Source organism: Dipteris shenzhenensis, chromosome 25 (genome assembly GCF_047967505.1).
Source record: "Dipteris shenzhenensis isolate YYH24624 ecotype China chromosome 25, Dip_SZ_1.0, whole genome shotgun sequence".
NCBI lineage: Eukaryota > Viridiplantae > Streptophyta > Polypodiopsida > Gleicheniales > Dipteridaceae > Dipteris > Dipteris shenzhenensis.
The window spans coordinates 20,450,918-20,523,006 of NC_141620.1; the positions used below are offsets into that span (position 1 = coordinate 20,450,918).

General features: G+C 44.3%; 1 protein-coding gene across 1 annotated transcript; it reads left to right on the forward strand.

The window, feature by feature from the left end:
* The first annotated feature begins 6,833 nt into the window (after positions 1-6,833).
* Positions 6,834-45,352, forward strand: LOC147885580 (amino acid permease 3-like). The gene is made up of 7 exons (XM_087396822.1): positions 6,834-7,353; positions 7,718-7,951; positions 15,688-15,781; positions 16,038-16,252; positions 38,983-39,122; positions 39,390-39,617; positions 44,854-45,352. Exons 1-7 carry the CDS (start codon positions 7,194-7,196, stop codon positions 45,277-45,279), a joined length of 1,497 nt encoding a protein of 498 aa, XP_087252948.1. The 5' UTR covers positions 6,834-7,193; the 3' UTR covers positions 45,280-45,352.
* Positions 45,353-72,089: the final 26,737 nt, after the last annotated feature.

Sequence of the window (72,089 nt, forward strand, 5' to 3'; positions counted from 1 at the left end):
TGCATTTAATGTGATGGCACTCAAGGCTACCCTTTGAACAAAGCATAATTATAAAATTTGCTTACCATCACAACACATGATAAGGATTTGTACATCTATCTACATGTATATATGCTCTGGTACAACCACATTTCATGTCAATTAAAGCATTCCAAGTGATCAAGTCAAAGTCTATGTGAACTCTTTACAGAAGCACATGCCCTTGTATTAGGGCTTTGAATATTCTATAGGTCCAAGTCTTCTCTACCCAATCCTTATGGTAGGGTTCTCTACTACAAATCTCAAGTACAATGAGTCTCATGAGAGTACAACTTTGATTGCTCATTTAACAAATTGTAAAAAGTATAGTGCAAACCTGGAGCTCCTACCAAGGGAATTATACGTGTAACGTGTAAACATGTTGTTTTCATCATCATCTCTCTCTCTCTCTGTCTCTCACCCCCCCTCCCCCCCCCAAAAAAAAAGAAATGTGTGAGTAATTGTAGTACTACAATGCACAATGTCATACTAAATGATAGCAAGTGTTAAGGAGTGTTTGTTGCCTTTCGTTTTGAAAAGATCAAGTTACATGCTTTCCAATTACTATTAGGTGCATATATTAATAGACTCCCCCCCCCCCCCCCCCAAAAAAAAAGAAAAAAGAAAAAAAGAGAAGATCGTGTTAGAGGCTTTCCAATTACTATTAGTTGCATATATTAGTAGAACAAAATCTTGATGTAGTAGGGATTCCAACGTTTTACATCGTGCCATCATAGTAAACATTGGAATATATAGATTACTCTAAGCCTCAACTTTGTTAAAATCCATTCAAGAATGCATAAATTATGGCTTAAGCAATTTGCCCATGTGCAAGATATTACTTGAACCTAGTAGAAAGAAAAGATACCCAATCACGCTTTGGCCCTTGAGAGTTTGTAAGCCTTGACAACTCAATGTATGTCTTATGCTCTCTCAATGTGTCACTTCTATATGCATAAGAGAGATATTCTATGTGAGGGAGAGAGTTTATTCAAAATTCACAACTCTTACCCTTAACAATTCATTCTATTGTGCTGTCTCTTACGTATGCATAAGAGAGCGATTTTGTCACTTGTGTGAGGGAGATAGTTTATTCAAAGAGAAAGAGAGAGAGAGAGAGAGAGACACACACACACACACACACACACTATTACACACGGATCCTATTGCGACACTTAAGTACCGACGTTTAACGTACATGGGGTGCTAATCATCGGTATTGGAAGCGGGGTTCGTTAAGGGTTGCTATATAGCGACTTTAGTGAAACGTCGCTATATAGCGACATTTGCCTAAAGTTGCTATATAGCGACTTTTATCAGATTGGTAATGGTCATTATATAGTGACACTGAGATAGTTTTCTATAGTGACGTTTTACAAAGAGTTTTTTTTCCCATACCGACCTTAAAAGATAGTTTTTCCCAATGATAAAATTTTTTTAATTTTCATACATGTTTGATCTTTTGAGAAAATAAAAGTACGAGAGCATGTACATCAAGCCTTTAAAGCTCATATATCATGTCCAAGTTTGAGATGAAAAAATCAATAAAGAGCATTTGCATCAACGGTTTTATCCTGAGCCAAGTCTAATGCGCCAAACAAGTCTATCTCTAACTCTATACTGAGTTGATCTCCTATATCATCATCGTACTCTAGCATTGTATGTTCACATAAGAGTACTTGATCATCTTCTTCAATAAAGTGTGGTGATTCTTGATGATCATCGTCTTCTTCCTCAATATCGTGATCTCCATCTTCCTCCCGTACGATGTCATTATGTGCATCTTCCTCTTGGCTCATATTGTGATCTTCATATTCTTCATCTGGATAAATTGGATCCGGCATTGGTAGTGGCATCTCCATATCCACATCTCTATCTTCGAAAATTTGCTTAGCATTGGGAGTGGCATCTCCATATCCACATCTCTATCTTCAAAAATTTGCTTACTTCATGGTGCAACTTGAATCACGTACCACCATCTTGGATCAGAACAATCCGAATGAAAAACCACGTATATTGAAGGTGGGTGCCAAATGCCATCAATTATATATATGAAATTATGCTTAAGTACATGTATCAATGGATCTTTAAAAACGAAAGCTTCGATTAATTAAATCATTAGTATGCACCTGTTCACAGTGCTCGAGAAGAACAGAAGTATCACTTTCACTGGTCCAAAGTTTGGTGGAGTCTATTGCAAAGAAACTGCTACTATCTTTTCTCATTGTCGCATGGGGACCGTTGTAAATAGTTCTAAACCATTTTACATCAAGAATGAAAATACTAAATCGTCTAAAATCAACTTCATAGATTTCACGTATGGTTCCACAATAATTCAACTGTGAGGAGAGAAGATTGATATCCGAAGCACTTGCTCAGCTATCTTGTGTGAAGTTAGCCATGACTCCACATTCATACATGACTCTCTTTGAATCGATGCGTTCCACGTGAAAATGTCATCCATATGACCATAATGCACTGTACTTTTTGTACTGCAAAAGAGCATCATTAAAACAATGAAGATGCATCTATTCTATAGTGTATATTGCCACAAATAATTACTTAATTACGTCAAGAGGTAAGAAACTTACATGCATCATACATCTAGATGATAACTCTCACTCGCGCTCGTTTATTGTCTCTCCATCACGTTCGGCTTTACGTAGAGCCAGTTGTAGCCAATCAAGTGACACGTGAGTGGGGAGAAGAGCCAGATCCTGTGGATATGGTTATGATTGCCTGTACATTACTCTAAATCTCGTCCTTGCATTTTTTCTTTCTGCTTTGGCCGCTTCATATCTCTCAATCCACTTCTGCATCTCCTTGCTATTGAGGATACAAAACTTATCTCTATTTGCTCTCGCTCATCTTTCTTTCAATCCTTTTTCCTTGGGGAACCTCGCCAATGATGCGATCATCATCCTTGTTATGCCAAGCTTGCGGCATATCGAGATCCGTGGATGCAAGAAACTCCGTGATATATACTAATGACTCTTGCACAAGCCATCCATCTGCCACGCTTGCTTATGGTCTTGCTCTTTGTCTTACAGATCCCTTCAAAGTTTTCATAAACCACTCGAGAAAAAACATCTACCGACTATGAACGGTACCTGCAATGGCCACCTCATCAACTATGTGCACAAGCAAGTGCACTTGAGTTGTCATAATGCTCGAGGGAAAGTGCTTCTCAAGCAAGCATACGGCTTCGATGGATTCCACCCGTCTTCTCGATGCTCGATATGGAGATCTCTTTTTGAGATATCCACCTATTTCACATGCCCATGTAAGATAATTTATAATCAGTCTACATATTATATGTATTTGCCTATGCTTAAGCTTTGTCTCTTTTTCTTTTACACTCATATACTCATACATAAGCATAAGCATATCCGTTCTTTCCTTTTCTCTTATGCTTATGCTCTTTTTCCCTCTTCCTTCTCTTATGCTTATGCTTATACATGAGCATATGTCTCCTTCTCCTCTTTTCCTCTTTTCCTCTCTCTTTCTCCCCCTCTTTCCCCTCTTTCGATCTCTTTTCATAAGCATATGTATTTGCCTATGCTTAAGCTTTCTCTCTTTTTCTTTTATGTTCATATGCTCATGCATAAGCATAAGCATATGCTTTCTTTCCGTATCTCTTATGCTTATGCTTATGCATGGGCATATGTCTCCTTCTCCTCTTTTCCTCTTTTCCTCTCTAGCAATTAGGTTGGTCTAAACATAGTTGGTACTTTTAAATTTGAAAATTTTAGTCACATCCCTCTCAACTTTGGTCCTATTGGGATCATTCAGATGCTACATGTAAACGTCCTTAAGTGATAGAGGATTAATCCCCATTGTCGTCGTCACACAAACGAAATTTCCTTAAACCGTCATGTCAGTGAATCGTCCATTTTAGCAGATAGGATTCATTATGATTCTCTTTATTGGCCGTATGCATGCTTTAATTTAAAGTCTTTCATGCCGCTGCATGTTGGGAGATAGTCTATGCTGACGACTTGGAAGGGGCCTACGGGCTAGCTACCAAGTTTCCTTAGATAGTAGACCATTGCTTTGAGTTGTCCTGAAATCTTGAAAGTGCCAACAACGAGGTGACCAAGACAAAGCCCTGAGTTGCCCTTAGGGCTTGAACTCAGGACTAGCACATACACACCCACACGTTTTAGTCGCTTGTACTAAACAATGTTGGCACTATTCCCCTCCTCCTCGATACATCCTTTCTCAAATAGTAGATCATTGCTTTCCTCTTTCCGTATAATACATCCTTTCTCCAACCCCATTTTGAACTCCTCAGAATGCAACTCAAACCTATAATGCCTTGACGTTCTGGCTTAAGGAACACAAAACAGGTGGTTGTAACTTCAATCTAAAATTGGTAGGTGAGACGTTCCACGTCTATTTGGACTTGCTTCGAATTGGACTCTTATTGGCCTATGGCACTTCAATTCAGAGTCTTCATGGCATTGCATCTCAAGGGATAATCGATCCTGGCAACTTGGAAGTGGCCTATGGGCTAGTTACCAAGTTTTCTCAGATAGTACACCATTGCTTCCATACATGCTTCCTGAGATAGAAGACCACTCGTGATACATCCTTGCTCCAACCCCATTGGGTGTTTATAGACTACAGCTCATCTAGACTAAGGGTCATCTGGGCTGGACAAATCTTGCCCGTTCATGATCTATGGGCATGCTCAAGTAAACGCTCTGAGTTTACTCTGAGAATGCAATTCAAACCTATCATCCCTTGACACTGTGCCTTAAGGAATTGATTATTGGTTGGGAACTTCGAACCTATCATCCCTTGACACTCTGCCTTTAAGGAATTGATTATTGGTTGGGAACTTCAATCTAAAATTGGCAGGTGGGATGTTAGACGTCCACATGCTCTCTTTCTATTTCTTCCAATTTGTCCCTTTCGCGTCAGCATTCAGCTCCTGTGATGGCGCTGGTTGATGATTCGGTGGAATTTCGATCGCGTAGCTCTGGAGTTGATTCGGTGAATCGCGGAGCATCGCCCTGCAAGCGTCCAAACGAATCGTGATTCCGAGAAATTGCGATCGTCTCGTGAAGCTCGAGTTGTTTGGGGGTGATTCGGTGAAGGGCGTGCGAGATCGGCGACTTGCAGCGTCGGAAGAGCGGCTGGTGGTGATTCGAACCATTGCGATGGTGAAGCTTGGCGGTTGCGATGATACGGTGAATCCCGTGTAAGTAAGAGCCGGCGTCGCGAGAGAAGAGTCCAAACCGACCTTGCCACAGGGCAAGACGTGGAAGGCCAGCTCGGGGAGCTGCTGTCCCTCTCCGGATGAATCCACGCGGAAAAGCTGTAGATAGGGCAGATCACGGTGAGGCGACCGGCTGAGGCGATTGAGGAAGTGCATACACGCGTCAATGGCTATGGTGAACAGTAGCTAGTGCGGCCGGATGAAGGAACCTCATCGGCAAGAGCAGCTTTTCGAGAAAAGAAGACTGGAGTCTGGAGAGCTGGCCGGCTGCTTGCAGTCTTGCACATGGGAGGCTGATAGATTCGATTTCTTTTGCCGTTGCGCGAACAGCGACCGTTTTTGTTGTTGTGGGTTGACAAAAGGGCAAAGCGGCCGGCGGGGAAAAGTTCAAAGTTGATTATTGGCGATGGCTAGGGGTAAAAGCGTTGCGGAGGGTAATGTATGCCGAAGGAGCAGAGAAAGGCGGGTGTGGTGATGCATTGCATGGACGAAGGTGAACGATGGCGCAGTCAGAAAAAACGGCAATAATGGATGATGAAGATGAACGATGGCGCAGTCAGGAAACGGCAATAATGGATTAAAAGATGAACGAGGGCGCAGTCAGAAAACTAGAAGAATAATGCAGGATGCGGAAGGTGGAGCGGATCAAAAATTGTAAAGTGGAGAAGATGAATCATGGACAGAACTTCAAGGAAGGTTGGCGGGGAAAGGCAATACAATGCGGATGCGAATTCTACGAGAATTGGAAGAAGAATGAGTCGTTGGATTGAGACGATGCGAATACGAAAGTTGGCGATGCAAAAGGTTGCTGCAAAGTTTGCTGCAAGAACGTTGAATTCGAATTTCATATAAAAATTTGATGAATCAAAGCATCGCATGAGAAGAACGTGGGCGATTAGAAAAATCATCTTGTCAAATTATCAAACCATAAATTATCATCAATCAAAGATGGGCGATTACAAAAATCATCTTATCAAATTATCAAACCATAAATTATCATCATCAATCAACCATCGTCTGATAGACAAAGTGTCAATCAAACATTGGTAAGGTCAAAAGATCACGTCTCTTGTCGTCCAACTTTGACAACCACGACCACAGTCCATTTCAAAAACAATCTATTTCGTGGATCTTGACAGCCCATTAAATTTATTATTATACTTTCTCTGCATGCTCCTGTTTTTTTGGCTATATCATTCACATCACATCATTTCCTGAATCCTCCTCATCATCATTATTCTCTCGTAGGATCAGTTTCATACTTTTGATTGAGTTTGATTCCCTCTTCATTATAGAATCTATTTTACTTCTGCATGCACCTCTCCTCACCCACACAAGCTTTCCTTTCAATTCTTCGGTTCCTCTCAAGGCTTTCTGTATCACTCTTTTGACTTGTCATAAGATTGTCCCTCAACATCTTCCTTTTTGAAGGATCAGGACCCTCCGCCTCAGCTGCTCAGCTTCAGCTGTCGTCCCGCTTTTGTTGAACGTTGTCGGTTGAGACCTTGACTCCTGATGAGCTCCTGCATGCGTATATTTGAAGAGTGTAGCTGGGCTTCTTCTGGTCCCGGCTTCAAGTTGCCGCATTGCTAGCACTGTAGAAAGCAATATTCCGTTTCCCACTCCCACTCAATCACACACACACTCTCTCTCTCTCTCTCTCTCTCTCTCTGTGGCCAGTACCATGCACGAGAAACTTTGTAGACGGGTCAAATTCGTGGGCGAAACCGCACGAGAAACTTTGTAGACAAATTCGTGGGCTATACCCCAAGTCTTCATTTGAGCTCCTCTTCTTTACAATCTGCACATTTCACACCCTTTCCATGTGCATTATCGCCGGTCTACACCAAGAGCGTGCACAAGTATAGATTGCATTTGATCAGCACACTACGCTCCCATTTATAAAAGAAACTTGCAGGGAAGTATCTTGAGACTTGTAAGAGTACCTTCGATGGCTCATGTAGATTCACCTTCACGTTCAAATGTCCTCCACACGTCACCCCAGTCGAATAAGTTCACTGCGGCCTCTCCTCAATCTGGATATGGCGAACCGGAGGAGGAATTGACGCATTCTACTAGTCGAGACGACGATGGCCAGCCAAGGCGGACTGGTAGATCCCTCCTTTTGTATCGATCGAAAACTGCGTTTCTAATTCGTTGTCCGTCCTCAAAGTCTATCCTGTGTGCTCTGAAAGCTTGCGTTCCGTATGTAAGATGTACTTGGAGGTCAGATTCGCTGCAACATGAGTCATTAATTGGATTCTCAGTCTGCTCAGAATTCCAAGTAGGGTGCCATGGTGCTCAACGTTGAACAGGCAGTAATTTTTATCGACTTAGCTTGTGCGTGCAGTTTGGTTTAAATTACGGACCTAGATGGAAACACGTGGCTAGATTTAAAGCAAGGTTTCTTTTCACAGGCATTTCCTTTCTCGTCAATTCACCAACGTTTCTCATCAATCTCGTGTTTGTCTGTAGGGACCGTATGGACAGCATCGGCTCACATCATAACCGCGGTCATAGGCTCAGGAGTACTTTCTTTGCCATGGAGTATCGCTCAGTTGGGCTGGATTGCAGGGCCACTGGTCCTGCTCTTGTTTGCAGTCGTGACATACTATACATCCATTTTACTTGCAGATTGCTACAGATCTCCAGATCCTATCACAGGGAAGCGGAATTACACGTATATGGACGCTGTCAGATCCAATTTAGGTCCACTCAACATCTTAAAATTTTATTCGTTCTCCACTTATCCCTATCTTGGACAGAAATCATAGAAAAAAGGAAACATAATAATCTCAAATCAAACCTTCTATCTCGCTGAACAAACTGCATCGCTTCTCATTCTGTGTGATCGAGCATAACCTGCGTGGAAATGCCTAAAATTTGCATTATTGGATTGATCTCATTTATGATTTTTCCCTTGGAAGGCTTGCAACGTAATTCGCCAAAGAGCAGTCTGTAAGTTCGCAGTGTACTTCAGGCCAACGCAAGGAAATTGGAATTTCTTCCATAATGTGGTCTCAAGTTACTCATAATTTGGAGTTTTCGTCTCAAAATGTCATTTTAAAGGTCATTTTGTATTCTCGGGGCTTGATTTGTTCTCCCTCGCGCCCCTTCTGCAACCTCCTGGAAAGCCTCTTCACACCAAAGCTGATTTTGCTTTCCGCTCTGCTCCTCTTACTTCACTCTCCATTCTCTTCTCCCTGGGCCCTCTGCATCCCTTGGCACCTCTTTCGTTGCCCTGCCTCCTTTTTCTTTCCCAAGCAGGAGTTTGAAGCTTATCTGGTTTCTGTGGAACAGCCTAGATTTGGTGACCTTTGGTTTGGCTAAGGGCCTCATGGCGGCTTTGCTCCATTCTCACTGCCTTCAAGATCCTCCTCTCTGCCTAGAATAAGCAACACTGATGAACAGGTCGAGAGCTTAGTACATGAAGTTCAAAGATAAACTCAATCAAGTTAGGGACTCGTTTCAGGCCAGCATGTGCATCAAGACTCTGGACTAGGTTACCATTCATGGAGGAGAGAACCAGGTGCTCCCTTAGTCCTTGTAGTCCATTGGTACCATGGCTTTACAGATGATGATGTGAAGATGAAGCACCACATTCCTCTGTCATTGGTTACCCTGCATTTCCTGCGTTTTTCACAGAAGTGCCATGACTTTATCAGATCCATTGGTGCATAGTCAGCTTTTGTCCTCATGGAGGATGGAATCCTGAAGGTTTGAGTGGTGGTGGCTGACCCCAATATGCTGTCCCTAGAAACCTCATGGAGAACCTAACAGCATTGAGCTTCCTCACAGAATTGATGTGCCAGCTGGATTTTCAGATGAGTCTCAGGTGCAGAGGCCTTGCAAAGGGAAAGTACATCAACAAGAATGAGGGGCGCAAGGCAAAGGGAGGCTTGTGTGGAGTTGGGAGGTGAGGCTGTACCTGCTGTGGATTGCATGGCTCTTGCTGCTCTGATCCCTGAGATCTTTTATGGCACCTCTCCTGCTAAAGAATCTTAGCACATGGGAGGATATAGGGTGGGAATTGGAAAAGGTGTTCCATCCATATTCAAATGTTTTCTATCCTATTCCCATCCCACCATATGATAAGAGTCAAAAGAACTAGGATGGGGTTAGGTGGGAGAAGGGCATGGCAGGGGGGGGAGAGAGGCAAGGGTATAGGAGACAGGGACTTAGGGCCTTAGCACATGGATGAGAGTAGGATGGTTAAAGGATGGGAATCGTCATTATTTCCATCCTAGACCACTTGGTCTACAATGGCTTTAGAAAGGGAATAACCATGTTTTCTCCATGGCCTAAAGACTTCGGGAGCTACATTGAGACCCCCTTTTTAGGAATTGGAAAGGATGGGATGATGACATGTTTCCTTGTCCCCACCTCATAAACAAATGAAATGATCCAACCCCCTTCCATCCACACCTCCACTCTTCCTTCTTCTGATCCCTTTCCCTACGTTCTCATGGAGATTCCAATCTCGTCTTCCTCCTTCCTCTACCTCATCCTCTCCCTCTAGCCTCTATCTCCAGTTTGCTACATTTCCTAGGATCCTTCTCCTCCCGGAACTCTTGTTCCCATGCAGCCAGATCTCTCTTCTTGCCCTGTGCCACACCTCATGTCCCCCTAGTTCCCCCCATGATCCTTGTGTCTTTCACCACCAAAATTTCCTTCATCAAAATTACTTCCTTCTTAGCATCTCTCTCTCTCTCTCTCTCTCTCTCTCTCTGCTCTTGTGGTGCCTTGTCATTGCTCCTTTCCCATTGTACTTTCTCGGCATCCAAAGCATTGCACTTAGCCTCCAGTTCCTACATATCAGCCTTCACGGTTCCCAGCCCAAAATCCAATACTCTAGAGGCTGAAAGTTTTCCACCACATGGGGAATGTCATTCATGTATTGCCTAAGGTCTTCTGCCGTGGCCAAGCTTAATCTGTGGAATGGTGTGGCATTGCCATTTGGTGCTTCTTGTGTCATCATCATCATCATCAATGCATTTATGAGGGAATATTAACATCAACAAGCAACTAGATAAAGAGGAAGAATGTTAAGAGAAAGAAAGTTTTGGAAAACAAAGTTTTGGGAGTTTGAGACCTAGTGGGGAAAGGAAGGCCTACACTGTGAACTCAACAATTTGAGATTAAAATGACAATTATGCCAATTTCAACTTGTTAGACCACTCTGAACTAGAAGAAGCACTAATATAGATTGTAGGAAGGAAACTTACTAGCTCAAATGACTTGGTGAGAAAGTTGCAAAGTGAAAGCATGTTGGGATCGTAGGTGATGGAGAGGAGGTCTTATCGGAGAGCAATAAAGAAAGGGAGAACACCAAAATTGTGGGTGCTAACTCACCCAGATCAAGGTAAGCTCTTATTATATATGTATGGTACAAAGGGATATATACTAGGCCATTGGCCTTTACCCCAACAACCTCCCACTTAAAGACCAATGCGCCTTTAAGGGAGAAGATGGGCATCCAAATGTCATCCACACCTATCAATACTCTGCAATGTGCAAACCGCTCTGAGGAAAGACTCTCTGTAAGAAGATCTGCAGGGTTCTCATCTGTGTGAACCTTGACAAGCTGGATGCGCTTGTCCTCAATCACCTCTTTGATGAAGTGATACTTCACATCAATATGCTTTGTCTTCGCATGGAAGACAGGATTCCGTGCCAACTGGATGGCACTCTAACTATCACAGTGCAAAACTGGAACCTCTCCTGCAATGCTCAAGTCTCCCAGTGGACGAGTAAGCCATATAGCTTCCTTGCATGCCTCAGTGGCTGCAACATACTCTGTCTCAGTGGTAGACAAAGCCGTACATGGCTGTAAACGAGAGACCCATGAAGCTGCACCTCTAGTGAATGAGAAAACATATCCTGTAGTAGACCTCCTGGTGTCTACATTCCCTGCAAAATCAGCATTTGCATATCCATGTGTCCTTCCTCCCAAAGAAAATGCACATGTTCTTTGTACCATTCAAGTATCTCATGATACCTTTCACTACCTCCCAATGCTTCTTGCCAGGATTTGCCATATACCTGCTAACAGCTCCCACTGCAAAAGCAATATCTGGACGTGTAGCAACCATGGCATACATCAAGCTTCCTACTGCGGATGCATAAGGTATCTTTGCCATTTCAGCCCGCTCCTCATTTGACTTAGGACTGTCCGCTTGGCTGAGTTTCACATATGGAGGCAACGGAGTACTTATGGACTTCCCCCTCTCCATATTGAAATACTCAAGTACCTTGCTAATGTACTCTTTCTGTGACAAATGAAGGAGTTTGTTGTTCCAATCCCGAACAATCCTAGTGAAGGAGTTTCTTGTTCCTATCCCGAAAAATCCTGGCATCACCCAAATCCTTCATGTCAAAGGTCTCATGCAACCTTTTCTTCAAGGCATCCACATCCAAAGTAGATTTCCCAGCAATAAGCATGTCATCAACATATAAAATCAAAATAACAAGGCTACCATCTGATGCCTTCTTTGTGTAGAAGCAATGATCTGTCTCACTCCATGTGTACCCTTGGGATCGCATAAATGCATCAAACTTATGGTACCACTCCCTAGGATCATATCTTTGTGGAGGTCATGAGACTCTAGTGGAACGTCTCAACACTTGCTCACCATGAGCATCTTGCTGTCCCAACTGATTTTTCTGCATAACCTGAGGTTGTCCACCTAGATGTGGCTCTCCCACCTCACGATCTATGGGCTGTCCATGCCCTCTATCATGTGGAACAAGTTGTGCATGCCTCTCATATGGTGGTTGTCCATCCTCTTGAAACACCACTCTGCGTATCTCAACAGTCTTTTCTGGCTTCTTGTGCATCTTGTCCTCATTAAAGATAATATCATGGCTGCGTACTATCTTCCTGGCCTCTGGATCCCACAATCGGTATCCCATCTCGCCTGAATCACCATATCCAAGAAAAATGCAGTTCCTTGACTTTGGATCAAGCTTGCTGCGTTTTTCCTTAGGGATATGAACATAAGCTTCATAGCCAAATACACGAAGATGCCCATAAGATGGTGGCTTGCCTGACCAAACCTCTTCTGGCACTTTCCCATCTAGTGCCTTGCTAGGCGATCTATTGATAAGATGTACTGTTGTCTTGATAGACTCGGCCCAAAAGCCATGAGGTAGACCGACATTAGAAAGCATGCTTACATTCCTTTCTTGAATAGTTCTATTCATCTTCTCAGCAACCCCATTTTGAGAAGGATTCTCAGGAGTAGTCAACTCCCACTTGATGCCATGTAGCTCACAAAAATTCTTAAATGCATGAGAGGTATACTCTCCTCCATTATCAGTGCACAAGCATTTGAGCTTCTTGCCCGATTGATTTTCAGCAAATGCTAAGAACTTTTGAAATGCATCAAAGACATCACTCTTCTTCCGAAGAGGATAGACCCCCACTTTCCGTGTAGCATCATCAATGAAAGTAGCAAAGTAAGAAGTGCCACCTAATGAGACAGTAGGCATAGGTTCACACACATCACTGTGAACCAACTCCAATGGTTCAAGCCTCTTCTTGCCCAAAGATTTTTTATGCGAAGACCGTGTTTGCTTCCCATACATGCAATGCTCACACATGCTAAAATCTGAAAAATTAAACACGGGAACATACTGCAAACTAGAAAGTATCTTCATTCCTGTCATGCTCATGTGTCCCAACCGATGATGCCACAAAGAGACGGATGGCTGCTCGGTCACATTGATTACATTATCTCTTATGCCTAACACATGCATTGAGTACAACGTTCCATGCTTGGAACCTCTAGCAATCACAAGTGACCCTTTGCTAATTTTCCATGTATTGTTGTCAAAAAACACATGATAGCCATCATCATCAAGCTGTCCCGTACTTATCAAGCTCTTTTTCAGATTTGGAACATGCCTAACATTCTTGAGTACAAATGTAGAACCATTAGGAAGAGACAAGTGGATATCTCCCACTCCAACAATGTCACATGGATAATCATTTCCAAGTCTCACGGTTCCTTTCCTTCCTGCATCATAAATGGTAAACCACTCCCTATGTGGAGTGACATGGAAAGATGCTCCTGAGTCTAGTATCCAATTTTGTGACAATGCATCATCACTAGTCACAAGAAAAGCATGCTCAAACATAGAGGGATAAAGAATGTCACCCTCATCACTATTGTTACTTATGGAATTCACTTCTTCTATATTGACCGTGGATTTCTCTTCCTTCTTGGGCTGCACATTAGCTTTGCCTTTGCCTTTATCGTTCTTCCATTTGTAGCAATCTTTTTCGAAATGGCCTTTCTTCCCACAATAGAAGCATTTCAAATCCTTTTTGGCATGGGATTTTCCTCTAGATTTGCTTCTAGACTTCCTTGTATTTCTATGGTGGTATTTCCCCCCAGAATATGACCTCCCTCTCACATTGAGAGCACTTGAACTTTTAGTTCCAGCATTGTTCTTTCTATTTACCTCCTCAGTGAGAAGGCTACTCTCAACATCACTGCTTGTCAGGCCTCCTGCACGGGCTGAATTGCTTATAGCAGTCCTAAAAGTGTCCCAACTTTCAGGAAGTGTGACTAATAAGAACATTGCCTTAATTGAGTCATCAAAGGCAATTTTCTGAGCTAAAAGTTGACTGAAAATTGTGTTAAACTCATTTAAATGGCTAGACATTGATGGAGAGGAGGTCTTATCAGAGAGCAACAAAGAAAGGGAGAACACCGAAATTGTGGGTGCTAACTCACCCAGATCAAGGTAAGCTCTTATTATATATGTATGGTACAAAGGGGTATATACTAGGCCATTGGCCTTTACCCCAACGGTAGGTCACAATCTGCATAAACATGCTGTTGTGATAGTTTGAGTAGGGAGCAACAGATATATTTATAGCTTGGAAGAAGATAGATGAGGTTGTGGGTGTTTCCCACCTTCTCATACAAAGGATCCCAAGTTTTTTTACGAAAAAGTTTTTTTGTCATGGTGATATGGGACATCATGGTCTCCTATTAATGTATGTATGCTCAAGTGAAGTCTATTTCGGGGACCATCTTCCTTGAAATATAAGTTTCTTAAAGGAACAGTTAGGTCCTGATATCTCAATAGAACTTTTAAGTTACACGGATCTCTAGCAAAAGGGTTTCATATGTGATTAATGCGTACGTTTATCCTCCTTTAAGGGGAAATAATGTTACTTCCCGAATGGGGCTAACCATTGTCAAGCCAAATGAGAAAAGGATTAGGGTCTAGGTCAATTGAGCCTTACATGCTTTTTAACCTAGGGATACAAGTGCAGTCTGAACAAGAGTGGGCAATAACCTAGTGTTGAGACTAGTGCTACCATTGGATGAGATCTAAATCCGTTAGGAAGACTTCGTCTAGAATAGCTGGGCTATTCTTGGAAAAGTGGGCTATGTATGGCGTTGGAAAGTAAATATTGCATAGTTGGGCTTATAAATAGAATAGAGAGATTCAATGTATAGATCTTATGTAATGTCAGTCCCATATATATTGCCTTGGTGTGGTTTGGATTCAAGTATGGAGGCTTGTGCTAGGATGTAAATAGCACACTCTCAAATACACTAGCCCCCACAATGGTAGTCTAGAACTTAGGCTCGAGGGTGGTTCTTGGTATTGAACCTATGTTGGGTGGTCATCCCCTAGCCCCACTCCTTTAGGGTTGGTTGACAAAGCATATATTTATTGATGGATTTCTCTATGACGTATCTTGCTTGTAGGCTAGGATCAGTGCTCAGCCGTGGATGTTTTTTTGATACATTCCATCACTTCTTCTCCTTGTTTATCTCCTCCATCTTATCTGCACTTATTTTTTGCTTAAAGGTCAGTAGGTCTTGTATGCTAGTAGAACAAATGCTTTTTTAATGTACTTGTGGCAGTTGAGCATGAAGCTACTTCTCCCCTTCACACACTTTTCAATTGTGATCAGTTGCAGCAGTGTCTGAATGAGGCATTGTTTAAGTCAATCATTGTCGTGTGCGGATCAAGAACATACACAAAGTAAAGAGCCCTATGAAAGGGAAAAGCTGGGACTTGTACTGCTGAAAGTAAATACCTGTCCCCCATGTGCTCATGAGAGTTGTACCCAGCACTTGGTTTCAAACAGTAGGTGTAGGGTCTGAAGCAGTGTTCAAATGAGAATTTGTTTGTGGCTGTTGAGGCAGCAAACATCATTATACTTAACTTGAAGGCTTAAATATTTTCTGTTTAATACTAGCATTTCTTGGCTAACGAGGGACTGATAAGGGCTATAATAGTCAAAAGATGCTTTATAGCTTGGATGTGGCATCAGACACACCTATACCTTTAAAAAATTGGTGACTCATGGCCCACACAAAAGAAATTTAAATACTTAAAATTCAAAGTGTATGGTTTTCTTGCCAAAACTCTATGCAAACATCTTGGTTTAAATATCCAAGATTTATTTTTTGCAGGAGGTCTTCAAATATGGCTTTGTGGACTGGTGCAATATACCAATCTTGTTGGCACTGCAATTGGCTACACAATTACTGCCTCAATAAGCATGGTGTAAGTTATTGGATGAAGTGTTGCATGTGCTAGTCTAGAGATATGTCCTGCATAGCATGAAATGCATAATTTATTACTGGAACTTTGTTTCAGTATGTATCCCTGGACTATTGTAAGAGGAATATCAACACTGTGTGCCTGGAGTGTGTGTGTTAAGGAATGAGCATAGAGAGTGGAATGTGTGCCTAATTTTATCCTTTATTAGAAGCAATTTTCCTAAAATACTTCCGGTTTTTCTCTTCATTCTGTGATGCAGTGCCATTCGCCGGTCAAACTGTTTCCATCAAGAGGGAGAAAAAATGCCATGCCATATCTCTAACAACCCATACATGATATTGTTTGGAGCAGTACAGATCATTCTTTCTCAGATTCCAGATTTTAATAAGCTATGGTGGTTATCAATAGTTGCGGCTGTCATGTCATTCTCTTACTCATCAATTGGAGTGGGCCTCGGTATTGGGAAAGCTACAGGTAGAATATTATACCTTTGTCCTTTCGTTAGAGTTCTGGAAGTTGGAATTGCCAACATTTGTTAGTATAATTCAGAAATCATCCATCTTCCACCCCTTTGAAGGTGAGACTCTCTCTCTCTCTCTATATATATATATATATATATATATATGTGTGTGTGTGGGGGGGGGGGGGGTGTATATATATATATGTATGTATATGTATATATATATATATATATATGTATATATTGTCATGTGCATGGATTGGTATCTGACGTGTACTGGGTACACAAGACTAGCTCAGGTAGCCTGGGGAGGCTTAGAGTTAGGCAGGCTTGATTCTCGGGTTGAGTGGCAAGGGTACGAACCAATTAGAGGTCTTCGCTATTTTTGGTGCTTGGGGCCCGAGTCTATATAAGGGGCCCAGGGGTTCAGCTCTCAGGGAGCCGATGGGAGCAAGTCTCGTTCCCTGGTGCTAGGTTGGATCCTAGATTGAGTCGCGGACGCACGCCTGCATCATAGCGTAGCCCAAGGCCCAGCAGTAGATCCCAAGCTTCACAGCGCCACGTGGTGGTATGGGAGGCTGGTTAGGATCTGGTTGGGAGTTCGTGCCAGTAGCTTAGCTCGTGGCTCGGAGGGGACATCTCCTGATTCGGGATCGCATCCCGTAGATGTCATGGTTGGGTGGTGAGCAGCCTGCTCAGTTTCTTCACGTTTGGAGTGTTCTTGTGTTTGCTTGCAGGTCAGAGGTTTCAGGAGTGCTGGGGTCGTGTCAATTGGTATCAGAGCCAACTCCTGAGGTAGGAACTCTTTTGCGAGAATTTCGGACTATTTTTTCTCCAGGTATGCCCTAATTTCGAAATTCATGTTCATTACCCTGCACGTGCCTTATGGTTCATCGTTAAGGGTGGTGGTTAGATGGGGAAAGAAAGACAGAGAGAGAGAGAGCAGGGGTGAATTCACAGGAAGCAAGGTGGAGTGGAAGAGAGGCCGGGAGGAAGATCGCGTCTGTAAGGGAAAGAGCTATGGTGTAGATCGTTAGTTGTAGGAGTTGGCACAGGAAAGAAGTAGGAGTGAGATCGAGAAGGGAAGCCGAGAGCAAGGACGGGATGGAAGGCCAAGTGCATCCTTCGGGATGTGTATTAGGGAGCGGTGTTGATGGCGGAAGTGATGATGGTAGTGTGCAGTAGATGACAGTCTCAAGGGACTGGCTTGGATGCGAATCAGGTTGGGAAAGCTGCATCCAAATTGGGTTTGGAAAGCTAAAAAAAGCAAAAGCCCTACCAAAAGTAGGGGTCTGCTTTTTTGGCATGCAGGCTGCTATAAGCTTGGATTATGGCGCTCTTTGTTCAGGCAGCCATCTCTCACGCTTAAGCTCGCAGTCCATGAGTTCGTGCAACTAACTAACCCTCCGCCATCCCCGGTTACAACCCGTTAGCTTGGGCTGGTTCATCGCAATTCTCAGTTCAGAACAGCCCCCCTCTCATCGCCTTCCAGTTCGCCAACTGGCTACCCCTCTGCTTCATCATTCTCCCTCCTGACGAAATCTCCTGGCAGATTGTTGCTTGCAGCCTGCTTTGGATTCCGTCTTCACTGCTGTCCACTCCTTTCCTCACGATTCTCTTTCCCTTCCCTTTGGCCTTCAGAGCTCCTTCACTCCACATCCTTCATGGCCGATTCAGTAGACCCGATCTCGCTATGGGTGGTCAAGAAATGAACTACCATGGGGAAGATGACCAAGGCCTCTACGATGATTTGATTACGAAGTCAGCCTTTAGTGAATTCACCACTGCTCTTGATGAAAAGTTTGAGCAGGTTAACACAAATCAAACGGGGTTGACACAGCAACTCCAAGGGATTCAGACTACACTCACACTTTTGACTAGCACTGTTCAGGCGCTCACACATGTGGATGCCATGGCTTCAGTGTTAGGTCCGAACATCACTCTAGATCCTTTTCTCGGAGATCAGAAGTCTCGTACCAAGGAGGTTGTTGACACTTGGTTGCACAAGTGGCAAGTACACTTCCAGTTTCACCCTTACCCAGATGACAAGAAAATACAGCTCACAGCAGGGTTTATGTCAGGAAAGGCTTTATTGTGGTGGAAGGAACTCCGACCTAAGCCTGCAACATGGATAGAATTCGAAGGGGTCTTCAAGAAGGAGTTTCTGAAGGAGGAAGATTACGATATCGTAGGCAAGCTCAAAGCCCTCAATATGTCCAAGCTACAAAGATGGATCCAGTGACCTTGTTAGGTGCTTTGTGGATGGTTTGCCTGACTCGTACAAGTTACAAATCAAGAACAAGTGTACAACTTTGCAAGAGGCCATGAATTACGCGCGCATCTATGATGATACCATGGCCAGCGCAAAGGGAACCACAGTTGCCGACACGGGTGGGAAGAACAAGGAAAAGTTCTTTTAGTCTACCACTGGTACCGGGGAGTCGAAGTCTTTAGACAATGCCTCCAAGAAACATTTGACTCAAGCGAAAAATGGTCGTGCCCGTTTCCTTCATACCTTGAAGCTAAAGAAAGAAGGACGTTGCTTCATATGCGAGGAGCGGGGCCACACTAGGAATGATTGTCCTAAGCGCAAGAACCAAAAGCAAGCGTCGGGACCGAAGCTCCATGCGGGTCCAGCTACCAAAGCTGAGGGAGCTAATTAAGTTTCGATGACAGGTATTTCTGTAAATGTCATCACCTGCCCACTTTCTTGTAATTGCACTTTCAATAATTTGTTATTTGGTTCCATGATCTTTTCCGAAGTTGTGGAGAAGTTAGGGACCAAAGAGTTCACATTCTCGTTGACCTGGTGATAAGGAAAAAAAGAAAAGACAACCAGGAATTATGTACTTCACCATGTCAGATAGCTGAGACTTCATAGGGATCAGCTGCAATGTGGGCTCGTAGATGATGAGCTTATGAACCAGATTCCAGAGTATGTGACTTTGTAATAGGCACCGAGACAAACCCCCACAAAAAAAAAACCGACTGAGCATGGATCACACAGACTCAAAGAGAGACAAAAGACTACACAGCCCGAAACAGACTGAATTTAGAATTGAACTTCCCCCCAAAACTCAGAAAACAGTCAGCCTCAGAATACTATGAACCCACAGCCCACATGAAGGCTATCTTCATGACTCTTCAAGATATCAACCCTCAAGCTAATCTTATCATATCTTTCCCAAGATCATCATCGAGCACTAGCAATGATGCAGCCCGCCATCTCTGGAGATTCTATCAGTTGAAGTCTCTGTAGCAACACCCGGCACCCGCTTGTGGCCAAAGGCCTCACTATTTCCAGCTTTGAAGCAACTGAGTGCTCAATCTGTATTTTCTTTGTTTCAGAACTTCTTCAGGCACTTTACCAGTTAACAGGAAGCTTTCCTCACAAGCTAATGTCTCCCTTCCTTTGTATAAGGGTTCCTGCATGTGAAGATAGTGGGAGAGAGGGAAGGAGTCTCACTTGAGGCTTTCTCACAATCACAATGGGGGAATACACACAAAGGTGGAGGCTGAAAACAGTTTTCCTCTTCTTAGTTGTGAAAGCCAAAAGAACTCAAGTACAAAGAAATAGAAGAACCCTATATGTGGGTCTCAAACCAAACTCAACTAACTAAGGTGGCATACTAACTGAGCCACGAACTAGTGTAGATAAGGATAGCTGTCATCCAGCTATTGTTCGCACTGCACTCCTATTGCATCAACATAGGCTACTGTAATTTCCTGCGCAGCATCATGTGCATTTACATTCTTACCTCTTTGAATATGCTGGAGTATCCAGGCATCCAATTGATTTAACAGTTTCTTCACCGCGCCTATCCATCTCTTCAAATGAACATGCTAAACCTTCCAGACACCTAAAATTTGCTTCACAACCAACAAAGCATCTCCCTTAATCATGAGTCTCTTAATACCCAGACTAATGCATACTTTCAAACCTTCGAAGAGGGCTGCATATTCAGCTTCATTATTACTGCTGGCTTCAAGCTGAATTCCCATTTCCGAATCTCATTTCCTCCAGGATCATAAATGACAATTCCTCTTGTAGTTTTATTTAAACTTTTTTTGTAAGATCCATCAAAGTGAAACAAATGCATCCTCTAGTACTTTTTCTTCATTCATGTCAGTGTTCTTCTCCACATCTTCAACTAAAATAGGTCCTTCCTTATAGGTGAGGAGATCAGCCAAGGAAGCTCTGGTAGAGTTCTCAACCAAGAAGGTAAAAGAGTACTCCTGTAACTCTACTATCCATTTAATCATGCTCTTGGAGATGTTTGCACTATTCAACATATGAGGCAGTAGTGAACATGAGGTGAGAACCACAAAAGGTCTGGACAATAGATAAGACCGAAATCTCCTAAGGCATACAAGAGGCTAGCCAGGACCAATTTAGCCGCTGAATACTTCCTTTCTACTTCACTCTTCACCCTAATGGTATAGTAGATTGGCCTCATATATCTGGAACCCTCTCCCTGTTGCAAAGGAATAGCACCAATAGCATCTGGTCCCACAGAGGTGGTGGCTTTACACTTGAAATATGAGTCAAGGATTCCTTAACTGCCTCAAACACCTCTTCACTCTCTGTCGTCCATTTTAGAGGCTCAGATTTTACCACCTGCTGAAGAAGGTACAAAATTTGAGATAACATATGAATAAATCTCGATAGATACTTCACCTTCTGGAGAAAGGTATGCAACTGTTTGGTATTCTCAGGAGAGGACAGCATAACTAAAGCTTTTACTTTACCTAGATCCGGCTCAATCCCATTCTCAGATAAAATATGCCCCAATATTTTAATGCTGGTTCGAACTAACTGAGTCTTCTTAGGATTTAATTGACCACCATTATTATCAATCTCATAGAATACCTGATCCAGCTTTCCACAGTGCTCCCTTCTTCCACTGTAGACACAGATGTCATCAATAAACACTTTACAAAATTTATCCAAGAAGGGTGATAAAATCAATCTGAATTCTCCTGATAGTGCGAGGGGCCATTGGTAACTCCAAAAGGCATTTTCCTGTAACAAACAGCCCCAGGGGGTAATGAAGGTAGTCTTGATTTGATCTTCCTAGGCTATGGCTATCTGGAAGTACCTTGAATATCTGTCACACAAGCTGTACATTTCATGACCCGCCACTTTATCAAGAATATCATCCAGAAAAGACAGAGGATAGTGGTTTCTCTTTGTCACTGCATTCAGAGGTTTGTAATCAACACAGACTCTCCATTTGTCTACACCTTTTGGCACTATGACCAGAGGACTTATCCAATCAGAGTGAACTACAGGATAAATTATTCCTGCCTTGAGAAGCTTATCTACCTCTTCCTTCAGCACATCTCTCTGTTCCGGGCTTAATCTCCTTATTTTTTGAAAAACAGGTTTGGCACCTTCCTTCAGCTCAATCCTCAGAGGCGTCCCTTTAAATCCCCTAATCTCCTCATAAGAGGTGATAAACAAATTGGGGTATTTCTGCAACATCTTCAAATATTCTTCTTTCTCCTCAACATTGAGATCAAGATTCAATGATTGCTCAATCAACACCTGGGTTGACTCTTGAGAACATTTGGGTTGCATTAAATCCTCGATAACCTCAAACCTATCCACGTCTTCCTCACTGAACCTTGCTGCTCCCACAAAATCCACCTGTGAATCCTCATCTACCGAATCCACCAATGCTATTGTTCCTTCATCACTTTCTGAAGTCACCGAACTCATCCTCACTGCTGGTTTCACTTCTGTCTTCCTCTTCACTTGCTGAATCTGAAAAGCCCTGCTTACCATATCAAAATTCAATTTCTTCCCATTCGTATGTACAGAAAAGATTCCTTTCTACCAATTCTGAATTGCACCTACCTTTCTCAACCACGGCCGTCCAAGAATCAAAGGATAGGCTCCCAACCCCACAGGCATCACATGACAATCCACTCGACATGAAACACTGAATGCCTCAACCTCCAGACCAGGTACTATCCCTAAAGTCTTCACCTTGGAGTGGTTTGCCATTCTGATGCGATAAGTAGAGGAGCGGGATATCTTCAGTCCTAATCTTTCCACACAAGCCTGGGTAATCACACAAATCTGTGCACCTCCATCTATATAGGCCTCTCCAAAACATGCCAGGCTTCTATAGCAGGTAAAAGGTCCGGCAACTCTGAGACAAACATCAGCTTAATTGTACCTTTATGAGAGTTCTTCTTTGCTGGATTTACAGCCCGCCTCCATTCTTTTTTAAGCTTTGGGCATAGACCAATCATTTGAGCAAATGTAATGTCCGGTTTCCTCTCTAAAAGATCTTCCACCAAATCATAATCTCCCTGCTCCTTCCCCATGGGATAATCTGCAGTTCTATACTTCCTTCTGGGCTTCCTGCTCTTCTTCTTTTGGTAGGTCATCATCTCCTCAGACTGCTTTCCCTTCTTTGCACTCGGACCAACCTCCTCTTCTCTATCTCTCTTCCCTAATGGCATGACATCTTCAACTTCCTCCAACTCCAACAAGCCAAATGTACCTGCCTTACCTTTCCCTTTCTCTTCTGCAGTGGCTTTATGGATTCCAGAGGTACTAAGCTGACCTGCATCTTTTACTTCTACACTATGATCATTCACCTCCAGCACAAGAAGGCTTATCACAGTGTGTGCTGTAATGTCCCCACTCTCCACAATTAAAGCACTGGACACAAAGTGCAAATGACCCTTGACCTCGTCCTGCCTGCCACGGTCCTGAATTATTTGAAGAAGGCATGCTGCCTCTGCCATAACCACCCGATGATCTACCTCTTCCCCTACCGTTCATCAAATTCAAACTCAAACTCTTCATAAGCTTTGACATTTCATGAATTTCTTCTTTTATATTCTCCTCCTTCTTAACTTCAGGCTTCTGTATTTCTGGGTTCACATGAAAGATAATCTCAGGCACATGCTGAACCATTGGCATCTCCTGCATCATTTGTGACAATCTCATCTGCTTCCTCTCCTTCTCTTTTGCTACCTTGAGAGCATCCTCATAAGTGACCAACTCTTTACATTCAATCTTTATCCTAATCTCCGGCTTTAGACCAGCAACAAACCTATCCTTTTTTATGACTCTGGGAGGAACTTCAGGTAATAAGGCCACGTGCCATTTATTCCACAACACAGTGAACTTACCGACATACTCATCCACTAACTGAGTCGGCTGTTGCTGCAATAAACATAGCTCTCTCGAAATGCCATCAGGATCTCTAACACACATAAACCTGTCCAGGAAAGCTGTCCTCACCTCTAGATAAGTCGGGTTTCTGTGAGCACCCTGATCATCACGCATCCTTGCAGAGAAAGTCTGCAGCCAAGTTCTCGCTTCTCCCAACAAACAAAAGGATAGAATCTGAAGAAGGACTTCTGGAGCATTCCTGTCTTTAATAAGAGCTGTGAACTCCAAGCACTCTAAAAACCTCTCTGGATCTTCATTGGGCAATCCGTGAAATCGAGGAAATTCATGAGGCATCTCTCCTCTTGACTAACTTATCTCAAACACACTTCCAACCAGAAATACCACCCAACCTCTTTAGGGAAGAAAGCAAAAATAATCACTCTACTGAAGAAAGCTTACCCTGCATCTGACTGGCATTCTTCTTCCTAAGAGCAATCACTTTCAAAGCCTTTTGAACCTTAGCACGGAGACGTATCACCCGAAGTTCAACATCAAGGCATCTATCTCTCCTGTGTCCACACCCCCCACATAAGTCACAATGAATCACTCTCACGCGAGGCTTTGTCTTCATAGTTTCAATCCCTAACCACACAGAAATTCAAGCAACATTCCCCAGCCGATTCTTCTGGGCCATTTTGTCTTGAGTTACCCAATCTCAATTCAAAACTCCTCCTGTCCCCAGCAGGATCGCCAAAAAAGATGATAAGGAAAAAAAGAAAAGACAACCAAGAATTATGTACTTCACCACATCAGATAGCTGAGACTTCATAGGGATCAGCTACAATGTGGGCTCGTAGAAGAGAGTATGTGGCTTTGTAATAGGCACCGAGACAAACCCCCACAAAAAAAAAAAAAAACTGAGCATGGATCACACAGACTCAAAGAGAGACAAAAGACTACACAGCCCGAAATAGACTGAACTTAGAATTGAACTTCCCCCCAAAACTCAGAAAACAATCAGCCTCAGAATACTATGAACCCACAGCCCACATGAAGGCTATCTTCGTGACTCTTTAAGATATCAACCCACAAGCTAATCTTATCATATCTTTCTGAAGATCATCATCGAGCACTAGCAATGATGCAGCCCGCCATCTCTGGAGATTCTATCAGTTGAAGTCTCCGTAGCAACACCCGACACCCACCTGTGGCCAAAGGCCTCACTATTTCCAGCTTTGAAGCAACTGAGTGCTCACACCACAACTAGCCAACCCGTGTGCACATTGCAGCACCCTCTTACTCACACACAGCCTCCGTCCAAGGACCTCCAGCCAGCAGAAATGACGTCACAGCCATATAGCTCCTTCCAAAACAAACTGCCCGCATAGTCATCCTCCTCAAATCCAGCAGCTCCCAATAAGAGCAATAGCCAGTGCTCTCCACGCTAGTCTGCTATAGCTCGTCACTCATCTCCACCTTCACGACTTCTCTCATGCTCATAGAGCTCATGGAGCTCACGCCTCTTCAAGGTCCTTCAGCCTATGTAGTAGCGACGCCTTCCCCACGAAACCAAGAAGCGCATGGTGCATACTCTCTGTCGCTCACAAGCCTCTGCGTCGCTCTAAACCTCCAGCTGGCAGAAGCACCTCAAGCAACTGCCACATAGTTTGCTACAAGACTCTAGCCAGAGCCAACTGTGCCATAAAGTTCGTCAACACGAATCACCTGGAGCCCATATACTCGAAGTTCCTGCAGTCGAAATCCCACACATCGTGTGTGTGACGAAGAGAGCTTTGTGAGCCAAGGAAGCTGCGGTGGTGATTGTGTACGTGACTGTCTGGTCGTTCCCACCACCAACTCTTTCAGAAGCCCCTCGTCAAATGCAGCCAAATAATCTTTCCAGCAAGCTCCCGTCGTTCAACTCCTAGCCGCCACGTCGCTATCTAGAAGCTCCCCTTCTTCCTCACGTAGCCACATTCGCATGAGCAGGATGCCTTCCCAATCAGTCCAGCCACCTTAGCCTAATTTGCCACCTCATCAGTGACATTTTACCACTCTCAAGACATTTCTCCCGAATCACATTAAATGCGCATTTTGGACCTTTAGTCACACAATTCCCACACACATTAGCATGCACATTAAAGCTTGCATGCAACCCCATACACACACATGAAAAGCCCTTTGACATGGACACAATAACATATCAAATTCCTGTAACATGCAAGTGCACATTGACTCAGGAAAATATAAAAAAACCCTTCATGACTTGCATGACCCCAAAAACTTTTCGCTTGACCGCACACTGGATACCCTTGCTCTAGAAGTGTGGTACAACCACATTGCATTTCATCATTTCCCATGAAGTCCCTGCAAAACATACTTTATTATCTCAAAAAACTATACATCAGTCCATCATGCTTGTGAAAGAAAAATCCACAAATGCCAAAAGCCCACACCTACCCTAGATGTGTACAACTATGTGCCTACCCACAGCTATTTACAGTACTCAAAAACTTGATACAAATTTTGTCCTATCACCGGGCAGCTCTCACAACTTTGTTAATTACAAACTTGTGCAGAAGATGGGGCTCTCCACGATACCTAGCAATCACACCTACAAGGTGCATCTTCTAGCTGGGAAGCAGTTTTGGGATCGCAATATTGACTACAAAGTGGCTCTTACGTGCTATGTCATGCACTTGGAGCATGTGGACTTGTTAATCGAAATAGAGTGGTTTAAAACCCACGATATTCGGATTGGATGAAAGGAACATACTCTTTCTTTTTTGGATAAGGACACCCAATTTTGTTTTGTTTTTTTTTTTTTGCAAAAAGAGACTTTATTAAGTATTAAAGAAAACCGTTAGAGCAAGCTCCATACGGGATACATCATGCAATGCACGAAAAGCTCAAGAGCCAAAAAGAAAGGATTGAGGCTAATAGTGCCATCTCAATCCGGTAGAAACCTCCGAGAAAAAGGGAGAACCCCTCCAAACTCGAAGAAATATAGTCCTTCTAGAAGAGGCTGCTCATGAAGGGCCCTGCATGCTAGCCCATATGGCTATCAAAGTGTGAACCGTGTCAGTCCAAATACCCATGAACACCTGTGATGGGTGTATCTGGGTGCCATCTAAGGCCTCTGTACATGTGGCTCTCCAAATGTGCCAAGAGGAAATGCTAGCCAAAATCTCCCAAGAGGTGTCCACTGAAGCATGAGAAGCTCTGAAGGGAGTAAGTGGTACATCCTAAAGAGAGCAGGGCTCTATCACCTGCCGGCGGACCGAGAGTGCCCAAGAAGAAGGCTCACCCTCATAAAACACCTGGGGCCCAGTAAGGGATAACCATGCGACCGAGCCCCAAGTCATGAAGAAAGGAGAAGTATGAAAGATGCTGAGTATCCGAGCAACCCCTTTCTAAACATTCCTCGCCTGACTGCAGTCCCAAAGGCAATGTCGCATTGACTCCTCTGCAGAATGACAGCGAGGACAAGTGGGATCAGCCCCAAATCATGATCTCCACAGGTTCACTGCAATCCCTCCATGAATAGAAAGCCAAAAGAAAAGAGTGATCTTTCTATCTCTAAGGGATTTCCAGAGCCTCCTCCAGAAATTTCTACGCAAATCTGCGGTGATGAAGAAGCTTTCCCAATGGGGGGCTGTGGAGGGAATCCAACCCCTATTGTTCAGCTGAAATCTTTTGGCATTACCAATAGTGAAACGAAAGAAGGGAATCCCCCTCTCTCGATGCCCATGATCTATCCACTCCCACTCTCCTGGGTCCCACTGCAAGCACTTGATAGGTGCACCTCCATATAACCACAACCTCCAGGATCCCAAGGCCAAGAGCAGAGGGTCGGGGTCTAAGTACCACTGTAAGCCCGTTCCATGGTCCACAAAACCAGCAATCCTGACAGGCTGAAAGGCAACCTCTAGAAGAATAACATCCTTGGATGTAGAGAGTATACCTTCATCCCCAACGTCAAAGACCAGTGCATCTTCCCCGAGACCTCGAAGAGCGATCACGTGTAAAGGAACTGATGTCCTCGAAAAAGCTCCCATCCAAGTGGTGGAAGTAATAGGCAACTCAACTGTCCATTCCATCGGGATGGCTGCACCTATCTGCTGAATCCTGCGTGCTACCCCTCTGAGGTGACTCATGGACTGCAACCTCTGATCCTCAGGTAGCTTAATAAAAGCTTTCCAAGTGCCTAGTGTGTAGGCGGGGCCTCTCTCCCATCTAGACCACTGCATGTAATGGGAAGTGCCCAGTGGTCTGGCATGCTCGTCAAGAATACTATCATTCCAAATGATCGGCTGCCTATCAATCTCTTCGACGGTAGAAGGTGGAATCCTTCGAAGAGTTTTCATGAAGCTCCCCCAAGCTTTCAGGATGGCAGTCATGAGAGGAGAGGCAGGAGATCTTAGAGGGGCGGAAGTGAAAATCCAGCGAGGGCTGTCCACCCAATCATCTCTCAAGGTTGGTGTGCAAGCCTGAATGCATCCAAAAAAGAAATCCTTCCAAGGTTCCTGCCCAGGCATGAGTCCCCTCACCACCACCTTACAAAGCAATGCCCTGCACTGCAAGTCCAGGTCAATGACCCCTTCACATGTAGGGAGAATAATGGTCTCCCAGGCCACCCTCGTTGTAACATCTGTTGTGCCATCAAGTCCACTCCATAAAAAATTCCTGACTGGTCTAATGAGCTGAGTGATGCAATCCCTAGACCACACCAGCAAGAACACACAAACCAGGTGGTGGCCAAGAGAACCTGGTTCACTACCACAACTCTAGATGCAAGGTCGAGTTTGGCAGAGCTCCAGAAAAGGAGCTTTTTCCTTATACTTTCTAGTACTGGGGCAAACTGCTGTGCTGGAGAGATGCCCAATCCTACCTGGCATCCCAAATACCTGATAGGAACACCCCTCTGAATCCAAGAAAAGCCAATGTCAACTCCCCATCCTTGGGTGTCCTCATCACTGATCCAAAAGCCAAAGGATTTATGGCAGTTAATGTGTGTCCCTGCAGCTGAGCAAAAAATATCCAAGGCTGTCCGGAAAGAATCAAGTGACTGCGAAGAGGCCTCAATAAAAATAGCAGTGTCATCAGCCAACTCACAGTCAAGAAGCTCCTGCTCCTATCTCAAGGGCAATCTCAGCCCAAAAAGCTCAGCCTGAGATCTAAGGAAGATACTCATAGCTTCTGCCACAAAAAGAAAGAGGAAGGGGGCTAAAGGGCATCCCTGACGAACTGATCTGAAAATCTGAAACCTGTCACCCCTTACCCCTCCAATCAAAACATGGCTGTGGGCTGATCTGTAAAGGGAGGCCACCCCTCTAATCCAAGCATCTAAAAATCCAAACCGTAGAAGAGTGCCCTCAAGAAAACCCCAATCTACTCTGTCATAGGCTTTCTTGAAGTCCAGGAGTAGAATTGCCAGCCTCTGCCCACTCTGCATAGCCCACTCTGTGGCTTCCCAAAAGGAAAAGATATTATAAAAAATGCTCCTACCATGCACAAAGCCTGTCTGAGTATCATGGATGAGGTCTGGAAGAAGGGGTTGTAATCGGATGCTGATCGCCTTGGCAAGGATTTTGTAAAGAGTGCCCAAAAGAGTGATGGGTCTCCAATGGGATACAAAATTCCTGTTGCCACCTTTCGGGATAAGGTGAATGAGTCCCTCGGTCAGTGAGTCAGGCATCTCATCCGAGTCCCAAATGCCCTGCAGGGCTGAAGTAATATGATCACCTATCATATCCCAAAAGGCTATTAAAAAAGGAGTAAGACCATCGGAACCAGGGCATTTGCCCTTATGAAGGGCAGAGAGAGCAGTCTTGAATTCTGTGTTGGTAAAGCGTGCATCAAGTGAGCATAACATCTCTGGGGTGACCAACACAGGTAAACTCTGCCAAACTTCATCTCTAGCCACCTCTCTGGCCTGTGTGTTAGGATCTGCGGAAAGTAGGGAGGCATAGAAAGCTGTCGCTAAGTGCATGACGGTCTGCAAAACGCCGTCAGAGTCAATAAGCTGCCTGACACTCTCTCTACTATGTCTGGGACCAAGTGTAGAGAAAAAGTGTTTATTGACTCTCCCTCCCGTCTGTATCCAAAAGGACTCCCGTGCATGGAAGGCATACTCTGCTCTCTGATCAAGCAAAGTCTGCAAGTGAGCCCTTGCCGCAGCAAGGCGCTCCTGTATCCAAGCATCTGATGGTCGTTTCTGCCCCTCCCTCTGTAAGGTTGCCAACTGCCGGTGGATACCAATCTCCCACCTGAGTACCTCACCTCGCCAAGCACTAGCAACGGAGTGATAAAAGTCGTTGATACTGGCAAGTGCTGTGGACACATGTGAAGGACCGACCACCCCCCCTGCATATGAGAAACCCAGATCTCCAACACTGCCTCTGTGAGAGTGTCATCCATGTATAAGGCGTCGGGGATCCTGATACTATGAGACCCTCTCAGATGAGGCTCTGAGATGGACAAAATTACTGGAAAATGGTCTGAAGTGGAAACATCGGGTGCAATGCAAACTGTCCCCCCTCTATCAAGAGCCCAATCACCCACATAAAATCTGTCAATCCGAGCATGGATAGGCATCTGCACCCTATGGTTCGACCAGGAAAACAAAAGTGACTGAGACTGAATAAGAAATGCACCATCTGACCAAACATCTCTGCCACTGAACTTGAACAAGAAGGCATCCCAGGCTGCTCTCTCAAGGGACTGGATATCACCTTCTCTGCCCCCTTTCTTATCAGAAGGTGCCTCAACCATGTTGAAGTCACCTCCAATAATCCACGAATCCGCAACGTCAGCCCACGAGAGCAACTCTTTCTAAAACAAAACACGGTCCCCTCTGTTGTTCGGAGCATAGAGGTTGAGGAAACCAACCTTACGTCCGTCAATCAGAAGTAAAACCCACTGGGCCCTGGAGGGGGTTATGGTACCGTGTCCAATGACCAGAGGGAGAATAGAATCTAAAACTGAAATACATGTACCTTCTCTGGTTCACAAGGCAAGAAGCCAAAAAGTCCGCTTGAGAGAAGCTTACCTGACTTGGAGCAATCTCTGACATCCAGTTTGTGTTCTTGAAGAAAAAGAATGTCTAGGGAACCACCTGAAACACCTGGATGGAGCTGATTCCTGATCAGCTGTCTGCGACGGCGATGAGGGATGCTGCCCAATCCCTGTATATTCCAACTGGCTACCCTCATTGGCGGGAGGAAGTGGGTTGGAATACCTTACCCGACCTGGTGGCGGAAAAAGAAACCTCTATCGGAGCTGACCTCCTGCCATACACACGAGGTCCAAGGGGAGGAAAGTCCACAGGTGAGAGAGAGAAGGATCTCTCAAAAGGGATGCCGATAACTGGCTCTCCAAAAGTAGAGGATACAAAATCATCATCTGGGAGGCTAGAGAGGTCCTCCAGAGCAGAAAAGGAGTTCCGCTGAGCCAGTCCTGGGGAGGGGGTACGAAGGATTCCTACCGAATCAGGAAGAGAATGTAAGACCCCCTTCCCTCTATCTAAAGAGGGAGGTACCTATACTAGATCCTGATCAAAAAGTGCTGCGGACAAGGTGCCAACAACCTGGGCTGCTGAGGAAGGTACAGCCTGATCCAAGGGTGGAGTCGAACAAGGCTCCTGAACACTAGTCTCCTCCCGAGGCTCCAAGGGGGTAGACTCCGAAGAAGTGGAGGTGTGAACTAAAGTAGAGGGCCTAACCGCCACCGGAACCCACCGTGGGCCAGAGGTGGTGCGGGGTGCAGAAGGGACTCGAGTAGCCCTAGGAGGGGGGGGAGCCCGTGTCTGAGGCCATGTTTGTGGAGCGGTAGGTCCTGCTCCTGCTCTCTGTCGTAAGATAGTATGAGCTAGTTGCTTTTCTGGGCCTCTTTTTCTTCTTTGGGCAATCTCTAGTGAAGTGCCCCAAGGATCTGCAAATCCTGAATTGGTCCTGCCGACCTGCAACCTCAAATCTCTGGCAGAAGAAAGACCCATCGGGTCGCTGTAGCATGATGTGGTCATCTGAAATATTGGGGTCCTGGACAATGACCCTAACCCTGGGCACCCCATCCATCCTGACCGCCTCAGCAGTTGAAGAGGGCTCGCCAAGAAGAGGGGGGGATCTCTGCTATCACACCAAACCTCTCGCCAATAACTGAAAGAAGCCGGTGATAAAGTGAGGGAAGACCAGGGAACCTGATGAAAACAGAAACTCCCTGCTTGTCCTCTTCAATTGGGTCAAAAGTAGAAAAACGGCCCGTAGTAGGTCTCTCGTGACATCCGGGGAATCTAGACATACCTGAAAGAAACCTCGTCCCAACAAACAAACATCCTTAAGGTGGGGGGCAAACTCCTGAGGAAGCGCCGCCAGCATCCAATCTCTAGCTTGTGACCTGGAGGGGTGGGAGCCATGAATGCGTGTGAAGAGAGTCGTGGAACACTCATGCTCCAAATCCTTTTGCAACTGCTGCAGCTTGTCTTTTGAAAAAGTGACATTTCTTGCGGCTGGTGTGAGTGGAGACGGATTGACTGAATGGGAACCCATTGTCAATCGAGGTGTGTTGGCCGATTCAAACACAAAAAATAAAAAACTCCGTCCGCTTTTCTGAAACCCAGGAGACCCCTATAAGAGAATAGGGGTACTCCAGATGAAGGAGTGGGTGAAAGAAGAAGGGAGAGAGAAGAAGAAGCCAGGAAGGAGGAGTCAGCAAGGGGGCAGCAAGGAGGAGGAAGGGAGAGGAGGGGAGGATAGAGGAGAGGAGGAGTGGAGGAGAGGGGGAGGAGAGGAGGAGTAGAGGAGAGGGGAAGGAGGAGAGGAGGAGTGGAGGAGAGGAGGAGAGGAGAGGGGAGGAGAGGGGGCCGGGAGGGGGAGGCAAAGAGAGACGGGGGGGGAGCAAGGAAGAGCGGGGGGGAGGGGAGGGGACGGGGGGGATGTGCAGGCAGCAGCGCGGGGGAGTAGGCTGTAGCGGGGGGGGGGCTGCAGCAGGTAGGGAGGGAGGGGCAGCGCGCAGGGGGCAGTGCGGGGGAAAGGAGGGGGCAGCGAGGAGGGAAGGGAGGGGGCAGTGAGGAGGAGCAGCAGGAGGAGCGGGGAGAGGAGGAGCAGGCAGAGGAGGGGGGCAGGAGGAGCGGGGAGCAGCAGCAGGCTCCCCCAATTTTGTATTCAGTGTGATAATATTCCCTCTTCTCAGGGACTTTTTGTATCTGCGATGCAGCTTCGGAATATATTAAACACTTCTCATTATGATGTGTATCAGTGTGTTTTGATTCTGCTTTCTTCATTTGTTGTCTCTGTTAATAACAAGAATGATTTAAGTGTGTTTAAACACCGTGAATTGAGAAACGTTGTTAGATGATTTCATGGATGTATTCCCTGCTCTCAACTGCCGGAAGGTTTAAGTAGACCATCGCATAGATTTAGTACCTGGGGCCATTAGTGTTCCACCTTATAGGAGGAGCTAGCTTGAGGAGGATGAGTTAGCTTCACAGCTACAGGATTATCTGAATATGGGCTATATTCGCCCAAGTAAATCACCTTGGGGAGCACCTATCCTCTTAAGAAAGAAGAAAGTTACTTCGTGGAGAATGTGTATGGATAATAAACGATTTAATAAAGTGACAATTAAGAATCGATACTCTCTTCCTTGTTTCGATGATTTGATAGACCGTTTGGCCGGAGTGAAGTATTTCACCAAGATTGATTTGCGTACGGGTTATCACCAAATCCATATCTATGCTAAACACATAGAACTGCATTCCGAACTAGGTATGGCCACTAGGAGTTTCTCGTATTACCTTTTGGTTTGACCAATGCTCTTGCCACCTTCCAGCAAATGATGAACGATTTGTTCCAAGATTTTCTAGGCAAATTCGTTGTCGTGTTCTTAGATGACATCTTGGTATATAGCCGAAATAGCCGAACGCTAGAGGATCATATGGAACACCTCCGGATTGTCTTAGTTATTCTAAGACGGCATAAGCTCTATGCCAAGAGATCATTTACTTAGGACACAAGATTTCTTTTGAAGGTATTAGCATTGATCTGGATCGTATCCAGAAGGTTTTATGAAGGAGATCATTTACTTAGGACACAAGATTTCTTTTGAAGGTATTAGCATTGATCTGGATCATATCCAGAAGGTTTTAGAATGGCCTATCCCTCAGACTGTGAAACAACTTCGTTCTTTCCCAGGATTCACGGTATTTCTATGGAAGTCTGTGCGTGATTATTCACACATCATGGCACCCTTGACCAACATATTGAAAGGTCGTGGACGCAGGTCTACCCAGCCAAATCTCTTGGAATGATGCATGGAACAAGGCTTTTGAACCTTGAAGTTAACTATCAAGGAAGCACCCGTTCTTACATTACCCGATCCTACCCGGTCTTATGTTTTAGAGGTCGATGCGAGTGATTTTGCGATTGGGGCAGCTTTATTCCAAGAGGGCAGACCTGTAGCTTTTGAGAGTAAGAAGCTAGACGACACCAATATCGTTGGCCCACACTAGAAAAAGAACTTTATGCAGTTGTGTATGCTCAAAGTTTGGAGACACTACTTGTATGGTTCGAAGTTTCTTGTATTGAGCGATCACCAGTCAATCAAGTATGTGTGTGATGGGTCTGAATTGAGGGGATGGAAGGCTAGATGGACAGAGTTAATGCAAGATTTTGATTTTGAAATATGTTATCGAAAGGGTTCGCTGAATAGTGTGGCGGATGCCTTAAGTCGAGTCAAGTTTGTAAAAAATGGGAAAGTATTTCCATGGACTTTATTACCGGTTTGCCAAGAACGCGCAAGGGGCTTCGTGGCTCGGAGGGGACATCTCTTGATTCGGGATCGCATCCCATAGATGTCATGGTTGGGTGCTGCTCAGTTTCTTCACGTTTGGAGTATTCTTGTGTTTGCTTGCAGGTCAGAGGTTTTAGGAGTGCTGGGGTCGTGTCATATATATATATATATATATATGTATATATATACATATGTATATATATACATATCTATAGATATATATAGATAGATATATATGTATATATATACATGTCTATAGATATATATAGATATATATATATCTATAGATATGTATATATATACATATATATCTATAGATATGTATATATATACATATATATCTATAGATATGTATATATATACATATATATATATAGATATGTATATATATACATATATATATGTATATGTATGTATGTATGTATGTGTATGTGTATATGTATAAATGCCAAGATACATCAATTCTGCAAAATGTTAATGTTTCATAAGAGACTTTAAAGATTGTTAAAGAAGAAAAACCTAGGCTTCAACCCATGCTTTGATCTACAACCTTTGACTTTGGGTAGTGCTAATGATGAGGGCTCACTGTCTCACCTCCCATCTCCCTTATCCTGTTCTCCCTTTCTCCTTCCTTGTCTACACCTCATTGAAGGCAGATATGAATAATTTTGATGCCATTGGTTAATGCAGCTTAAGTGGATCCTTTTCAGGGTCATTGCTGCTGCTTCCTGTTGCTTAGTCATGTTGTTGAAGCTTTTTGTCAATTGTGGGTGGTTTCCAGATGCGGGTCTTCATGGTGCATGTTGTGTGTTTATTTTTCTGCCAAAGCATCCTAGTCCATATCGTGCTCTGTAGGGCCCAAGTGTAAACATGCTTCCGCCCACTCTGGCTACTCGAAAGTTTGATATTGTGGTTGCAATCCTTTACAGTTGCTTGGAGATTTTACTATTGTGAATCTGCTAGAATGCAGGTTGCTCAAAAACTTTTGGTGTGGTTCTTGTGGCTTGAATATTCTGAAATTTTCCAGATGATGGGGCTGTGCTTTCTTCATCAACTTTGTGTGAACTGTTGGTTTTTGGTGTCCCAGCAGGGAGTTTCTATGTTGGAACTTGGATTGCTTCAGTTGGCTGCTATTGGAGTTGGCAAGTCACAGTGGTGGTCTTGGTCTTCAAAATAGGGCACATTGTATGAACTGATTTATTGACGTCCTCATCTAGGCAGCTTCACCTATAGAATTCTGCATTGATGTCTTGCTAATAGCTACTCATCTTTGGAGTCAGATGCTAAGGTGAAAGGCATTGGAATTAACTTCTCTCTCGCCTCCTTAGCCATAGGTCTGGGCATAGTTCCCTGGGATTCTTTGTGCAATCTCATGTGCACATTCTGTCCGTCAAAATTTTGTGATGGTTTTTAATTTGGGTAAAGTTGGTGTTCGGTTTCCTGTAATGGCCTTTAATACTTCTCAAAGCCATGAAGGACAATAATGCCTTTTTGAGTTTTCTAAGCATATTTTGTTTCCTCATAGAACCTAAACATGTCCATGGTACTCTCATTTTGGCGGGGTGTACTTCGTCAATTGCCTTGAGATGAGAGAGTAAATCTGTCCGTCTCTTTTGCCAAGTCATCCCAATATATATTCAGCTATGGTGTGTGGGCTGCTAGTTTTGATAGATGTTTGTGGGGTTCTTGCCTTGATGTGCACCATTTGGCTCTATCCCAACTCAAATAGAAAATGGTCTAATGTCTTACAAGATAAGAGCCAATTTAGGAGGCTGTCATAAAATATAATGATTATTCAGTTGATCAAAGAATATTGATACTTTGTAGATAAATTTTGCAAATATATAACATGCTATATTAGAGATGAGGGATCACTTGGAGATCCCCTTTGCGACATGGGAGTTTAGGACGAGACTTTTTGTCTTGCCAAAAGCAAAGTGCCTAGGTGATGATGGCATCACACGTACCTTCTTCATCAACCACTAGGATTTTGTCAGAGTTAACATTGCTTTAGCCTTCCCAGAGATTTTGGGGTAGCAATATCATGCCTCTGTACCTTTCAAAGGGACTCATTCATCTCACCCAAAGGGGGGGATAGGACACATATCTCCCAAAGGAGGCCTATCATCTTCCATGGCAATGACTTTAAAGTCTTGGCCTGGTAGTAAGCCTCACCTGTCATCTCCTCCTTGCGGACCTCATAGATGACACTTAGACAAGCTTCTTACAAGGCAAGAGCATTTTATATAATATCTTCTCATTTTGGCAAGCAATTGAATGGGCTACATGGGTGGAGGGAGGCACCACTGCTAGATATCTGGAATACCAAATAGTCATGGATACCCCCAATGAGCAATTTGTTCCAATTTTTATATATACGTGAAACAGTAATTTAATCCATTCAAAACTGCAACCAAGCGATTATAGTAGAGATGGGAGAGTCATATCCATCCCATGATCTCCGCAAACCCCCCCCAAAAATAGACAGGAGGAGAGAAACTCTCGATCCTCACCATTAGAAACCCCAAAATGTCTTGAGATGGGAGAAAAACTCAATCCCAAGCCCTTGTGACAGATCAAAGAATAGGCAATAAATTAAACCCCCATGCTCAAGCTTGCGAAAAGAAAAGCGGGGGGGATCCATTTTGTTCTGGGGGCATGCTTGCTTTCCCAACCTGACACCGGGCTAGAGATGTTGAAGCCTTCAAGAAACTCGAATCTCGAACTTGCGCCAGTGTGAAGTTGAGGAAGGCGTTTGAAAAGTTTGAACAAACGAAACTACTGGGAGGGAGTGAACCAAACACAGAAACGAGAAGAGGGATTCACAACAAAAGAGATCCCTAAAAACCCAACCGATTTGTTGACAGGAGCGGCAACATGTCCTCCATTGTCACAATCAGGGCTGTTTGGCTAGAGAAGAAGTGACGCTTCAGCGACCTCTTGATGTCTAGGGCCAAGCTAAACCAGAGGAGCCATAGGGGGAGGAGGGGGGGGGGGCGGGGGGGGGCAGAAAGGCTAAAGGGAGGCTAGGGGCAGTGCGACGGAGCAAGGGTAAGGGTAGGGTGGGTTGGAGTACTATTATCTTGCCTTCGCATGAGAGAGGCCTCAACACTTTTGGTCTTGTCCAATGTAGAGTGTTTCTAGGCAAAATGTCCAATTTAGACCTTCCTCTTCTCCTCTTTTGATAGCATATCAATAGATCTTGATGTTGATAGCTAAGAGCATCCCTTTCAAGGGTTCATATGAGAGAGATAGGGCAGCCCATCATGTGACATAAGCTTTTTGTTGATGACTTAAAATGTCCAATAGGCTACTCAAGAATCATGTAGTAGTCTAGATGGATAGGGGACCAGCCTCCATTGTAGATGCTTGGAGAGTCTTCAACGAGCTTTTCTTGCCTGAGCATCACACTTTTACTTAGAAATTTTTTGACACTTGCTTGATGCAGCTACATCCCTTGACTAGCTTTAGGGGATATCAGATTGAGGGTACATAGTTCACTGGTTGGGTATTTTCTCTAGCACATGTTCCTTTAGAGGTTATCGGCCTTTAGGAGTAGCAAGGAGAGGTCGGCCTTTATGAGGTTGCACAAGATTAAAGACTAGTTAGATTGACAACATAGCACCAAGCATATTGAGGATGTATTCTCCATACAATTAAAGTATTTAGTGATGGACGATGTACACATTGCCATGGGTAATCCATGGCATCTTTAGCCTTATAGTGGATATTCACTTCAGCACTTGCCTTGGAATGAGATTGATGTGTATACACCCCCAAGAATGCCAAACGAGGCCATCTTCAGAGTCTATAGTGAATAGAGCACACTAGGGGTGCCTGCATCTTTGCACAGCCCTCATTCTCCTTCTGTAGGCTCAGCTTGGGAGAGATGATTCCCAGTCTTATTGCATTGCAGATTCGGAGATCTAGATGCACAAAGGCTTTAGATTGGAGTCATACTTATGTCTCTCAGTCACTCTTAGTGATCTGGCAAGATATCGTATATACCCTCATGGCCAATTGGGGCAAGAGTTAGGGCTCCTTATGTACTGCTGTGGGGAGGAGGCTTTCCTGCATAATTTTGTATGAGGCTTTTACAGCTTTTATCATACTTAATAGAAGTTCATTTCTTGGGGGATTTTTTTTTCCGTAAAGATCCCTTTTATCGTTTCTCGATGACCTAGACTTTGCTTAGAAGGTAGGGAAGATGGTCCAAAAAGGCAAGAGTAATAATATTTGCATCAACGAAGGCATTGGTGACAAGAGATTACACTCAAAAGATCCAAACATGCTGAAAATAAGATTTTTTTAAATTACTCAAATATTAGTTTACAGGCCCAAGAATCCAGCTTTCTTAAATGCAAAAAGTAATTACTACAGAAAAATCAGTGGGGAGAAATTCTAATGGCAAACGAAGCAAAATATTGAGCAAACAGATTTAACAAGATTTTACATTCATTAGATTAATTTTTCAATTGAATTTTCAAGTGTAAGAAGGTTTGGGTGGTTTTTCAAGCTCTTGGAGATGTTGCATTTAATCTTTTCTCTAAAGTTATTATGTGATGTTGTATAAGTATCACCTGCTTTGAAAACTCACAACCTCCATAAATTGAAGGAAGATCACTCATGTTTTATTCAATCTCTAGTTTATAATCCACTATCCACAATTTGTACATGAACTGAACGAACTAATAACTGTAGACAAAAAAGAGGCGGGAGATAATCTCGTGGGAGGTGAAGGGATAGTAAACAGATATTTTCTGTAATGTTAAGAACATGCAATTACAGTAATTTTATTAACTTTTCAGTGGGAGTTTGCAGAACCTGGCCATTCATATGGCACTATCAGTGGAGTAAGCATTGGCGATGTTTCAGAGTCTAAGAAGATTTGGCTGGTTTTTCAAGCTCTTGGGGATATTGCATTTGCATATGCCTTCTCAATGATCCTTATTGAAATTCAGGTAGCGACCAGTTTCTGATGACATGGCAATGAGCATGGTGGCTGTTTCTTGGATCAATCTCTCAAGATTCTGCACATCATGTGTTTAATGTTGTTATATTGTGTTTGATAAGACAGATTAATTTGAACCTTCAGCTATTCTTTGATGTTCTAGTATCACATTCGAATTATCCAAAATAGTGATGTTATCAATCTGCATTAAGCCTTGTATCCCGTATATTTTAATTTGTGAGTTGTTAATATACATGTGTTGCATCTTTGAGTACAGGATACAATAAAATCACCGCCTCCAGAAAACGGAACCATGAAAAAGGCAACACTTCTTGGAGTTGTTACTACAACAGTATTTTACATGCTTTCAGGATGCATAGGGTATGCCGCCTTTGGAAACAATGCCCCTGGGAACCTTTTAACAGGATTTGGGTTTTACAATCCGTATTGGCTAGTTGATTTCGCCAATGCTTGTGTTGTTGTACATTTGATTGGAGCATACCAGGTTAGTATTTCACGTGCAATCATATTGTTGTTTGAGATCGTTTCATTTCTTTTTATTGTTTTTCAATATATGTTAAAACCTCAATTATCAATCATCTGTGATTCCAACAAGATTTGTTACTTGATGTCCTTGTACCCCACAGCTGAAAGTAGATCAAAGATGCTTTGGAATTGTTCAGAAGTATTCAAGAGTAATAGGCATTCAATATTTTAAACCTTATTTTTCTTCTTGAAGATGCCGTGCAGGAATATAAATAATTATTACAATGTCATATGGAACAAAATATCCAATATTGCATGTATTTAGGAGAGAATTTGTGAACTAGTGAGTTGCACACACAGAGAAAAATGAGGTCAACGTGAAAGGTATCTGAGACGATGTAAAGCAAGTTCACAATTCTCCATTGGTAGATGTATCTAAGATCTGCTTCTTAGAGGTCAAATCTCATGCCATGTACTAGTGGTACAGTAGTAAAGCAGTCATATTGAGGCCACATGGATAGGGGTTGCATATAAGTGTCATGTGTGGCCTTGTCTCCTAATCCCCTTGTACCTTGTGGATCCTCGTAAATCTTGTACTTGTATTCATTTTAAAGAAGGGAGTGTTCATCCAACACATACATTATTTTCTTCTTGTGAACAGGTCTGCCTGCTCTCCGTCTTTACCTTGTTCTTGTACTTGTGTCTTCACATCAAGTGCTTGTTCTAAATGGGATGAGAGGCTTTTTTCCATTGTACTTACCTTCATGTCTGAGTAGATCTGCTTGCGCAGATGGCTATTTGGTCTAGGATGCAAGGTTGTTCTAGGCCTGCTTTGACCAGGATGAAGATCTTTCTCAAAGAGTGGAGAGGCTGTTCTTTCTTTTCTGAGACCATCAGAGGCATGAGCTGGCTTTTCCAACCACAGTCTTGATTAGTATCTAGTTTTTCATCTATCCAAACTCTTTGAGACCACAGGTTTTTCATACTTTCAAGCTGCATCTTTGCCTTGAGTTCCTTCTCTTGGCTGTTACTTTCATTCTTAATAGAAGTCTATTTCAAGCAAAAAAAGGTAAAATAAAAGAGAAGAAAAGCCTGTTTCAACAAAAATATGAAGGCCATTTAGAACTTGATTTCAAAAGGATTTTTACCATAGTTTTGAGGCAGTTCTGGCAACAGTTTAACCACATTTTAATGAAAATTTGCAATTCTAGGACTGACTTATAGAAAGTAATCTCATACAAAGCACTCTTACATAGCATAAGGATTTGAGATTACAATAGGTTTAGAATGTGTGCATGTGTACATTCGTGTGCGTGTGTGCATGTGTGTGTGTGTGTGCGTGTGTGTGTGTGTGTGTGTGTGAGAGAGAGAGAGAGAGAGAAAGAAAGAAAGAAAGTTTATTAAAGTCTTTGGGAGACCGTGAAGGTCTATGAGACTAAAGATAACTGATACAATGAGCATAACGGTGGCGGTCTCAAAACGGGCCAGCCAACCGTTTCTACAAAAAAGAGGTTATGAAGGACTGTGTGTCTAGTCCTGATACAAAAAATATGTGTCTACCTCCAGATGATACAAAAAAGAAGAGGGGGGCACCAAAAATGGGGCAGAGGGGGAAGATATAGTATACATGTGCAGGTGGTGATCGTCAGAGACCAATCATAGAGGGGCCGTCAAATGGGAGGTCGGAAAAAACCCTGCGATAGATGATTGGCCTCTGACATCACGCGGCCTAGTCGAGCTCGATCGTCGGGGGCGGCGGGTGGCCCTGTGGATGAGGGCAACGGTAACCCCGGTGGGGCGGGCAGAGAGCAGAGACGAGATGTCATGGACCTGGATGTGTGAGTCTGTCCACTGGCGCAACTGTCGTGGCTCTGGTTCTCGCTCACGTCCGCGTCGTCGGCTAGACTGAGAGGAGGTATCCTGTGACTGGAAGAAGTCAGTGATAGGCCGCTGGGTGTCCTCACGCTGTGTGTGCTGCTCGTGTCGCCGTGCTCGGAGAGAGGTATCTCGGTGGCGAGTCATCTCATGTAAGAAAGCGGCTAGGCATCGCTGATCCGGGAACTGCAGCATGTGTGGGAGGGAGCCGAATCCGTCGCGGAAGAGGCAGTGGTACCGGCCTCGAATGGCATAATAGATAGGACATTGTAAGCAAAGTGCTCCTCCGACTCGATCTCCTGCAAGTCGCAAAGTGGGCAAAGGCGGTCCTCTCGTGGGATACCCTCTGTGTATCCGCTCTCGATCCGTAATCGGTGTGACGAGATCCTAAACTGCTGACCGAGGGAGATGCGGAGCGCATGTGGTAGATGAAGCTGTGTGTAACCCGGAGGTGTGATGAAGCCATCCTGTGAGATCTGGAGGCAGTGGCGACGGTAGAAGTCGAGCTTCACAGGAAGCTCGGAGTGAAGAAACCATGTCCGCCAAGTGTGGAGCTAGAGCAGATCTGCTCGAATGAGCCGGTTGACCTCCTGGTCAGTTGGGGAGAGGGGAGATGGTGGGGCGTCAAGGCTGTACTGAAAAGGAGGCAACCGGTCTAAGTCGAGGCCCAGTCGGGTGAACCAACTGAAAAGACGACTATACCAGCATCGCTGGTCCCCATCAACGGATAAGGCCATAGAGGAGGATAGGGCTAGCCAAGGTAGGCGGAGGCGACCGTCGGTGGAGGAGCTGAAATCCCTGACTCTGTGGAGATAGGTGATAGCCTGAAAAGCCGCATCAAGCTGTAGGGGTGAGGCACCGAACTCTGCTAGAATGATCTGGTGTGGTACCGATGGTTTGCTGCGGATCATCCGAGCAAACATCAGTATCTGTAGGCGCTCGACTCGAGCCCACTCTGTGTCTGAAAGGTCGACTCCCCACCAAGGGCTACCGTACATGCCTGCTGGGCGGACCAAAGAATAAAAAAGGAGAGACTTGGTCCGCGGATCCTGGAAGTGGGAGTGGTAGCACTGTCGCTCCAGCCTGGCAAGAGCGGCGTATCCCCGGCTGATCCTGGCCTGCATGGTCGGGCGCATCGTGAAGATCGGGCCTGAGAAGACAACGCCCAAGTATGTGTAAGAGTCAACTATCTCAACAGGGTCGCCGGCGAAGAGGAACTGCTCTCGGTGCATAGCGGGTCTGGAAGTGTTGAAGATCATCACCTTGGTTTTCCCAAGTGTGACCTTCAAGTCATGTGTATCATAGAAGAGGATAGTAGTACTACATCGTCTACGTATAGGAGAATCTGGATGACAGCCTCCGCAAGAGAGTAGCCTGCACCTCCGAGTGTCCTGATGGTGGTCTCGAGCTCGTCGATGTAGAGGCCGAATAGAGTCGGTGACAAGGGACATCCTTGTTTGACTCCGATAGTGCTCGTGATCTCTGGGGTCCAGCTGGTGCCAATCCAGACCTGTCCCGTCACCCGCTCATAGAGAGCTACTACTGCCCAGATAATCACCGAGTCGTAGCCTAACTCCTGCAGACGTCTGATGAGTCCGGCGCGGGGAACGGTGTCGAATGCCTTGCGGAAATCCACAAAGCAACAATATACTCTCTGTCTCCTGTGTTTGGCCTCCTCAATGATCCCTCTAAGTGTGAAAATGTGATCGTAAGTCGAGTGATCCGCCCTGAAGCCGGCCTGTCCATATGCCCTGAGCCCCTGTACCTCTGCGCGAGCATTGACCTCGCCATCTAACACTGATGCATAGATCTTGGACATAACATGTCCAACCATGATGGTCCTGTAGTTCCCTGGATCCATGGGATCTCCTACTTTGTGGATGGGTGTGATAGTGTTCAGGGTCCAGGCTCTGGGGAACCCGTGGCAGACAGCTTCATTGAACAGCGTTGCCAAGATGGGGGCTAGAGTTTTTATGCCATAGGCAACAAACTCTGTGCATATGCCCTCATGATCCTTAGCTCGACCGTTATGAAGCTTATGCGCTGCGTGGGTGACTCCTTGGGTTGTGAAGAGGATACAAGAAGTGGGGCGGGGGGTGGCTGAGAGGTCGGGAGGAGGCTGATCAGGGATATCATAGAGTGTGCATGCGTAGGTGTGCCAGAGGGAAGTGTCTGTGAGGGGGGAGGGGGATCGGCGTTCTAGGAATTTCCTCCAAAAATCCTTGGAGTTGCTACTAAACAGAATGTTCAGTAGCGTATCCTCATTCTGGCGCAGGAAGGCTAGCTTCTTGCGACGGACTAGTCGACGATAATCCCTGGTGAGACGTGGGTTGGTCCTAGCATTTCGCTGGGTCGTGAGTCAGAGTGTGCGGCGTAATGCTTTGCACTCGTCATCAGACCAGCTGTTGCAAGGGGTGGAGCCAGCGGCTGGAGGGCGGGTGGACCGAGTAGTGGAAGGAAAGATGTGGCGGGCTGCATTGTGAAGGGAGTGGGTGATAAGGGTGGCTCGGTGATCTAGAGAGGGTATGGTGTCTATGTGTCTGAGGAGGGAGGCTAGGTGGGCTGAGTAATCAGGTGAGAGGTTATGATCGAAGTATATATCATGATAGGTAGTGTAGTGCGGGGTGTGGCTGGGAGGGGCTCGGGGCGCAAGGATATGAAAGAACAGGTAAATGTGATCGGCTCCTGGGGGTAAGGGTGCAGTGTGGAAGTCAGTGATCTGTGGGGCTAAAGCAGGAGATCCCAGAATGTAGTCGACGACACTGGCTCCTCCGCCATGTGGGAAACATGTGAAACCAAAGGAGGCAGGCCACCGGTCTAGTCCATTGTAGATGACCAGATCATGTATACGTCCAAGGTCCAAAAGAGCCTGCCCATACCCAGTAATGGGAGCGCGACTGTCAGCCGAGGAGCGGGGGAAGCCCGAGTCCTCTGTGTCCATCTCAGGTAATAGGACCGGATCTGAGTGGAAGTCCAGGAGTGATGTCTGATGTGCACCTGTCCTTGCATTGAAACCCCCAACTAGGAGGACCTCTCCACGTCTGGAGAACTCCACAATGTCTAAGTAGAGATCTAGATAGGGGGATACCCTCGTATCCTCACGAAGCATCCGTGCGAAATGTGACATCTCAGGAGGAAAGCAACAGATTCAAAGATTTCTCCCTGAATAAGACATTTCACAACCATCCATCTGCCTTGTGCATCATTGAAGGAAACAGTGGGCTGAAGATCATACTTCACATCCCGTTTTGGGATAGTGATTCTGTAATATAAAGCAATAAAAATTCACCCAAAAAATGTGTGTGTGTGTGTGTGTGTGTGTGTGTGTGAGAGAGAGAGAGAGAGAGAGAGAGAGAGATTACATCTTCTTGCTTTTGCAGGTGTATAGCCAGCCTGTATTTGCAGTTTTGGAACATTGGATATCAGGTTTATTTCCAAAGAGCCAGTTCATTCATAAAGAATACAGACTAAATCTGCCAGCCTATGGGATATTCACTATCAACTTATTCCGATTGGTATGGAGGACAACTTTTGTGATTTTCACAACTGTCGTTGCAATGCTTCTCCCTTTTTTCAATGACATAGTGGGAATCCTCGGAGCTTCAGCATTCTGGCCTTTGACAGTATACTTTCCCATTGAAATGTACATAGCGCAAAAGAAAATCAAGCGCTGGACAACTTGGTGGATTATAATGCAATCCGTCAGTACAATTTGCCTATTGGTTTCCCTAGCAGCTCTTGCAGGTTCAGTTGAGGGTGTTGTGGAGGATTTGAAGATTTATGTACCGTTCAAGACACAGTACTAAAATGTAGCAGTTTTGGACTCTGCCTTGCCAATATTAGTTGGTATCTCATTTGTAATATAATGTTCTCCATAATTTTGGATACAAAGACTGGTTCTTATCTTGTGTGAGTTCTTGTGTCAAAGAAATATGATGATGTAGTTTGTTGCCACTTCTAGAAACAAAGATTGTAGTAGATAGAAAATGGAAAGTGAAGTGGGGAAACGTAGAAGAGTGAAAAGAGGAGAGAGAGGCGAAACAATGGCTTGTTGAATAGGTTGTTTAGAAAGATGAGCTTTTCAGAAAAACTGTCCCATCAAGTCTACATCAAAAAATATAGTTTACCTTGTTCATAACATAGTCTCATGTCTTAACACTTTTTTGGAGTCATTTTTTAAATTCTTTTCACATTCTTTTTCTAGGGTATTTCCTTTATGAATAACTCTCTCTCTGTCTCTCTCTCTCTCTCAGTAAAGTTGCACACACGCTCGCAAGCATGCTTAGGGATGCAAACACATCAACTATTGTTGTTCTAAATCTGCAATTGTAAAATTTGCATCGATTTACTTTTGCCCTATAGATCCTGTTGGGTCTCCAGGGACATTAATAATATCATATCAAATCATACCATCTCTCTCTCTCTCTCAATGTAATGTATGCACACACGTGCATGTGCCCCCACATATAGGACACACATACATGCCTACAACCATCCCGACACCCACTAAATGCACAAATGTAACCATTCGACACGTGACTGGGGTTACCGTAACACTGTCAGGTGTCGGATAGCTACTAGGAGGGCACGACGGACATCTCATACAGATAGCAAACATCGATCCATCATGGGCTTCTTGCCTACACTATCTAGTCCATCATTGGATGTATCTTGACGTTTGATCCGACTGCCTACTCCATGGGATTTTGATACCAGGGATATTTTGTATGACTAGGGTGACATGTATGATGATATCATTGACTATGTCTACATAGCTTTCTCTAGCATGGGTTCGGATTCTCGCTTAGTAGCTCCACCCTTTTGCTCATTGTATTAGGTCTTTCTATCAGTCTCATAGACCCATTGGTCTTTAGCATACTTTAATAAACTTTCTTTTTTTTGTGTGTGTGTGTGTGCGTGTGTGTGCGCGTGCGCTTGCTTTATGCCATTGCCACCCATCCTATGCTGCAATATATGGATCATTTGGTTGCCATGGACATACTTCATGGATTACAAATTTCGGGGAGTGGTACTATGATTGCTCAGGCATATGCTGATGATTCCTTTTTTACTCCTCAGAATACACAGCAGGATCTCTCTTCGTTGATGCATGCTCTCTCTCTTCATGGTTTAGCTGCTGGTCTTCGTGTGAATTTTCAGAAGTCCAAGCTCTTGCCTCTGCTCTCTAAAGATTATCATTCTCTTTTATGGCCGGGTGATATTATCCAACCTACTCAATTGATCCGTCATCTTGGTTACCCTCTTGGTTGGATGATCACGGTTGTCAGCAAGTTCATTGGGTTCTTGAAAAATTTAAAAAGAAGTTGGAATATTGGAAGCTTGCTATTTGGCCCTTGCATGTGAGGCTTCGTATTGTGCAATCTATTTTGATGGCATATATACAGTTTTATCTGCATTTGATTATGTTCAACAAAGGGGATTTGACAGTTTTCATGTCCATGGTTATGGAGACTTTTTGGCGCTCCAAACATGGCAAGAAAAGTTTACGTTTGCTTTCTATGCAGCATCTGTGTTCACCTAAGATGCATGGAGGCCTCAATATTCTGAACCTTCATGTGCACATTGTGGCTCACAAGGGCAACATGATGCTGCAATTTCTGCAAGGATCACAGCCATGGGCTGCCATGATACATCACTTGCTTTCTTAGATTACTACCTCTGCTTTTGGTTTTTGGCAGCCCACTCCCTGGGACTTTCTTTTCAGTGCTCTTCAAGGGAAAATCAGAGGTTGCCCTCTAGTTTCCAATATGTTGATGGATTGGAAACATGTTCTTTTGCATTTGGAATGGGGATACTTTATAGGGTAATTCCTTGAGGGCTGAAAGTGTACACTGGTCTCGGGTCTTTTCCCCTCCGCTGGCCTTGCCAGAGCCTCGACGGTCTTATTTTTTGAGTCTAAAGGGGCTTCTTTTGGTTTCAAGTATTGTTCATGATGATGGGACCCCTCTTTCTTTCCCTCACGCTGCTGCAAAATATAGTCTTGGATTGCATTATCGTCCGGTCTGGCATAAGATTATCTCCTTGATTCAGAATTTTACTCTTGTACCTGCTTTGGAAGTGGAGGATCGACTGCACGACTAGACTCTTCATTTGCTAGGATCGACATGTCATCCTTTGCGGCTGTCCAATATTATAGTTTCAGCGCTCGATAAAGTTCTTTTGCATTTGCCTTGGGCTGCACAGAGGGCAAATAAAAATTTGGCGTATGAATAGAACGGCAAAGTGGTGGCGAAAAAGATTGCATGGGGTTTGGAAATCAAAAATTCCTCTTCGGCAATAGGTGTTTCTGTGGCGTGTTTTATTGGGAGTCTTTCCAGCTAGACAGTTTTTGGCACGACGCCATGTTGCTCCACCACTTTGTTGCCGCTTTTTGGCTCCTAGCGAAACAGTGTCTCATCTCTTTTGGCATTGTTCTCATACATGTGATTTCTTGGCATTATTGGGTCAAACTTTATGTGCCAGATTTCCAGGCTTTACTTTTGGCAAGTACTTCTAGCTGATTGGGATACATCCCCCTTGACATCAATTTGTTTTTTTCTTTATTTGGGTTCGATATTGGGCATTTTGGACTCTGTGGAAGGACAGAAATCATAGAGTTGTTGGTAACCTGACTTTCTTAGCTTACTCTTTCTTCAGACACTCTTTGCAACAATCGTTTTATGATTGTTTGCAAACAGGGTCTCTAGATCAGGATGTATATTTGTCATATATTGACATCTTTGCTTGATGTATTTTGAGCATATGCTGCTTTGGGATGCTCATCTTGTAATATAAAAGCAACAATATTTTCACCAAAAATAAAATAAAATGTGTGTGTGTGTGTGTGCCGTCGATTTCAAGAGCATGCAAACAACATCATAGTGTGCGCCATGGAGACATCATCACTCCAAGACAAGCATGGATGAAAGAAATGTCATCCCTTCAACAGCTCAACAGTAGTGAAAGGAGTCAAAAGTGGTAAAGGGTTCTCTTGGGGTATCTTGGGGGAGTCAACGGTTTTTGACCTATGACTCAAGCTTGTATCATGGATTGAGTGTGGTGTTGTATGGCAGTTAGGAGCCAGAAAGCACTGGAGTTATATGAGCAAGGGTGAACAGCAGGGAGAGGGACGGTTGTGTATTGGCAGAGGAGGTGATCATAGCTATCAAATCGTGAAACTATGTTGTAGCAAGCGCACCCCCTTCCTCCCCATGTGAATAGAGTAACAAGGAGTTGGCGGGGCTGTAAGGGTGTCGTTGGGTGAAGTGAAAAGAAGAGTATAACAGCATAAGGAAAACCAGAGTAATACAACATAATGGTGGAGTGAGGTTTAAGGAAAAGAGGAAATGTTTACCCATCAGAAGACCCTGCTTGGGATGAAAAAATGGTCAAGATGCAACATAGAAACACACAATTGGTCAATGTGATCGAGCAACTAAAAGCAACCATGCAGGAAGTCTCTCAGAGATTGTTGACAGTGGAAAGCAGAGTAGAGGTGGGATATGTTAAACTGAACACCATAGAACAGAAAATGCAGGCAGAAGAAACAACCGAAACAAGGGGAAATGATACAAATGCAAGATAATAAGATGTTAAAAGTGTCCCAAAAGCAGGATCTCGTAGCCACCATTGATGACCTGGTAAATAGTAAATTGGATGTGTTTACAAAAACACTGAGGGAACAAAAGGAGCAGCAAGATAAAGCTGTAAACCTCAGAATACTGGGGGTGGAAGAAAGTGAGGATGACGTGGAAGTCGTCCTTACTAGCACTCATAAACAATATATGTGGATGCAAATGAGAGAAATATCTACCTGGCAGCATGCTATTTTGCCCCCCTCCAATCTCAAACACAATAGCATCATCTCATGAGGGAACCCCTTCATGCATTTGGGAGATGATACATCCATATACTCTAAAGATCATGAAATCATAGTGGTAGGGGGATTTTAATGCATGAACAGAGGCTCAAGGCAGGCTATCGTAACTATAGAAGACAAAATCCGACCGTGGATGGAGGATATGGATAAGGATAGTGACCAAAGGAGGGGCTCGAAGAGGATGTTAGAAGATGTAGGCGAGTTCTTGAGAATCCTTGTACCTTTGGAATCTCATGTCCTTCGTGCTCCCATGTTTGCAATATTAAGAGTATGACAGTTCAAATATCTTCTTATTCAATGCTACGTCTTTTCTAATGACCATCCCCTATACCATTTCCAATGTATGCATTCTTGCCCTCCTTTTTTGCATTTTTGACTATCTCAAGCTCTTTGAACTTTTTGCAACATGAGGCCCTCGTTTATCCAGATGGAATGTCCCTTGAGGTAGTGTCTATGATTGAGTACCGCGGGAAAACAATTACTCACGTTATATGAATGATTAGGGCTACAAATATGCAACGGCACTCTCCTCTTTAGCGAAATAGAAGGATACACATGCAAAACCCCGTGGGGTTCACGGGTAATTGACCACATGATCATAAGTCCAGATGTGAGTCACATGGTGAGTTATCTCGGGATCGATGGAGAGACTCTAGAGTCTGACCACAGAGCAATCTCCCCTCTAGATCGTTGGAACAAGGTTTGCTTCAGAAAAATAGAGGCAAACAGCATTTGTCTGAAAATGGATCCTAAAAACTTACACATCTATGAGAAGGAACTAGAGAAGGCAATCACACATTGCTAGATGTCTCAAACCTGCCAAGGAATGGACAAATGCATGACAGAAATTCTGCAAAAAACAGCACATAAATGCTTCACAAAGAATATGGGGAGAAGCATAAGCATGCCATGTAACAGCTGGTACTACCAGGACTGCAGAACAGCACATGAATTGTGGAAAAAGGTGGACACAATAGGAAAAGACGCAAAGGAAAGGGAGTATCCACAGACAGTAAGAAAGAAAGAGTGTCTTCCTAAAACACAAATAGCTCGCGCACTTCAACGAGATCAAGAAAACCCCTATAAATTTTTCCAGAAGCTACATGGAAACAAATCTCAGACAGGGAAAGCAACATGGGAAGCCATGATACAGCTTGTATGAAAGAGATGGAGAAGAAAGGAGCACCCAGAATATCTCCATGAAAGCTGCAGCTGGTATCATCGCTGAAGCAGATGTGGAAAGACGTCTGAAGAAGTTAGCCAATGGGAAGGCTCCAGACTCATAAGGGTTGACACGCCGAAATGGGAAAGGGAAAAGCAAAAGAAATTATGACAGTGAAAATAAATAAAGCTTTGGAAGAGGGATTCCCCACCAACTGGCAACTCAGTAGGATATTGCCAATCCACAAAGGATGAGACAATAAGGTAGCAAAAACTACAGAACAATCATGGTAAGTAGCTTGATGGCAAAGCTGTATGGCACCATCCCTGAGCAGAAAATCTGAAATGGGCAGAGGAACACAGAAAGAGCAACATCCCAAGCAAGGTTTTGGCCCAAACTATAGAACAACATGTTAAGTAGCATGATGGCAAAACTGTATGGCACCATCCTTGAGCAAAATATCAGCAAATGTGCAGAGGAAAATGGAATAAGAGCAATACGCAAATACTCAACAGTGAGGGGGATAGCAACAAAAGAAAAGCTATCTATTGCTGTTTAGTGGACTTCATGAAGCTTAGAAAATTGTGGGAAAGAGTAGAAAAGATCCAAATCCCACAAGCACTCCGCAAATCGTACGAGGGAGTATTAGCTGAACTGGCAAGCCCACTTGTAGATGGATCAAGCTCCAAGGAAAAGATGATCCTGAGCAGTGACATAGAAGTCAAGCAAGGCTGTCCCATATCACCAATCAACAAACGATTTCTCATCAGGGATTTGGAAATGACAGTACAAACCCTTTACCCTATTCTACTAGTAGAGACAAGGATGATGCCTCTCGAAGGGGAAGCAATGTGCCAATACATGGTTTACCTCAGCAAGATTTAAAAAACGGAGGCAAACAAGATCTCACACAGGGCATAGGAGGCCCCAAAAACAAGATATACCACACAGGACATCGGAGGTCAAACGGATGGAGTAGTGGGGAATACATGCTACAGATATCCCTGAGGGTGCAGAAGATTAGAAAACTAATTTTGCAGGAAATGCTTCAGAAATTATGGTGAGACTCGGATCCTAAAAATAGAGTTTTACAAATGGGAAATCAATCCACTAGACAAATATAGAATGTGAGAGTACCTCCATGAGGACGTATCACTGTCCAAGCACACCTAATCTGTAGATAAGGACCAGCTCTCACAATCTAGAGGTGGAAAGGGTAGGTGGACAAGACCTAGAATTCCAAGGGACGTGAGAACTTGCAAAATCTACCCAGTATGGTAGATAGAAAATGAAGAACACGTGCTCCTCCCTTGCCGAGCATACATGCATCAGGGAAAAATACAGCAATCGGTCTCAAAACCCTCTTGGAATAGCCAGCTAAGAAACTAGGAACCTACCTAAAGGAAGTATTAGGAAATCGCAGCAAAGTCCTTAACCTAGCACACCAATTGGCTAGGCACATACTTGAGTATAATGGAATATTGTATGAATTCCTTTTTCCACAGAATTTTGGCATAAGAGTCACTATCTATTTAATACTGGTGTCCAGTCCCATTATCCTTAAGGGTCTCAAACAGTTATTATAATCATATCATCTCTCTCTCTCTCACTCTCTCTCTCTCTCTCTCTCTCTCTCAGCACACACACACGCCCTCTCTCAGCTCCCCACCCATCTCTCTCAGCTTCTAGCCTAGTTCTGTCATAGCTTCCCGCCCAGCCCTCCCCGAGCTTCATTTTAGTTCAGTTTGCAGCTCAAACATGTCATTTTTCAAATGTAGCCCTAGTTCCAGTGCCATGTTTCAGCTCGCAGCCCACAGGCCTTTTTTCAGTTCGTTTTTCAGCCTTAGGTCAACTCCAAGAGTTCAAAGTTCCTTAGTTCTCAGCCCCACCCTGGGTTGAGGTGAACCCTTGGCCGTTCTTTGTGGTTATTTATAGTATTAGGGTACTCAAATTTATGCACGCCATTATGGAGCTTCCCAAGGTGAAGTCGTTTGCAACTCTAGTAAGCAATCCCTCATACTCAACCATTTCAGCATTATCAACACCCACTCCCTTTGTGAAGACTCATTTGAGACAGATGATCATCTCACACCCACAGGAGAAAATCTATTACTTGCAGCAAGAAATCAAAGAGCGCACCCTTCAGTTTGTAGCCCTTGGGAGGAAATGCAGAATATGGAGAGTAATAGAAAGTAGGAAATCATTGCAGAGGTAATACACAAAGGTAATGCATCTCCACCGGCACCAATACTTGTCTCCACGGTATAGTATAGGATCACAAATCAAGTGAGCTCAATCAAGCAAGGAATGGCTGCTGATGATAGCAACAAAGTCAATAGAGTGGTTTATTTGAAAGTAAGAGAGCAGAAAACCAGAGCACGCAATAAGACGATCTTACAAATTGGGGGACTAAAAGATGGCTGCCTTCATGATGACAAGGAGAAATACATAGATGACATAATCATATGTCTTAAGAAGAATGTACCACAAGTTGAATGGGACAAAATCACATATATCAATATTAGTCAAAATGACCCACAACAAAAAGTCTACTTCAGATGGAGAGTAGCAAGAGTTAAGATCCTTAGACAAACACCTAAGCTGAAGTGTCCAAAGATTTGGAAGCTCACTTTGATCCACTTTTAAAAAAAAACAGTGAACTCACCAAAGTAAAGGAAGGACGCAATGGGCGGTTTATTGAGATGGGCAAGCATTGATAAGGGACTTCAAATTCAAATCCAAAGATTCTCAGTCTTAAGCTGATGTCACAAAGGCCACCTTATGATAGTATTATAATATAGCTATGCCCTATAGTAACTTGGGGAGAGCTGAGCCTTGTGCACTTCCCTAATTTATTGCTTATTTAGATGTAGTAAGTTGCCTTTTGGTGTTTGGGCGACAAGATGACCCTGGAGAAGAAAGTGTCAAGTCCTGAAGGCGGTCCTCAAGCTCTAAAGGCGGAATGGGCTCAAAAGGCTGAAGCATTTCAGTAATAGTTTGCCACATGAATCTGTAATGCATACCAAGGCCAAATTTTATAGCAGCCATAGGAAGAGAAAGGGGAATCTCATCATCATGAATAACATCTACAACTGAGTGGGTCCCTTTCAAGCTAAGGAAATATGAGCGTCTAGGCTCTTGCACCGCCAATGGTGGAGGGGCAAAAGCCTTTGACCAATGTATGCTTTCTGCTCTAAGAGAGTTTCCCTGCAAAGAATCTCGACCATGCCGTTCCAAATGAGAGAGGACACACGCTTTTTTGGTAAAATCCAGTGTATTTATATTCTCATAAATTTACAAGATGGGAAGTCTCCCACACACTGACATTAGACTCCAAAAGAGAGCCCAATGGAAAAACTCAAAAACAAGTAGAGAACACTTCAAGGCTAGTAGCATCCAAGTCCCTTGCAGCAAAACTGTCATATAAGGATTGCTTGAGGGACATTCTGAAGAAAATATATACCTGAGGAAACTGTTGACCCATCCTAGAATGCAGTCTCTGTGTCCAAATGGTCCATAGTACCCAAAAGCGAGTCCAGTGAAAGAAGAGGAGGAATGGAGACATCTGAGATGAGAGGCATCCAAACATCCAGAAGAGTTTCCCAAATCTGATAGAGGGAAACCGAAGCCGCAGCAAATGAGAAATATGAGTGATCAATATGCGAGAGTGTGGGCAAGACCATAATAGGTGAGGAACTGTCTCACAGTGATGAGAACAACGGGGGCAGGAAGGGGAAGCAATGCGGCAAGCTGCCAATTTCACCCCAATGGAAAAAGCTCCCACTATACATCTCCAAAAGAAAAGCCTCTGTTTCAATGGCAATTTGGCTTTCCAGATTTTCATGAGTCGTGATTGCCACCAAGATAGAGGCCTATCCAAATTCCAAAGAGTGTTGGCATGCTTGTCAATCCATGGCGGTGGAAGAAGAAATCTGTAGACCTTCGAGGAGGTCAGATTGTGCATTGAGAGCGTATGGGTGGCAAGAGGTAAGGAAGTCAAATTCCAGTCCAGTAATCTATCCTGTACAAACAGTGGAGGAACCGGAACAAATGGCTGCAACATAGTTGAAAGTATTCTCCAAATGGACCTATGATGCAGACCCAAGGAGAATGTCCTGCAAGCTTGTGGAAATGAAAGCATACAACCTTGTTGATCCACAACATCGCCAACAAATCTTATGCCCAATTTCATGAGATTGTATGCTTTAATAGGTGCCTGTAAAGCGAGAGGCAATTCAAACACCTTGCTCCAATGGATGCTTTCCAAGCGAAAAGAATTACCATGATGAGAAGAAGCACCTGTCCATTTTGTATATGAGAGAATTCTCTTCCAATCATGAATAAAAGCAGTAGAAACAGGGCAACCAGGAATTTTTCCCTGAAATGTGGTCATGACTACTTCCCAGTGATCTGTAATCCAATGCCCATATGCATGGGACGCCATGTTTCCACACATAGCTGCTAACATAATAGCCCATGGCTGTTTTTGCTGAAAAAAATTAGCAATCATAGTGCTCTTTCTTGCCAACATATGAACCTGGAGATTGAGAATATTCAGCCCCCCATGAGTCTTGGGTGAACAAATAGACTGCATAGGTAGTAGTCGCAAAGCCTTTTTATGAGATTTGCTTTTTCAAAATATCTCCATAGCCTGGGACATATAGGAAGCCAAATGCTTGAAAGACCAGGGAAGAAGAGGCAAATAAAATTGCACATATGCCATAATGATGGACTGTACTATCCGAAGTCGAACATGTAGAGGCCAAGTGGACAAATGCCAGTATTCCAGCTTCTTGTTGATCTTTTGAAGCACCCATTTGAGCTGTTGTTGCGGGGTAATATTCCAGCCAATGGGGTAGCCTAGATGCCTCACAATAGTGTGGGAAGAGATAATGTGGCCTGGCCAGAGAAGTGCATGCCAATCAGCTTCTTTCAAAGCTAGAAGTTTTGATTTCTGAAAATTGATTTGCAGTCCAGCAGCTATGCCAAAGTCATTCAGTGTATGCATCAAGTGAGAAAGGTCACTTTGAGAATTCCTGGGCATAAAGTATGAATCATCAGCATATGCCTGTGCAAGAAATGACTGTGCCCGTGGAATTTGCAAGCCATGAAGATGTCCTGTATCTGCAAGATAGTCCATATGCAACAGTAACGGATGGGTAGCAATGGCATACAGTAAAGAACTAAGAGGGCAACCCTATCTCACTGAGCGGGTCATAGTCCAGGTTCTTGACAACCCACCACCAAGCAAGCACTGCGCGTGGCCTGAGAATAGAGCCAGTAGATGATATGGACGAGCCGAGGGCCAAATCCCAATTCATGCATAGTCTGAGAGATAAAATCGCAATGGACAGTATCAAATGCTTTCGCAATTTCTACTTGCAGAATGAGAACATCTTGTTTAGAATATTTGGCATACTCAATCGCAAGCAAAGCATTGGAGATATTGTCAGTGATCTACCTTCTGGGGACAAACCCATACTGCCTAGGATGAAGTCCTGCTTGCAGAAAGAAGCGAACTCTGAGGACTATCATTTTAGCAATGAGTTTGTAAATAACAAGCATGAGAGATATAGGCCGCCAATCAGCCATCGTCTCACACAACCTTTTTTTGGGAATCAATTTGACTAGGCCATGTTTCCAGGATGGGGGAAGAGATTGTTCTTCCCAAGCATGATTGATCATTAGAAGAAGAGTGTTTTTGAGATCACCCCAAAATGCGCGGAAAAATTCGACAGTCAATCCATCCCAACCAGGAGAGCTGCTTTTGCGTAGATGACTCAAAGCATCATCCAGTTCACTAAGCATAAAAGGCTGCTCCAATGCATGAGTCTGTTCCCGAGACAATATGGGCTGGACATGCATAAGAAATTGAGACCTAGCTGCATCCACTTGCATCAGATGATCAGGCTGAAGAGAAAGGAGATGCTGGAAATGACTAGAACATTGCGATTCCAATTCTGATTTGGAAGTGGTCCAGGTGCCATCTTCTTTCTTGATCCTGCAAATATCCTCCTTTCGCCTATCCGCATGAAGACTTTTAAAAAATGCTTTGGAGGAACAGCCCTTATCCGAAAGGGGTTTTATGCGAGCTCGGATTTGCCACTTCTTTAATTTGCGAAGATCATTTTGGTGGATGATATGAACCGCATAAGCACAAGAATCCTGTTCAGAAGAGGTAAGCTGCCTATGAGAACTGATTGCATCCATTTGCTGCTTGTGAGACTGAGCCCATTTCAGCTTGAGCCTGAGGTTTCCCATGTAACTCCGTCCATAATCTTGAATAACAGCTTGTAAGCGATGAGCAAGACTGATCCAAGCAAAATCCATATCCTCCTGAGCATGTAAAAGGAGGGGACGGACAGCCACTCTCACCATGTTCTGAAATTGTTGATGAAGCAAATAAGCACTATTAACATGGAGCAGGCGACGACCAAAAAAAGGCATATCATATGTCAGACGTGCTATTGATAATGTCAAGCATACTGGAAAATGATCAGAGAGCAAGAGGGAATGATCAGCCCAAAGTGTACATGTAAAATCAGCATACTGCTGAGCATGCAGCAAATACCATCTGTCAAGTCGAGCCCAGTAATGAGTAAAGGCATTGTGATGATATGTATAACCCATATCTCTGTCCCTTGTTGAGAGCCATAAATCTTCTGCATGCAGGGATGAGAGCACATCTTCCCAATGTCGAAGCTCAGTGGGGATCATGTGAGAACGATGAGTGGTATTGTCTTGAGTGGCAGGCGAGTTGTTGAAGTCTCCACACAAAAAAGCATTGGACAGCTATGGATATTGTTTGAGGGAGTCCCACATTTGAGCTCTAGTCGCAGAGGTTTGTGAGGCATAAACAGATGCTATTTCATAGAGATCAGCTTGCCAGATGCACCTGATCACCATCCATCGACCCTGAGGGTCATTGTAAGCAACCGTGGGCTGCATATCATGTTTTACCAGCATGCAGACCCCCGAAAAGTGCATTGTACCAGCATAAAAAATATCATAACCAGCATAGTGGCCTTGCTGGCCAGCCAAGAAGTGTTGGTTGTGTTCCTGTAAAGAGATCACATCGGGATGCATTCTATGTACATAATGCCAGAAAAGTCTCCACTTATTGACATTGCAAAGACCCTGAACATTGTATGTAATGCAAGTAATTGAAGTAGACATAGAAGATATGTACAGTCAAACCAAAAAGCAGAGTAAAGTATAAGCTGTCAGGCCTCAGCCATGACATCAACATCCACCTGGCCTCCTGGATCATTAGCTCGATGATCCTCATCATTGTCACATACTGGGATGCCCCTTTTTAACACATCAACCCACAGTTGAGAAGCAAGGCTGTCAGCGGGGGTAGAGGTCTGCTGACCAGGGGTAGAAGTTGAAGCATCCCAATGGCGAGATTGTAACGGACGTGGTTTGAGAGCGAATACCTTTTTGGGTTGCTGCCAGGCACCCTGGGTAGAGGCATGAGATTCTGAAATTTTGCCCTTCTCCTTATCCTTTTGCTTAGCTGAAACCTGAACCACATTTTCTTTGGAAGGGATAGATTTGGATGCGACATCACCCAGTTTGGTAGGCATAGCCTTAGACCCCGGAGCATAAGTAGGGGGGGGAGTATTTTCTGGAGCAATAGCTGTAGGTGGGAGCTGATGCAGAACTGCAGGACACTGTGAGGCTAGGTGGCCAAACTTATGGCATGTGAAACAAGCACCTGCAAAAACTCCCCATTTCAAATCAAAATATTTTTCACCGAGGGGAACATCCTCCACTTCTACCGCAATGGAAGGAGGGGTTGGGTCATCTGTATCCCAAAGAATACAAAAGCGATTGCGATTACCCGAAGGATGGGGTGGGCATACAACTTGCCCCAAAGTGGCTGCCAAACTTGGTAACTCAGCCCTCATATAGTCCGCAAAATCCACTACCTCAACCCATACGGGGCAATGATGTCGAATGAGGCTGTGGTAATCCTTATTTGGCGACCATGGCATGACATGCACCATTTGTCTGCCATAGAATAAGGGCGACATCTCCAATATCTACTGACGATATGAGGCATCCGAAAAATGCACTTCATACACAAAACAACATGTGCGTGTGTGCATCCCGTTAGCCCCTCTGCTCAGTCTCTCCATCACTAGCCTCTCCATCGCTCTCCATCGCTCAGCCCGTTAGCCCTCCTCTCAGCCCGTTAGTCTTCCACTCAGCCCATCGCTTAGCTCACCACGTAGCTTAGCTCTCCTCAGCCCGTCGCTTAGCTCACCACGTAGCTTTTCAGCCAATGTGCATCATTCGGCACCATCGTTTGCTTGAGGTATCATTGGCTCCGTCGCTGAGCCTCTCCCTCCGTCGCTGAGCCTCCCTCTCCCGTCGCTCAGCCTCCCTCTCCATCGCTAGCCTCTCCACCTCCCTCTCCCATCGCTAGCCTCTCCACCGTCGCTCAGCCTCTCCACCTCCCTCTCCGTCGCTCAGCCTCCCTCTCCTGTCGCTCAGCCTCCCTCTCCATCGCTAGCCTCTCCACCTCCCTCTCCTGTCGCTAGCCCCTCCCTCCGTCACTCAGCCTCCCTCTCCCATCGCTTAGCCTCTCCACCTCCGTCGCTCAGCCTCTCCGCCTCAAGCCCCTCCTCACCACTCAGCCTCTCTCTCTCTCTCTCCGTCACCTCGCCCCCCCCCCCCCCCCTTTTCTCTGCTCCCCTCGCCACCTTTCCAAAAAAAAAAAAAATCCTTGCCATCTTAGCCTCTCCTCCTTCTCCACCTCTTGGCTGCCTCTCCACTTCAGGCTTCCGCCCTACCTCTCCAACACCTTGCACTGGACGTGCCTCCCATTATGGGGGGGGAACCGGTGCTCACTCTCCCGTCTGAACACTGACACTAAGATCTGCACTCGCACCCCAAGAAAAATGGGGGACAAAGCCAAGAAAGACGAAAATAACAACAACAAAAAAAAGCAAACGACACAACTGAATTTGGAGGATGTGAACACACGTTACAACCAAAGTGGACTCGGGGTAGACAGTAAGGCAAAGGTAGGACCCACCTCAGCTTCTTCAGCCTCTATCTCTACCTCCACCTCAACCTCAACTCCCGCTACAGTGTCAGTTTCGTTTTCAGCTCCAACCTCATCTCCCTCTAGCTCTGTCTCTACTTTGACTTCAGTCCCCGCTTCAGGCCCAGCTCTAGTTCCAGTCTCAGCCCCATCTACATCTACGATCAGTGACATACTCATGCCCATGGCGCCGGCTGTTGTTTCCTTTCCCTCTTCTCTTGTTACAGCTCTCGCACAGCTTATGACCCCTACTTCGGAGGTGTCATACACTGTGCCACATTACGCTTCACTCTCCCCTCTCCCTCTCAGTCAGCCCACCCTCTCACACCCCATTGGGACTTCCTCATCCACTCCACTGTCATCTCCGTTCCTCACTCAGCCACCGTCCAGTTTTCGGACTCAGTCCCACTCTTTCATGCCACAGTCACCACAGTTTCAGCATGGACATGGGTGGACTGATACACCAGAGGCCCGTGAGACCCTACTCAGTTTTCGTGAGCGTGAGATGGAGCTGGCTCGCTTCGCATGGGAGCAGGTCTGCTTTAACCAGGAGTAGAGCCGCATCATACAGGAGCCAGGCTAGGGCCATTCGGGAGTAGGCAGGTCTTATTCAGGGACTCAGACAAGATATCATGCAGCTCCGACATGAGGTCACAACCATACACACTGCCCCTGGGAGTACCCCGGTAATCGAGGCACAAATTGCGAGCATGCAATCTGCTATTGAGGAGACTTCCAGATGGGTTGACGTGGCCAAACAGGAACTCGCAAGGGTCACCGTTTCGGCTACCCTCATGGAGCAGCAGCAGAGAGCCAGTAAGGCTCTCAACATCAAAGTACGCGAGATCCCACGTACTGAGGCTACACCGATGGTAGATGCGATTGCGTTCGTAACTGCTACCCTGGGTGTGGCTGGGCATGGCGGGTGGGGAGAGATCCCAACCGAGAGCAACCCTTGATCATACGATTTCATGACACTCAGGCACGACTTTCAGCTCTACGACGCAGGTTAGTCCTTCGAGATCAGCCAAAAAACGATCTCTATGGATGAGGACCTCACACCTCTACAGGTTGAGGAGAGGCGCTCTTTGCTGCAGCAGCGGGATCAGGCCCGAAAGGAGGGGAAGTGGGAAGTGGTACGAAAGGGACGACTTCTTACAGGTCCCCGTAGGACACTTACCCCCTTCCCTACATAGGGAAGCGGGGTCTATGAGACTCAGATATCCGAGACCCTGTCCTGCACCATTTGGAACTATAATGGTACCTTATGGTCAAAACCAGGGAACTTCTCGGAATCCTATATAGGCCACGACATAGTCTTCTATACAGAGACACGTCAGAGTCCAGAACGCCCTCTTTTAATAGTCAGTGGATATACATGGGAGTCTGCCTACAGAGATGAGACGAGGGGTACAGGAGGAGTTCGAGGTTCAGGTGGAGTTGCATTCCTTTTCAGATCCACACTTCGGGGGATCATTTTAGTAGAGTAGAGAGATACACATTCCAGATTTCTTTGGATCCGGATATGACACATGGACAGCCAGGATCTGTTTGTCGCAGTTTGCTACTTCCCCCCGGAGACCTCCCACTTTGCCAGAGATATTCGAGGTGATGATGAGACATCCCCATTTGCTGCCCTTTATCAGTCCATCGTTGACTTTTCTAGCCGCGGAGAAGTCCTTCTATTGGGGGACTTCAACGCGAGGACAAGGGCCTGTCAGGTACCACTTCTTGATTTCAGAGATGATTCCACTCTATTGGCAGATGTTGACCTTGAGGAGGCAGGTATGCTACGGGTTTCGGCTGATAGGCAAGGTCCATTCTCATCCTATGGGCAGGCCCTATTAGACCTAGGCAGGATACATGATCTCATTATCTATAATGGTCTTGACAGATGGCCCGCTTCAGGTGGTTTCACATGCTTTCCACATGGGGGGGGCTCCAGTGTTGATTATTACATCATGGGATCCCCTGTCTTCACATCTCGCATTACTGACTTCACTGTAGCACCTCTCCCCCCAGGGACTGATCATACATATCTTTTCTTTCGCATCTCCACCTCCCTTCGCACAGCACCTTCCACCCCACTCAATGCTTACTCCACCTACCATGATATACGCTTTGATCGGGATCACTCACCTTCTTACTCTGGCCGTCTGTACATACTTCTCGCTTATATTGACTTCATACCCCTTTTAGAGGATCATGCTGCCCTTCTCACCCGCTCACTACACGAGGCTGCCATTCGCGCTTTTCCTCACACCACCCGCTCCACCCGCCCACCACCCCCTGGAACCGTACCCTGTAATAGTTGGTACGATGATGAGTGTAAGGCCTTACGCTGTCAACTCAGATTCGAAACCAAAAACAGTCTTCCAAGCGCACCAGATACACTACGTGAATATCGTAGACTGGTACAGAGGAAGAAACTAGACTTCGTTCGTCGAAACGAGGAGGAGCTACTGAACATTTTGTTTAGTAACAACTTCTGGCGGAGATTTCTAGAAGGACGGTCCCCTCCACCACTCACTGACACCCAGATCTGGTTTGATTATGCACGCACACTTTATGACATCCCAAATCAGCCAGTCCCTAGCCTCTCACACATGCCTCGTCCCACATCCTACACCCTCTTCACTAGAGGAGGGGTAAAGGATGCTGTAATGAAACTTCATAATGGCCGATCGAAGGATCATGAGGGACTATGCACTGAGTTCATTGCATATGGGATTAACCTCCTAGCCTTGATCTTAGCAAAGCTTTTTAATGAAGCGGTTGTTTGGGATTTCCACACACTTGGACCATTAACACTATCTCACCCATCCACAAGGCAGGGGATCCCATGAGCCCGAAGAACTACAAGACCATTATGATTGGACATGTCATGTCCAAGATTTATGCATCAGTACTTGACTCCGAGGTTAGCAAACTTGCAGAGTGTCGAGGACTCAGAGCAGCAGGACAGGCCGGATTCCGGCATGATCATGGAACCATGGACCACATTCTAACGCTCAGATGTATCATCGAGGAGGCGAGGTCATGGAAGCAGAGGGTTCACTATTGCTTTGTGGATTTTCGCAAGGCATTTGACATGGTCCCGAGAGCCCGCCTCATACGGCACCTACAGGACTCGGGTTATGACTAGGAGATCATTTGGGCTATCATGGCACTTTACGAGAGAGTTTCTGGCAGAGTTCGAGCAGGATAGTTCGAGCAGGATCCGAGTGGACAGACGAGATCATGAGTACCATCGGGGTCAAACAAGGGTGTCCTTTGTCGCCTACCTTGTTTGGCCTCTACATTGACGAGCTTGAGACAGTGATGCAGACACAGGGGTTGTAGGTTGCTCTCTTGCGGGCACGCTGATCCAGATTTTGCTCTATGCAGATGACGTGGCTCTCTTGTCTTCCTCAGCAGAGGGGCTTCAGATACACCTAGACGCACTACAGTCCTTTTGTGAGTCTCATGATTTGAGGTCAACCTGGGTAAAACCAAGGTCATGATCTTCAATACATCTCGAGCCATCATGCGTTAGGAGTAGTTCACATTTGCGGGGTCATCTGTTGAGATAGTTTCATCATACACTTATCTTGGGGTTATCTTCTCCGGACCGAGCTTCACTATGAGACCCGCGATGCAGGCACGCTTGAGTAGAGGGTATGCCTCATTGGCCAGGCTAGAGAGGCAGTGCTTCCGCTCACACTTTCAGGATCCACGTACCAAGGGGTTGCTTTTTGACTCCTTGGCTCGCCCAGTTGGGATGTACGGTAGCCCTTGTTGGGAGGCAAACTTGTCGGATACAGAGTGGGCCCGTGAGGAGCGGCTAAAGGTTCTCATGCTATCACAGATGATTCGTGGTAAGTCATCCGTTCCTCACCAGATCATTCAGGCTGAGTTTGGGTCACCCCCTTTACAGTTAGATGCTGCATTTCAGGTCATCACATATCTGTATCGAGTTAGGAAATATGGGGATTATACCTCGGGATGTAGCAGGCTACCATGGATAGCTCTATCCTCTTCTATGACACTTGCAGCAGGAGGAGATCAGAGGTGCTGGTATGCACATACAGAGAGATGGTTTGAGCGACTGGGGCTCCACATGGATAGACTACCTCCCTTCCAGTATAGCATGGATGCTCCGTTCTCTCCCCTCTTATCACACCAGGTCAACCAGGTTATCCGTGAGGATCTACTACAGCTACACACTTTTCGGACCTGGTTGGAACCGAGTGAATTCCGAGTGAAGCTTAGCTTCTACAGAGATCACTTCTTACATATCACAGTGGAGGGTTTCATTGACCCACCAGGATACACACAGATTCACCTACCCCACTCGATGAGGATCTCTCTTGGGCAGTTCCGAGTCTCTTCACTCAGACTTCACATCGAGAGCGGCAAAGTAGAGCGACTACCCAGGGAACGGCGCATATGCACACTATGTGACATACAGGAGGTTGAGACAGAGGAGCATTTCATCTTCAGATGTCATGTTTACTATGAGATCCGAGGACGTTTCCACTGCCTTTTCAGAGATAGTTATGGGATTTTAGCCCATTTCCTCTCCTACCCAGGCCAGTGGTGTTTGGCAGGTTTCATTCATGAGGCACTTAGACACCGCGAGAGGATACTCCGAGCACGGAGACAGGAGCAGACTTCTTCCTCAGTTGATCCCTCTCAAAGCTATATCACGGAGTTCTTTCTCAGCTAGATCACATGGACCCCAACGAGACGAGGCCTCGACATGACCGTGACCCGGAGCCCATGACCCAACAGCTCAGACAGAGGGTCGACACACATATCACACTTGGAGACATCCCCTCCTTGTTTAGAGTCGGAGCCCAACCGACAAGGGTCACAGTAGCCCTGGTTAGACGCAGAGCTACGACCAGGAGACTTGCCAGGACCGCACCTCTGAGTGGCCAATAGCACTTTATTGCCGACTTCATGCCTCCACTGACTCATCCATCCTAATATCTTGCTTTTGCTAGGGATGATGATGATATTGATGATGATGCTGAGATTGATATATATAGTCGACCATCGACATGACTATGTTGTACTTAGGACTTAGTACTGCCATTTTGCATTTTTGCATTTTTTGCATTTTGCATTTTGCATTGGTATGGATGCTCGTTTAGTAGCTCCACTACCACAGCTCGTTGTATCAGGATTTGCACAGTCTCATAAACCCATCGGTCTTCCGAAGACTTTAATAAACTTTCTTTCTTTCTTTCTTTTTCTTTCACCACATAAACAAGTAGATGTCCATGGTCTCTCTCTCTCTCTCTCTCTCTCTCTCTCTCTCTCTCTCTCTCTCTCTCTTTCTCTCTCTCTCATTAGCAAGAACACTACTCTAATTGCCTTATTTTTCAAGCTCTTCTTTGTATACTCAGTGATTGGGCATCTTTCATCTCTTAACCGGCTATGGGTTGTAGCACCCTTCTCATGTTTTGATCATTTTGCTTGAATTCATGGCTTCAATAAAAAATCCACTCAACCAAGTTCGGTCCTTGACTCAATACTCTATGGAATCAGTTCAAGTTGCCACTATAATGCTTTTTCATATAGCTCCCTAACCAACTTGGCTACTATATTAATTGTACTCAGTATAGGCATCTTTGTTAAATCCAACTCATACTTGACATCCACTTCATCTCATTTACTTTTTCTAGGGAGCATAGCTTGCATTCTAACTTTACATGCCTCTCTTCCTCACACAAGGAACATGTTCCTAGGAAGCAACATGGCTTGTATTCTAATTTTAGGTGCCTCTCTTCTTCATTAAAAAAACATGTTGCTTTTCTTGTCTCCCAATTTGGGGAAATGCTTGGGCTCAAAATTTGACCTAAGGAATGATCGGCTTCATCTTGGTCACCTTAGTCTTGGTCTTAGTAGTTTGCCTTGGGTGGCTTAGACTTGCTCCTTGTACTTCTCCTCTGTTCTTTTTGGTTCTGTATTGATAATCTTTGATACCGTGGGCTACTTTTGTCCAAACATGCTTAGTATTCATTCACTCTATAGCCAATTTTTGAGCACTCGGCACATCAATTTTTGTGTTGGTCTAGGCTTTCCTTGGGTGCCCAACTTTTGCTACATGTAGCCACAATTTATGAGATGGTCACTGGCAACAACTAGTGTCCATAATTTTGTCAGTAATAATCATCAATTTCATAAATTGTGGCTATCATCTATGAGATGGCACTTAATGGTCATCAATCTCATAAAGTGTGGCTGCTCTTTATGAGATGGCCAATGGTGGCCATCGGCAAACTCATAGATTGTGGCTACTCATATTGTGTGATGCCAAATCATGTCCATCTCATAGACCATAGCCACCATCTCATATTGTGTGATGGAAGCACACATATGCTATCTGATAAGTCAATTAATATTTTTATGGTAGGTGGCCTATCCGAATCTCTAAACTCTCATGGAAGCCACTTGGCTCGCTTGAGATATTTGTATAAATCAAGGATGGGGCCTTATGTCATTTTAGCATTTTTGGATGGCTTTTTACTTTTTAAACCTTTTAAAAATTCTACTAAACACACACTTCATTACTTTTGGACTTCTTTTTCCTTTTTGAATAGAACCCAAAAATCCTTCCCAAATGAAAAGTTAACCTTTTGGCACTATTATTTCCAAATAAAAATTTTATTTGCTCACACTATCATTTTGCACTAATAATGCAAAATCTAAAAAACATAATTTCTTTCTTAGTCTATATTTGAAAATTCTTATTTTTAAGAATCCTCCTTTAAAAAATTAATAATTTAAATTAGAAATTCTTTTATTTACAATAAACAACAAACAAAACATAAGTTGATGCATAATACTTTTTCTTTTTTTCTCTTTCCTCTTGTCGTTTTTCCTTTTTTCTCTATTTAGTTATTTCTTTTCTCATTTTTTTAATCTATGGACAAGAGCCTCTTAGCATTTAAACTTCAATGTCAAAAATAATGGCACTCATAATGTACAGGTAAATGTACAAAAAATTTTAAAACGTTTAAGTAGAGAAGAACATAGAAAAATATTTTGGATTCCAAAGAGTAGCAAGAGCTATGCTTGTAATTAAACATTAATGGATGTTTACAAGAAAGAAAATGCTCAATGAGCCTTTGTACAAAGGAGTTTGATGCTTGAGGCAACAGTTTACTACCCAAGGCCTTTTTGATGATTGAATTCCACCCTTATAATAATTGAATTCCATCTGACGCTCAAGGCAATGGGTACTACCCACATCTTGCATAACGATTGAATTTGATCTTTTCAATGATTGAAGTACAAGTGGAAGATTCTAACATTCACCCATTGCAAGATCTTATTTATTTGTCATATTATTTACCCCATGTCTCACCACATGCCGCTTGGCTAACATTTGCACTAATGCTCATTTGACCACCACCATCCCTCATCTTTATCATTGCTTGAATGGGGTTGGAAGACAACATGGAAGAATGGGTTTGTTGCACTTGTTGCTTCACATAGTCCTTCAACCATTCTCTTCCTTCATTGTATTGCCACATAAGGAACTCAATACAAAGCTATTATCATGGTAATCATTCATTTGTGTTGTCTCCTTCTACTTTCTCCTTAGCAAGCATCCTTAAAAACTCTTGTATATGCAAAATACTTGGTTTTTCTATTCTTATTTTCCTTCTACCAAATATTGATTCATGTGCTATTTGGTTTTCTTTGACCTTGATTTCAAAGCCACTATGATTGTTTTTGCAAGTTTTTCTAAAAAATTGGTTCATGGTTTTAACCCATTCTTTTTTTAGACAATTAGTACACCATGCATTGTCACCCATATTCTTCTTCCTACCTCTTGCCTCATACCATACCACTATAGATGTCATAGCTCTCCCATGATCATATTACTCACATCCACTACTTTTGCAACCTAGAACTTCACATTCTCATTTTCATCATCCAATGGCTAAACTAGAAAAAATTAGTAGGCTTCTATATCCACTTCTGGTATCCACTTCTGGCATGAACTCTCTCTTTTCTCCAAATGGTCCACAAAATGGATATGATAGTAGTGATTTGATCTCATTTCCAAATTCTTGACTTGGGTACAAGTTATAACTAACATTAGGGGAGATTTGGGGTCTCAAAAGGGCCCCCAAATAGTGTTTCCTAATTTCAAGGGATTAGAGAGAAATTTGAGATGTACCAATGAGAGTGTTCTAAGGTGTGGGGCAATGCCATGTTGAAGTTGACAAAAGCATTTAATTGTGTGGAGACCTCGAAGCTAGAGTTGCAATTCCATAGAGATTTCATCTCTATGAGACGTCAATTTGTTTTTTTCTCTGTCAAAAACCCATTCAAAGGTTCAAACCTTTGATAAATTGGGATGCAAATAAGAAGGAAGAGAGTCTAGGGGAGGACAACAAAAAAGAGAAGATCGAGGAGATCAATGCAGTCTCACTGATAATAGTGACAATGACATTCTCTTCATGTCTAGTCTATCTACATAGTTTCTTACCTCTTCAAATGATGCATATTCCCAGGATTGGATTTTGGATTCTGGTGCTTCATTCCATGTTACTCCTCATAGGGAATGGTTCTCCACTTATCACAATGGAAAGACAGGTTGTGTGCATCTTGGAAATAACTATGCATGTGACATAGTGGGAGCATGTGACACAAAATTTTCTTTTGTAAATGGGTCTGCATTTGTTTTGAAAAATGTGAGACATGTGCCTAAGCTGACTAAGAGTCTCATTTCAGTGGGTCAGCTAGATGATGCTAGTTTCAAAGACCACCTTTGGCTTTCAGAGTTGGAAAATTCAGAAGGGCTTTATGGTGTTTGGCAAGGGGTGCCAAGTATGGGACATTGTATCCCTTACATGTATTGTGGGGGTTAAAGGTCACTATGCCTTTACCCCAGTTATATACAATACTCAAACACATATATAAATGAATGAAAAAGAAGTTAGGGTGGTTCTGCACCCACCAAAACTTGTCTCTCTCTCTCTCTCTCTCTCTCTTTCTCTCTCTCTCTCTCTCTCTCCCCTTCTTCCATTCTTACTTCCGTTGAGAGCACTCTCAACTAGTATCAGAGCCCGGGTGATCTAGCTGAGCGTGCGTGAATGCTTGAAGCTCAGTAGCTCTGTGGGAGGAAGGAGAAGCTCTGTGGGAAGCTTTGTGGGTGACTTTACTTGCATCCGAGTGTGCAGAGACCTTGGAGGAACCTTTGGAAAAGTCACTTTGGCTTTGCGAAGTGGTTTTGAGAGCCTGTTAAGAGTTTTCAAAGAAAAAGTCGTTTTTTGTGCTTTTCCATGTTCCGTTCGATGATAGAGACTCCATATTGACTTGTAGAGGCAAATATTGCTTGCTTTTGGTGTCCACTTCACTTCAGGAGCTTGGAAACACCTTCATTCTTGAATATGGGATCATTTCATTGGATTTCTGACTCACTGTGTCAGTTTCTGCGTTTTTTGCCCAGGTGTTGGAACTCAAGGTTGGAGCAACCATTTGCAGATCTGTCAGTTCCGGTGGACTCAGGAGGTCCCAAAACTTCTATGTTGCTCATCATTTGCACTCCGGTGGAGTTTACAAACAACTCTGTTTCCAAAAACTTTTTTCAGTTCGTGTGTTGGACCCAGTGATTGAGACCACGGTTTCCAAAACCGTCTGTCCCATTGCGTTCCGAACGCCCAAAAACCCCTACCTGTCAGTTCTTGCATAATTCGGTGGAGTATTTTCAGAGTTATAGATCTCTGTGTATTCGATTTCGTCTCTCTGTTATGCATTTTTCATTCTAAGGTTTTGAAACCTTAGATTTATGCCACATGGCAGTGGATAAGTGTTGACTCCCATTTCTCACTCATCGGTTGGGATTTTGGAGTTCTGGCAGAAGAGAGATATTTGCAGATTTTCTTGCTGAGTTCGATTATGCAATGGCGCCCATGTTTTGAGGCATCTCAGGTTCTATTTTCAGTAGTGGTCATTACCGTGGGACTATGATTTCTTGAGCATACCTTATGCAGATCACTCTGGTTGTAGTTTAAGCAGTGTGCGCTCATTCGTGGTGTGCATTGGGTTGCAGTGGATGATTTATAGGCCATTTGGATGCATTGTGGTCCTTATTGGATGCACTGATAGGCCAAAATTGCCTTGTGGGATGCTATTTTTTATGGACGCTTTGCACATGGATGCTATTTTATACTGAGGGACAGCTTTGACACATTGCAGGTGATGCACTGATAGTGCTATGCTCTCTTGGATGAGATATTATTGATGCATATCCCAGTGGACGGTGTTTATGCTTGAGTCATTTGGCACTTATTGGCATTTTCTTTTGGGCCAGATTTGCTCATATGGATGCATAGTATATGCACATGAGTCAGATCCATCTTTTGCTTTGAGCTTTGAGTTTTGGTGATATTTCACTCTATTGTGGCATACACATTTAGGTGCACCTAGTATTTGGTGTGATTCTCTCTTGCAGGCACTAGCATTTGGGATTTTGTTTCATTTGCATCATGGCATCCTCTTCCATGTCTGAAAAGGAGTTTTTCAGCATTAAAAAGTTTGATGGGACAAACTTTTCTTTGTGGAAAGAACAAATAAGGGATGTGCTTATTCAAAAGAAGCAGATTAAACCCTTGGTAGGGATTGAAGCTAAGCCTGCAAATATGTCTGAGGATGATTGGAATGAGTTGGATGCATTAGCAAAGTCTACTATTAGACTTCATCTTGCAGAGTCAGTTTATTTCACAATAGTAAATGAGCAGACTACAGAAGATTTGTGGAAGAAACTGTGTGCCACTTATGAAAAGGAAACTGCCTCTAATAAAGTTTATCTCATGAAGAGGTTGTTTGAGCTGCAGATGAAGGAAGGGGTCTCCATTGCTTCTCACTTGAATGAATTCAATATTATTTTCAGCCAGCTTCAGGCTCAAAAGATGAATTTTGATAAGGAGACTAAGGCAATATTTCTCTTATGTTCATTGCCATCCTCATGGGATACCTTCTGTACAGCTGTCAGTAACTCTACACCTGGTGGAGTACTAAAATTTGATGATGTTGTGGGTAGCTTGTTGGCCGAGGAGATTAGACGGAAGTCTATGGATGGCAACAAGCAGGATGCAGCCTTAAATGTGCAAAGGGGCAGATCACAGTTCAGGGGGAAGTCCCAAGAAAGAGGGAAGTCTCGTAGCAAATCCAGGGCACGGAACATTGAGTGTTACCATTGTGGCAAGAAGGGCCATATGAAAAAGGATTGCTACAAGCTGAAAAGAGAGCAAAAGAATAAGAAAAAGAATGCAAATTGGGGTGCAAATCAAAAGGAAGAGAGTCCAAGGGAGGACAAAGGAAAAGTGAAGATCGAGGAGATCAATGCAGTCACACATGATAGTGACAATGGCGTTCTCTTCATGTCTAGTTTATTTGCAGAGTTGCTTACCACTTCAGATGATGCATATTCCCAGGATTGGATTTTGGATTTTGGTGCTTCATTCCATGTTACTCCCCATAGGGAATGGTTCTCCACTTATGACAGTGGAAAGACAAGTTGTGTGCATCTTGGAAATGACTATGCATGTGACATAGTGGGAGCAGGTGACATAAAGTTTTCTTTTGCAAATGGGTCTACATTTGTTTTGAAACATGTGAGACATGTACCTAAGCTGACCAAGAATCTTATTTCAGTGGGTCAGCTAGATGATGCTGGTTTTCACACCACTTTTGGCTTTCAAAGTTGGAAAATTCAGAAGGGCTCTATGCTTTTGGCCAAGTGTGGGACTTTGTATCCCTTACATGTATCAAGGGTATTTGATCATGTTGTTGCAATAACCGAGCAGCCAAGCACTTCTTTGTGGCATTGCAGGATGGGGCACATGAGCCAGAATGGAATGAAACTCTTATGCCGTTTGGGTTATGTATCGCATTTGAGTTTCTCTAATTTTGAATTTTGTGAGCACTGTCTCTATGGGAAGCAGACTAAATCAGCCCATAAAAAAAGGGGAAAGAAAGAGTTTGAAAAGCTTGATTTAGTGCATTCAGACGTATGTGGTCCCATGCCTACACGATCATTAGGCGGGGCTGAATACTATGTGACATTATGATGCAACTAGGAAAGTGTGGGCTTATGCTATAGCTCGGAAGAGTGATGTGTTCCAAGTATTTCAGAAATGGCTGGTCTTGGTTGAGAATCAGTCAGGTAGAATGCTTAAATGCCTACGGACTGACAATGGTGGAGAGTATCTCTCTTATGACTTTCAGCATTTCTGTGATACACATGGGATTAAGAGGGAGCTCACATCCCCTCGTACTCCAGAGCAAAATCCAATTGCAGAAAAGATGAACCGTACCATTCAAGAAAGGTTGCAATGCATGCTTTCCAATGCAAGTCTTTCTGGTGGTTTTTGGGCTGAGGCAATGAAGACTGCAGTGCATGTGATCAATAGATCACCTAGTAAGAGTTTGGATGGTGGTATTCCTGAAGAGGCATGGAGTGGCAAGAAGCCCTCTTACTCTCACTTGCGTATATTTGGGTGTGAGGCATATG

What these genes read in the sequence shown, in the direction of transcription:
- LOC147885580 (XM_087396822.1), top strand. Translation starts at nt 7,194, where the DNA reads ATGGCTCATGTAGATTCACCTTCACGTTCAAATGTCCTCCACACGTCA. An exon ending in CGGTATTGGGAAAGCTACAG is followed by an intron (nt 16,253 to 38,982) that starts GTAGAATATTAT and finishes GGGAGTTTGCAG; the next exon opens with AACCTGGCCATTCATATGGC. An exon ending in TGATCCTTATTGAAATTCAG is followed by an intron (nt 39,123 to 39,389) that starts GTAGCGACCAGT and finishes CTTTGAGTACAG; the next exon opens with GATACAATAAAATCACCGCC.